General features: G+C 34.7%; 1 pseudogene; it reads left to right on the top strand.

Annotated features, from left to right (window-relative positions):
* Nucleotides 1–20,273: 20,273 nt before the first annotated feature.
* Nucleotides 20,274–46,772, top strand: LOC132488604 (retinoic acid receptor RXR-gamma-like; annotated as a pseudogene).
* The last annotated feature ends 25,317 nt before the right edge of the window (nucleotides 46,773–72,089 follow it).

Here is a 72,089-nt window from a genome sequence, read left to right as displayed (position 1 = left end):
TTAATTAGAGAAAAAAGTGTTTATTTTGCTTCATAGTTGACACTTTCCTTCTACTTCATCAAAAACTTTCATTTTCCTAACTTTAATGTTTTATTGCTGCCTGCTGCCCTTAAAGAGATCATGTTTTCCATTGTCTATAAAAGATCATGCTTAAATTGTGTTCTTTGCTACATCACACAAACAATAGTTTTCCTTATTAACTGTACTTAGCCTACTTTAAGAAAAAAGTCAGATAAACAAACATCTTCAATCACAAATGTTTTATTTATCCTGATTTTATTACTCAACATTTATAATCCCTTGAATAAAAACAATTATTAGTGACTTAGACAATACTTGAAGATCATATCATTTTCACAACCACTGTATGTGATAATTATTATAATGCCCAAATTTTAATCTGAAGGGTTTAATTTACTTCTCTGAATTCCCACAAACTGTAAGTAATGAATCTTGGACTTAAAACTTGGTCTTTTAACAGCAAATTGAAAGCATTTTACATTTGATCTTCATAAATGTACAATTAAGCAGTAAATATTTATCGTTGATGCTTAATTAAAGTTGTTTGTATCCATTAATCTATTTCTCTGCGCTTCAGAAATGTGCTTACCGTGCCTTGAAGAATATTGAAAGTAAAGCTTGGGTGTTTCAATAGAAAATCTTAAAGATATCTGGGTTTTATTTAATGGGACCTATTTCATTGAAGAAAAAATAAAATATTCTAATGTATACTTATGCAGCATCAAAAAGAGCATATCCGACATCAAAAATCTTTGGCGCAGGTTTATTCTGTTAAAGTGTGCCATTCACTTTAATTATCTTGAATACTAGCCCTCTTCTGTTTAATAATGTTGAGATATGCTGAGAGAATGAACTTATGGTTACCAGGGGGAAGGATAGCGGGGAGGGATAGGTTGGGAGTTTGTGATTGACGTGTACACACTGCTATATTTAAAACAGGTGACTAACAAGGACCTACTGTAAAAAAATAATTAAAGAAAAAAAAAAGACTTTCCCTGACCCCTTCCTCTCCTGGAACTATCTCACTAGCCCATCTTATTGTCTAAGGAAATAAAAACATTTATATATGTGTGTGTGTGTGTATATATATATATATATATATATATATATATATATATATATATACTGCAGTTTTAAAACCATTCTCAGAAACACTAGGTTTACATATATGTACTTGGCCTGCTAAAAATGTATTCAGCCCACCCCTATGTATCAATAGCTCCCCTTAATCCGTACCTCCTACTGTTCCTTGTTCTAAGAAGCTAAGACAACACTAACATTTGCCTGCGACAATTATGCTTAGAATTTACAAAAACATGCTGATGCAAGCCAAACAAGTAGTTTGTGGTTTTAGAAGTGGCTTGAATTTCTTTTGGGCTTGCCACTTTATTCTTGTTAGTCCCCTGCCCGACTCCCATCAAGCTCAGTTCAATTCCATTTAAGCCTTTAGCATACAGACTGCATTTGTCATCACAGCTGATAAAGACAGAATTTATATGATTACACCGATTTTTGCAACTTTACTACTGAATTTAATTTGAGGTCAAATATATATTATAATTTAAAATATGTAAAAGAATATGGCCTCAAAATACATAGTACTTAGTATTGTCCACTTTGAATGATAATGAGCTGTCTTCCACTGAATAAGAGTTGATATTTGTACTACAAAACTTTATAAGGCATTTACCACAAACTGGAAAAGGGTTCTATTCAGCACTGAATTTAGGGCTGAAATCTCCATTTCAATGTGGAGGCAGTGTTACCTCTGTTTAATGATCTTATTTTAAGTTGTGATAAAAACATCCTCAGGTTTTAAAGGTTAATGATCCTGAAAATATTCAAAGCAGATGTCATCAGAAAATATTTCTTCTTATTCACAGTTGTATGTATGCCATATAGTGCTTTTCAACTAAATGAGGGAGATGCCTCATTACAAGAATGTACCATGTAGATTAGACTGCCTATATAATGCAAACACTGATACATTAATGACTGCTCAAGCAACTAGTTTCTTTCTTTTTTGTTTTTAACATCTTTATTGGAGTATAATTGCTTTACAACGGTGTGTTAGTTTCTGCTTTAAAACAAAGTGAATCAGCTATACATATACATATATTGCCATATCTCCTCCCTCTTGTGTCTCCCTCACACCCTCCCTATCACACCCCTCTAGGTGGTCACAAAGCACTGAGCTGATCTCCCTGTGCTGTGCGGCTGCTTCCCACTAGCTATCTATTTTATATTTGGTAGTATATATAAGTCCATGCCACTCTATCACTTGGTCACAGCTAACCCTTCCCCCTCCCCGTGTCCTCAAGTCCATTCTCCACGTCTGAGTCTTTACTCCTGTCCTGCCTCTAGGTTCCTCATAACCATATTAATTTTTTTTTAGATTCTATATATATGTGTTAGCATATGGTATTTGTTTATCTCTTTCTGACTGACTTCACTCTGTATGACAGACTCTAGGTCGATACACCTCACTACAAATAACTCAATTTCATTTCTTTTTATGGCTGAGTAATATTCCACTGTATATATGTGCCACATCTTCTTTATCCATTCATCCGATGATGGACACTTAGGTTGCTTCCATGTCCTGGCTATTGTAAATAGAGCTGCAATGAACATTGTGGTACATGACTCTTTTTGAATTTGGTTTTCTCAGGGTGTATGCCCAGTAGTGGGATTGCTGGGTCATATGGTAGTTCTATTTTTAGTTTTTTAAGGAACCTCCATACTGTTCTCCATAGTGACTGTATCAATTTACATTCCCACCAACAGTGTAAGAGGGTATGCTTTTCTCCACACCCTCTCCAGTGTTTATTGTTTGTACATTTGTTATGATGGCCATTCTGACTGGTGTGAGGTGATAGCTCATTGTAGTTTTGATTTGCATTTCTCTAATGATTAGTGATGTTGAGCATTCTTTCATGAGTTTGTTAGCAATCTATAAATCTTCTTTGGAGAAGTGACTATTTAAGTCTTCTGCCCATTTTCTGATTGGGTTGTTTGTTTTCTTTTGATATAGAGCTGCATGAGCTGCTTGTACATTTTGGAGATTAATCCTTTGTCAGTTGCTTCATTTGCAAATATTTTCTACCATTCTGTGGGTTGTCTTTTCAGCTTCTTTATGGTTTCCTTTGCTGTGAGAAAGCTTTTAAGTTTCATTAGTTTATTTTTTGTTTATTTTTGTTTTTATTTCCTTTTCTCTAGGAGGTGGGTTAAAAAGGATCTTGCTGTGATTTATGTCACAGAATGTTCTCCCTATGTTTTCCTAAGAATTTGATAGTGTCTGGCCTTACATTTAGGTCTTTAATCCACTTTGAGTTTATTTTTGTGTATGGTGTTAAAGAGTGTTCTAATTTCCTTCTTTAACATGTAGCTGTCCAATTTTCTCAGCACCACGTATTGAAGAGGCTATCTTTTCTTCATTATATATTCTTGACTCCTTTATCAAAAATAAGGTGACCATATGTGTGTGGGTTTATCTCTGGCCTTTCTATCCTGTTCCATTGATCTATATTTCTGTTCTTGTCGCAATACCATACTGTCTTGATAACTGTAGCCTTGTAGTATAGTCTGAGGTATGGAGGTCTGATTCCTCCAGCTCCATTTCTCTTTCTCAAGATTGCTTGGGCTATTCAGGGTCTTTTGAGTTTCCATACAAATTGTGAAATTTTTTGTTCCAGTTCAGTGAAAAATGCCATTGGTCCTTTGATAAGGATTGCCTTGAATCTGTAGATTTCTTTGGGTAGTATAGTCATTTTCACAGTGTTGATTCTTCCTGTCCAAGAACATGGTATATCTCTCCATCTGTTTGTATCATCTTTAATTTCTTTCATCAGTGTCTTACAGTTTTCTGCATACAAGTCTCTTATCTCCTTAGGTAGGTTTATTCCTAGGTGTTTTTTTCTTTTCCTTGCAGTGGTAAATGGGAGTGTTTCCTTAATTTCTCTTTCAGCTTTTACAGCATTAGTGTATAGGAATGCAAGAGATTTCTGTGCATTAATTTTGTATCCTGCTACTTTACCAAATTCATTGATTACCTCTAGTAGTTTTCTGGTAGAGCCTTTAGGATTCCCTATGTATAGTTTCATGTCATCTGCAAACAGTGACAGCTTTACTTCTTCTTTTCCTATTTAGATTCCTTTTATTTCTTTTTCTTCTCTGATTGCTATGGCTAAAACTTCCAAAACTATGTTGAATAATAGTGGTGAGAGTGGGGAACCTTGTCTTGTTCCTGATCTTAGTGGAAATTGTTTCAGTTTTTCACCATTGAGAACGATGTTGGCTGTGGGTTTGTCATATATGGCCTCTCTTATGTTGAGGTAAGTGCCCTCTATGCCTAATTTCTGGATGATTTTATCACGTGGTGTTGACTTTTGTTGAAAGCTTTTTCTGCATCTATTGAGATGATCATATGGTAATTCTCCCTCAATTTGTTAATATGCTGTATCACATTGATTGATTTGCCTATATTGAAGAATCCTTGCATTTATGGGATAAACCCCACTTGATCATGGTGTATGATCCTTTTAATGTGCTGTTGGATTCTGTTTGCTAGTATTTTGTTGAGGATTTTTGCATCTATGTTCATCAGTGATATTGGCCTGTAGTTTTCTTTCTTTGTGACATCTTTGTCTAGTTTTGGTATCAGGGTGATGGTGGCCTCATAGAATGAGTTTGGGAGTTTTCCTCCTTCTGCTATATTTTGGAAGAGTTTGAGGAGGATAGGTGTTAGCTCTTCTCTAATTGTTTTATAGAATTTTCCTGTGAAGCCATATGGTCGTGGACTGTTGTTTGTTGGAAGATTTTTAATCACAGTCTTAATTTCAGTGTTTTGATTGGTCTGTTTATATTTTCTATTTCTTCCTGGTTCAGTCTCGGAAGGTTGTGCTTTTCTAAGAATTCATCCATTTCTTCCAGTTTGTCCATTTTATTGGCATAGAGTTGCTTGTAGCAATCTCATGATCCTTTGTATTCCTGCAATGTCAGTTGTTACTTCTTCTTTTTCATTTCTAATTCTATTAATTTGATTCTTCTCCCTTTTTTTTTCTTGATGAGTCTGGTTAATGGTTTATCAATTTTGTTTATCTTCTCAAAGAACCAGCTTTTGGTTTTGTTGATCTTTGCTATACTTTCCTTCATTTCTTTTTCATTTATTTCTGCTCTGATCTTTATGATTTCTTCCCCTCTGCTCACATTGGTGGTTTTTGTTCTTCTTTCTCTATTGCTTTAGGTGTGAGTTTAGATTCTTTATTTGAGATGTTTCTTGTTTCTTGAGGTGGGATTGTATTGCTATAAACTTCCCTCTTACAACTGCTTTTGTAGCATCCCATAGGTTTTGAGTCATCGTGTTTTCATTGCCATTTGTTTCTAGGTATTTTTTGAATTCCTCTTTGATTTCTTTAGTGATATTTTGGTTATTAAGTAGTGTATTGTTTACCCTCCATGTGTTTGTATTTTTTACAGATTTTTTCCTGTAATTGATACCTAGTCTCATAGTGTTGCGGTCAGAAAAGATACTGGATATGATTTCAACTTTCTTAAATTTACCAAGGCTTGATTTGTGACCCAGTATATGATCTATCCTGGGGAATGTTACATGAGCACTTGAGAAGAAAGTGTATTCTATTTGTTTTGAATGGAATATCCTATAAATATCAATTAAATCCATCTTGTTTAATGTATCATTTAAAACTTCTGTTTCCTTATTTATTTTCATATTGGATGATCTGTCCGTTGGTGAAAGTGGGGTTCTAAAGTCCCCTACTGTGATTGTGTTACTGTCAATTTCCCCTTTTCTGGCTGTTAGCATTTACCTTATGTATTGAGGTGCTCCCCTGTTGGGTGCATAAGCATTTAACAATTGTTATGTCTTCTTCTTGGATTAATCCCTTGATCATTATGTAGTGTCCTTCTTTGTCTCTTGTAATAGTCTTTATTTTAACATCTATTTTGTCTGATATGAGAATTGCTACTCCAGCTTTCTTTTGATTTCCATTTGCATGGAAGATGTTTTTCCATCCCCTCAGTTTCAGTCTGTATGTGTCTCTAGGTCCGAAATGGGTCTCTTGTAGGCAGCATATATACAGGTCTTGTTTTTGTTTCCATTTAGCTAGTCTATGTCTTTTGGTTGCAGCATTTAATCCATTTATACTTAAGGTAATTATCGATATGTATGTTCCTATTACCATTTTCTTAATTGTTTTGGATTTGTTATTGTAGGTCTTTTCCTCCTCTTGTGTTTCCTGCCTAGAGAAGTTCTTTTAGCATTTGTTGTACAGCTACAACAAATTGAAAAGCTGGTTTGCACAGCTGGTTTTGTGGTGCTGAATTCTCTTAGCTTTTGCTTGTCTGTAAATGTTTTAAATTCTCTGTCGAATCTGAATGAGATCCTTGCTGTTTAGGGTAATCTTGATTGTAGGTTTTTCCCCTTCGTCACTTTAAATATGTCCTGCCACTCCCTTCTGGCTTGCAGAGTTTCTGCTGAAAGATTAGCTGTTAAGCTTATGGGGATTCCCTTGAATATTATTTATTCTTTTTCCCTTGCTGCTTTCAATATTTTTCCTTTGTATTTAATATTTGATAGTTTGATTAATATGTGTCTTGGCGTGTTTCTCCTTGGATTTATCCTGTATGGGACTCTCTGCACTTCCTGCACTTGACTGACTATTTCCTTTCCCGTGTTAGGGAAGTTTTCAACTCTAATCTCTTCCGATATTAGCTCAGACCCTTTCTTTTTCTCTTTTTCTTTTGGGACTCCTACAATTCGAATGTTGGTGTGTTTAATATTGTCCCAGAGGTTTCTGAGATGGTCCTCAATTCTTTTCATTCTTTTTTCTTTATTCTGCTCTGTAGCAGTCATTTCCACTATTTTATCTTCCAGGTCACTTATCTGTTCTCCTGCCTCAGTTATTCTGCTATTGATTCCTTCTAGAGAATTTTATTTTCATTTATTGTGTTGTTCATCATTGTTTGTGTGCTCTTTAGTTCTTCCTCATCTTTGTTAGTGTTTCTTGTATTTTCTCCATTCTATTTCCAAGATTTTGGATCATCTTTTCTATCATTACTCTGAATTCTTTTTCCGGTAGACTGCCTATTTCCTCTTCATTTGTTTGGTCTGGTGGGTTTTTACCTTGCTCCTTCATCTGCTCTGTGTTTCTTTGTCTTCTCATTTTGCTTAACTTACTGTGCTTGGGGGTGTCCTTTTTGCAGGCTGCAAGTTCATAGTTCCTGTTGTTTTTGGTGTCTGCCCCCAGTAGGTTAGTTTGGTTCAGTGGGTTATGTAGGCTTCCTGGTGGGGGGGGACTGGTGCCTGTGTTCTGGTGGAGGAGGCTGGATCTTGTTTTTCTTTTGGGCAGAACCACATCTGGTGGTGTCTTTTTGGGTGTCTGTGAACTTAATATGAGTTTAGGCAGCCTCTCTGCTAATGGGTGGGGTTGTGTTCCTGTCTTGCTAGTTTCTTAGTGTATGGTGTCCAGCAGTTTAGCTTGCTGGTCATTGAGTGGAGCTGGGTCTTAGCATTGAAATGGAGATTTGTGGGAAAGCTTTTGCCATTTGATATTATGTGGAGCTGGGAGGCCTCTGGTGGACCAGTGCCCTGAACTCAGCTCCCCAACTGCAAAAGCACAGCCCTGACACCTGGCTGGTGCACCAAGACCAGGGAGAAAGAAAGAAGGAAAGAAAGAGAGAGAGAGAGAGAGACAGAGAGACAGAGAGAGAGAAAGAGAGAGAGAGAGGAAGAGAAAAATAGAAAGAAAAAGTTGTTTAAATAAAAAATAATTATAAGAATAATAAAATTAAAAATAATAAAAAGAAAGAAAGAAGAGAGAGCAGCCAAACCAGAAAACAAATCCACCAAAGATAATAAGCACTAAAAACTATACTAAAAAAAAAAAAAAAGAACAAAACCCGACAGACAGAACCCTAGGTCAAATGATAAAATCAAATCTATACAGACAGAATCACACAAAGGAGCATACACATACACACTCACAAAAAGAGAAAAAGGAAAAAATATATATATATCTTTGCTCCCAAAGTCCACTGCTTCAATTTTAGGATGGTTTTTTGTCTATTCAGGTATTCCATAGATACAGGGTACATCAAGTTGATTGTGGAGATTTAATCCACTGCTCCTGAGGCTGCTGGGAGAGATTTCCCTTTCTCTTCTTTGGTTGCACAGCTCCTGGACTTCAGCTTTGGATTTGGCCCCGCCTCTCTGTGTAGGTTCGCCTGAGGGCATCTGTTCTTCCCTCAGACAGGATGGGGTTAAAATAGCAGCTTATTAGGAGCCTCTGGCTCGCTCAGGTGGGGTTGGGAGGGGTATGGAATATGATGCAAGTCTGTGATGGCAGAGGCCGGCGTGCTGTTGCAATAACCTGAAGCCTGATGTGTGTCCTCCCAGGGAAGTTGTCCCTGGATCACGGGACGCTGGCCGTGGCGGGCTGCATGGGCTCCCAGGAGGCGAAGTGTGGATAGTGACCTTGCACACAGGCTTCTTGGTGGCTGTAGCGGCAGCCTTAGCATTTTATGCCCATCTCTGGGGTCTGTGCTGATAGCTGTGGCTCATGCCCATCTCTGGAACTCCTTTAGGTAGTGCTCTGAATCCCCTCTCCTCACGCACCCCGAAACAATGGTCTCTTGCCTGTTAGGCAGGTCCAGACTTTTTCCCAGACTCCCTCCTGGCTAGCTGTGTCACACTAGCCCCCATCAGGCTGTGTTTATGCAGCCAACCCCAGTCGTCTCCCTGGGATCTGCCCTCCGAAGCCCGAGCCTCAGCTCCCAGCCCCCACCCGTCCCGGTGGGTGAGCAGATAAGCCTCTCGGGCTGGTGAGTGCTGGTCGGCACCAATCCTCTGTGGGGGAATCTCTCTGCTTTGCCCTCTGCACCCCTGTTGCTGTGCTCTCCTCTGTGGCTCTGAAGCTTCCCCCTCCACCACCCATCTCTGCCAGTGAAGGGGTTTCCTATTGTGTGGAAACTTTTCCTCCCTCACAGTTCCTTCCCAGTGGTGCAGGTCTCATCCCTATTCTTTTGTCTCTGTTTTTTCTTTTTTCTTTTCCCCTACCCAGGTACATGGGGGAGTTTCTTGCCTTTTGGGAAGTTCTGAGGTCTTCTGCCAGCATTCAGTAGGTGTTCTGTAGGAGTTGTTCCATATGTAGATGTATTTCTGATATATTTGTGGGGAGAAAGGTGATCTCTAAGTCTTACTCTTCTGCCATCTTGTAGGTCTCTGGTTTCTTTCTTATTTCCTCTTTTGATTAATAGTTTAGGAGTGGTATGGAAAACAGGGTGGTAGAAAGGTATATTAGATACAGTATTATGGGTGAAAGGGTGTAGAAAATAGAAGGGAATATTGAATGTTTAGTGTAGAAAAGGAAAGGAATCTTGAAAGAAACACAAAAATATTGATACTTTCATGAACCAACACTCCTTGTACACATCAAAACTTCCAAATACTTTGTGATGAGAGTTCTTACATATTTAACTATAGAGTCTTTTGACTTTTTGTTTTCTTAGGGAATATTTTTGGGGATAGCAGACATATTAGCTCTCTAACAGACAATTTGAACTAATTCTATAATATTGAAGGCCATTAAAATCTATTTGGCTGGCAAATGAAAATTAAAATGTAAAAGTATTAAAACTAATCTTTGTTATAATTAATGAGGCTTGGATTAGGAACAACCATAAAGCCCAACACTGAGAAATAGTGTTGAAAATTCTTTGTGATTCTTCTTCCAGTTTCATTTTGATTTCTATCTCTAAAAACATCTGAAAAGTTGTATGAGCATGATGCTAAATGGTGAATGCTAGAGATTATAGTATTACAATTTCATATATTTGCTTAATAAGTATTTGCTTTTTTCCCTCTCTCCATTCTTTCTTCCCTCCCTCCTTCCATTTCCCATTCCTCCCTCCACCTTTCCCCCTTCCTACTTTCCTTTTTTCCTTCTTTCCTTTCTTTCCAGTTCTTAATAAAGAATTCGTGCAATATAAATTGCATTGACAAAATTTTTTGGGGAAGATTGAATCTTAAATAACATTTCTTTCATTTATCAAATTTTAATATTCATCTATACAATGCTATAAAAATAAACATTATTTACATATGTATTTAAAATATTCTAATACATAAAAACATATGTTATTTGTAAAAGAGAAGATATCTGTAGTTTTATATCTATGTAGATATTTGCAGATAAGTTTTGGGAAACACTGCAAACTAAATAAGGTTTTCTTTTTGAAGCCATGTTGTGTTTCGTGTCTGCTTCATTTTGAGCTCTCATATTGTCACCATCCAAGCCCTCACTTCTCTTGTCTCACAGAGATTGTTACTTCTGTGCTCTGTTTTGCACCTTAGGTTGAACTTTATTAATATATTATTGGATGAGGCAGAAAAAGAAATCACTGAAACATCTGCCAAAGATCATCTGGAACTTCCATGTGGCAAGAGAATGTCTTTAGCATCCAGCAGAAATGGCTATGTATTGTCTTCCTGAAGGCATTCACATGAAGGGCCTCTATCACTATCCCTGCTTATTTTCCATTATTTAGTCAACTGACAACCAAAATATTTTTTTTTTTGGTGCTTGTCTGATTCCTCTACTGCCTTTATTTAAGTCCATTGCTTCCATGTGTTCCTCTGAAGAGAAACGATTAAATAGCTGTTCCCTCAAGACTGAAAAAAAAAGTTTTTATTTTTGAAAATCCACAAAATTACACAGATTCCCTTAGAAGAAAAAATTGGGGTCATAGGCACAGAAATGAGTTCTATCAAATGGAAGAGTCCCAGGTATTAAAAGGTAAACTAGATTTTAGCATACAGATGTCTTTTCTTACCCAAAACCTGACAATTGCAGGTTTGAGCAGCTTATTATATAGTCATTGCTTCCTCTTCAATAACTCATTTTGATATTTTGTAATTTGCCAAAACATGCCTTTGTGATCCCACAGGCTCTTAAGTACTTTGTAATGAGTGTGTATGAACAGATGGAAAATGTTTTCAATTTCAGAGAAAACCACTAATGGATGTCACCAGCTATCAGAAAACCTCAGGTGGCTCCATTTTCCAGGGAAAGGTATTGTCATAAAGCTCTTCATTTTTTAATAAAATGTTTGCTCATTTATACCTGGATGGTAATTTAAGATTTCACAAATCTAAACAGATTACAACTATAGTTGGAAATTATTTAGTGCTAAATAGCCTGGAAATCCAATCTCAAGAATCTTACCTGAAAACAACAATGACAGTCTAGGTCATTTTATTAGAGCAACATGAATTACTATAAAAACAATCCCCCTGAAGAAGTGGACAAAGACATTTCACTAAGAAGTCAAATGCATGCTTGAGCTTTGGTGATAATCCCTCTTAAAGTTAAAAGGGGTATACCTTCTGTCCTCAATTTGTATCCCAAACAAACACATCTTCTCAAAGAGAAACACATCAAAGGAATGATTGTAGCAGAGGCTGTTCCCAAAGTATAGTCTATCTCATGTTCAAAAGGTAGTTACTTGTTCTCCAAAATGCAGAGCCATTAGCTGTTAACTCTCCCCTCAAAATTCACACCAGCTCCTTCTTTTACAAAGCTCTTGGTCTGATATCTTGTGGAAGAAATAAGATTTCTGGTCTAATTAGTTTATTTTTGGCCTTTGTTACCTCTCTTTTAGTAAAACATTGGTCAAAAATAAATGCAATGCCACCTGTGCAGTGATTGATCTAGCATGTGCTTCTTTATTTAGAGCTCCACTAATAGGAATTATTTATATGTAGGTTAGGAAAGAATGGAGCTAACAATTCTGTCTAACAAAGTAAATTCCTATAATTTTAAGGAGTGTTTCATGGTTACATTTCTTCCTTGCTTGGATATGAAGTATTCAATATATATTTTGGATAAACACTTTTCTCTTGTCATGGAAAATAGGTTGTCTAACACCATCCAGAGTGCTGATACTACACTTCTTTTAGTATCATGGACATCATGTAAATGTAATTACATAAAAACCAAAGTTATTAACAATAATATATATCTTTTAATAAGAGTGCTTCAATATAGAACAAAAAAGTTTAAAAATTTATAGGTCTAAGGGCTATGTCAAATGCACATTGTAGTTTCTTCATATTTTATTTCACCATGGAGACAAACCATCTGACAGTGGTACTTCTGATGAGCCTACATTTTAGAGTAGTAGCAATTAGACAATGTTGTAGAAGCAATATGCATGAGAAAAGTCACTGCTTTTAAAAATATAACTACTCTAAGGATATCATTTGTTTTGATCTCAATGACTTTTATGTATAGATTCATAGGTTTAGTAATATAATTTTCTAAACAAGACAAATGGCACACACCTCACTTTCTTCTTCATTATAAATGCTAGGAAGTGCCCACTTGTGACTATATTATTTAGCTAGGGATTATTGATATAATTTTCTTAGCCTCACTATCCAACTTTTATAACTTGCTTTCATTTTCGTTATTATTTTCAAATAGATCTTGGTCATATGGTATGCATTATATTTTTTAAAATTTCAAATCAAATCACCTTTTAATCATTTGTTTATGTAGATGTGGCTTTAAGTCTAAATGAATTGTTTATAATAAGATGACCTTACTCTTCTTAAACACATGTTAGAATAGAATTTAGAATCCCATTGTAATATGGCTTAACAAATGAAGGGCTGTAATTAATTCATGAGTTAAATTATTGTCCCTAAACAGAGCCATTTGCATTAGAGTCACCCATGAAATTTTTGGCCTCTATGAAGGGATGTGTTAATTTCTGACTTTGAGTATTAACATTATTAAGACATGAAATTTTATGCTTCTGTTCTTTTTACTCAAATGAACACACACACATACATAATTATCTTAATCACACATGAAATTAATAGAAGATTAGATAATGGAGAAGAAAAGATTAGTGAACTTGAAAAGATAGTTAAAGAAACTATCCAGAACGAGACAGAAAATCCATGGAACAACTTCAACTTGCCTAATATATATGTGATTGGTGTCCCTGAAAAAGGGGGAGGGCAGAAAATATTTGAAGTAATAACGTCTCGAATTTTTCCAATTTTATGAAAATAATCCACAGATTTAAGAATCTCAACAAATCCCAAACAAATAAATATGAAGAAAACTACCTTAAATCATAACATCATATTGCTCTGAAATAAGTACAGAGGAGCAAATATATAGAGATGATAGCAGATTTCTTATCAGAACGATGCAAGTAGGAAGAAAATTGAGCAGTGTTCTTCCACTTTGTCTTCATTATCCCTCTCACACAGAAGACTTTTTAAATATATATTTTTTCCTAATCAATCCTGCCTGATGAAATCTCATTACTTCAGATGTAAGGTATATCTGTTCAATATATACAGATATACATACAGATATTTGTTCAATATTATATATATATTGTATGTACTGTGGCTCTTTTGAGAGACACAAATCATTTCATATGACCCCCCCCACCCCAAGAATAAACTTTCACTCCCTTCAGGGTGGCATTGCCCCATTGAGGATGCATGCAGGAAGTAACATCTTGAAAATAATAGGGGAAACTGTCAATCTGGGATTCTATATCCAGCAAAAGTATCCTTCAAAAAACTAAGAAATAATAAATACTTTTTCAGATACAAAAGTGCTGAAAGATTTCATCACCAGTACAGCTGTACTATAAAAAAGGAAGGGCAGAAGGAAGGCAATACCAGATCAAAATCTAGATCTACACAAAGAAATGAAGCACAGAAAAAATGGCAACAGCTTTTGAAAATATAAAGGCTTTACACTTTATTACTTACATCTCTTTAAAAAGATAATTGACTGACTTATTAATAATAATAATTATTATTATTATTTTATTATATATTATCTATTGAATATATTATTATATATTAAATATTATTATTATTATTATTATTATTAACAATGTTTTGTGAGGTTTGTAACTTTACCCCAGTGAAAAGAAACAGAAAAAAACACTAAAAATACTCAAAATAATGGCTATTAATAAGAGGTATGAAGAAAATAAAAGGATATAATGGTTTAGTAATTGACCACAATGGTGGAAGCAGGCACTGGTACTGAAATGATAAAGTTCTCTTTGAAGAGCTCAGGAAGTCAACCACAGGAGAATTCTAAAGTCAGAATAATCAAGGCAGGAGAAATAGTTAGAACAAAGATTCTTAAAAAACCTACACAGAAATCAAAATGTGTGGTACAGTGATAAAAGATGGGGTGATTAGTTGTCAACTCCACAGAAAGAATACAGATGGGGGGGGTGTTCAAAGGAGGAATAACAATATTCAATAAGTCTCTGGGGTCAAAAGGACCTTGTTTTGGAGAGAAAAGAAAAAGGAGAAAGAGGAAAAAGATAGGATTAGACCTAAAGGGAATATTTTTTGACACATCTTGTTATTGAGTTTGACATACCGAAGGATATTATAATAACATGGTTTTAATCTAAGCGTATTCATTTGACCACCTAAAAAGCATATTCTCTTATTTTAGATTATCATATATGTTAATAACTTGAGAATATGACCACTTATCTTTCATTACTGTGACTCCAGTGCTAGTATATAGCTTTCATATCAAAACTTTCATGTCCCCCATTGGACTCTATGCCAGAGCTTTATGACATGGTCAGAGCTAACCCTTTTTATTCTGTCTAAATAACCTGTTACTTAAATGTCGTTTATCACATAACTCAGAGGTACAGTGTTATCAATTATCTCAGACATAGCACAGATAATCTAGTATATTTACTGGCATTTTTACCCAGGTCTTAATAATTGTTTAGTTAAAGTTGGCACAACATCATAGCAATCTTTTCTTCTATGTTTCTTATTCATGAGGTTTTTTTCAGTATCTTTATTGGAGTATATTTGCTCTACAATGGTGTGTTAGCTTCTGCTATATAACAAAGTGAATCATCCATACATATACACATATCCCCATATCCTCTCCCTCTTGCTTCTTGCTCCCACCCTCCCTATCCCACCCCTCTAGGTGATCACAAAGCACCAAGATGATCTCCCTGGGCTATGGAGATGCTTCCACCATGCCATCCATTCTACATTTGGTAGTGTATATATGTCCATGACCCTACCTTACACTTCCCCCTACCTGTGTCCCCAGGTCCATTCTCTACGTCTGCGTCTTTATTCCTGTCCTGCCCCTAGGTTCTTCAGGACCATTTTTTTTTTAATTCTCTATATATGGGCTAGCATACAGTATTTGTTTTTATCTTTCTGAATTACTTCACTCTGTATGACAAACTCTAGGTCCATCTACCTCACTACAAATAACTCAATTTCACTTATTTTTATGTCTGAGTAATATTTCATTGTATATATGTGCCACATCTTCTTTATCCATTCATCTGTTGATGGACATTTAGGTTGCTTCCATATCCTGGCTGTCGTAAATAGTGCTGCAATGAAGACTGGTACATGACTCTTCTTGAATTATGGTTTTCTCAGGGTATATGCCCAGTAGTGGGATTGCTGGATTGTATGGTAGTACTGTTTTTAGTTTTTTAAGGAAACTCCATACTGTTCTGCATAGTGGCTGTATCAATTTATATTTCCACCAACAGTGCAAGAGGGTTCCCTTTTCTCCACGTGCTCTGCAGCATTTATTGTTTGTAGACTTTTTTTTTAACATCTTTATTGGAGTATAATTGCTTTACAATGGTGTGTTAGTTTCTGCTTTATAACAAAGTGAATCAGTTATACATATATATATGTTCCCATATCACTTCCCTCTTGTGTCTCCCTCCCTCCCACCCTCCATATACCACCCCTCTAGGTGGTCACAAAGCACGGAGCTGATCTCCCTTTGCTATGCGGCTGCTTCACACTAGCTATCTATTTTACATTTGGTAGTGTATATATGTCCATGCCACTCTCTCACTTTGTCCCAGCTTACCCTTCCCCCTTCCCATATCCTCAAGTCCATTCTCTAGTAGGTCTGTGTCTTTATCCTGTCTTGCCGCTAGGTTCTTCATGGCCATTTTTTTTTCTTAGATTCCATATATATGTGTTAGTATACAGTATTTGTTTTTCTCTTTCTGACATACTTCACTCTGTATGACAGACTCTAGGTCCATCCACCTCACTACAAATAACTCAATTTCGTTTCTTTGTATGGCTGAGTAATATTCCATTGTATATATGTGCCACATCTTCTTTATCCATTCATCTGTTGATGGACATTTAGGTTGCTTCCATATCCTGGCTATTGTAAATAGTGCTGCAATGAACATTGTGGTACATAACTTGACTCTTTTTGAATTACGGTTTTCTCAGGGTATATGCCCAGTAGTGGTATTGCTGGGTCGTATGGTAGTATTATTTTTAGTTTTTTAAGGAACTTCCATATTGTTCTGCAGAGTGGCTGTATCAATTTACATTCACAGCAACAGAGCAAGAGGGTTCCGTTTTCTCCACATGCTCTCCAGCATTTAGTGTTTGTAGACTTTTTGATGATGGCCATTCTGACCGGTGTGAGATGATACCTCATTGTAGTTTTGTTTTGCATTTCTCTAATGATTAGTGATGTTGAGCATTCTTTCATGTGTTTGTTGGCAATCTGTATATCTTCTTTGGAGAAATGTCTGTTTAGGTCTTCTGCCCATTTATGGATTGGGTTCTTTTTTTTTTTTTGATATTGAGCTGCATGAGCTGCTTGTACATTTTGGAGATTGATCCTTTGTCAGTTGCTTCATTTGCAAATATTTTCTCCCATTCTGAGGGTTGTCTTTTTGTCTTGTTTATGGTTTCCTTTGCTGTGCAAAAGCTCTTAAGTTTCATTAAGTCCCATTTGTTCATTTTTGTTTTTATTTCCATTTCTCTAAGAGGTGGGTTAAAAAGGAACTTGTTGTCATTTATGTCATAAAGTGTTCTGCCTTTTTTTTTTCTAAGAGTTTGATAGTGTCTGGCCTTGCATTTAGGTCTTTAATCCATTTTGAGTTTATTTTTGTGTATGGTGTTAGGGAGTGTTTTAATTTCTTTCTTTTACATGTAGCTGTCCAGTTTTCTCAGCACCACTTATTAAAGAGTCTGTCTTTTCTCCATTATATATTCTTGACTCCTTTTTCAAAAATAAGGTGACCATATGTGTGTGGGTTTATCTCTGGGCTTTCTATCCTGTTCCATTGATCTATATTTCTGTTTTTGTGCCAGTACCACACTGTGTTCATTAATGTATCTTTGTAGTATAGTCTGAAGTCAGAGAGTCTGATTCCTCCAGCTCCATGTTTCTTTCTCAAATTGCTTTTGCTCTTCGGGGTCTTTTGTGTTTCCATACAAATTGTGAATTTTTTTGCTTTAATTCTGTGAAAAATGCCATTGGTCATTTGATAAGGATTGCATTGATTCTGTAGATTGCTTTGGGTAGTAGAGTCATTTTCACAATGTTGATTCTTCCAATCCAAGAACGTGGTATATCTCTCCATCCTTTTGTACCGTCTTTAATTTCTTTCATCAGTGTCTTATAGTTTTCTGCATACAGGTATTTTGTCCCCTTTGTTATGTTTATTCCTAGCTATTTCATTTTTTGTTGTTGCAATGGTAAATGGGAGTGTTTCCTTAATTTCTCTTTTAGATTTTTCATCATTAGTGTATAAAATGCCAGAAATTTCTGTGCATTAATTTTGTGTCCTGCTACTTTACCAAATTCATTGATTGGCTCTAGTAGTTTTCTGATAGCATCTTTAGGATTCACTATGTATAATATCATGTCATTTGCAAACAGTGACAGCTTTACTTCTTCTTTTCCGATTTAGATTCCTTTTATTTATTTTTCTTCTCTGATTGCCATGGTTAAAACTTCCAAAACTAAGTTGAATAAAAGTGGTGAGAGTGGGCAACCAACCTTGTCTTGTTCCTGATCTTACTGGAAATGGTTTCAAGTTTTCACCATTGAGAATGATATTGCCTGTGGATTTGTCATAAATGACCTTTTTTATGTTGAGGTAAGTTCCCTCTATGCCTACTTTCTGGAGGATTTTTATCATAAATGTGTGTTGAATTTTGTTGAAAGCTTTTTCTGCATCTGTTGAGATGATCATATGGTTTTTATCCTTGAATTTCTTTATATGGTATACCAAATTGATTGATTTGTGGTCATAAATGATACTTGATATGATTTCAACATTCTTAAATTTACCACGACTTGATTTATGACCCAAGACGTGATCTGTCCTGGAGAATGTTCCATGAGCACTTGAGAAGAAAATGTATTCTATTGTTTGTGGACGGAATGTCCTATAAATATCAATTAAGTCCATCTTGTTTAATGTATCATTTAATGCTGTGTTTCCTTATTTATTTTCATTTTGGATAATCTGTCCATTGGTGAAAGTGAGGTGTTATAGTCCCCTACTATGACTGTGTTATTGTCGATTTCCCCTTTTATGGCTGTTAGCATTTGCCTTATGTATTGAGGTGCTCCTATGGTGGGTGCATAAATATTTACAATTGTTATATCTTCTTCTTGCCTTGATCCCTGGATCATTATGTAGTGTCCTTCTTTTTCTCTTGTAATAGTGTTTATTTTAAAGTCGATTTTGTGTGATATGAGAATTGCTACTCCAGCTTTCTTTTTATTTCCTTTTGCATGTAATATCTTTTTCCATCCCCCCACTTTCAGTCTGTATGTGTCCCTAGGTCTGAAGTCGGTCTCTGGTAGACAGCATACATACGGGTCTTGTTTTTGTATCCATTCAGCCAGTCTATGTCTTTTGGTTAGAGCATTTAATCCATTTACATGTAAGGTCATTATCAATATGTATGTTCCTATTACCATTTTCTTAATTGTTTTGGGTTTGTTATTGTAGGTATTTTCCTTCTCTTGTGTTTCCTTCCAGAGAAGTTCCTTTAGAATTTTTTGTAAAGCTGGTTTTGTGGTGCTGAATTCTGTTAGCTTTTGCCTGTCTGTGTAAAGGGTTTTAATTTCTCCATCAAATCTGAATGAGATCCTTGCTGGATAGAGTAATCTTGGTTGTAGGTTTTTCCCTTTCATCACTTTAAATATGTCCTGCCACTCCCATCTGGCTTGCAGAGTTTCTGCTGAAAGATCAGCAGTTAACCTTATGGGGATTCCCTTGTATGTTATTTGTTGCTTTTCCCTTGCTGCTTTTAATATTTTTCCTTTGTATTTAATTTTTGATTGTTTGATTAATATGTGTTTGTGCATTTCCCCTTGGATTTATCCTGTATTGGACTGTCTGTGCTTCCTGGACTTGATTAACTATTTCCTTTCCCATATTAGGGAAATTTTCAACTATAATCTCTTCAAATATTATCTTAGACACTTTCTTTTTCTCTTCTTCTTATAGAACCCCTATAATTTGAATACTGGTGCATTTAATGTTGTCCCAGCGATCTCTGAGACAGTCCTCAAGTCTTTTCATTCTTTTTTCTTTATTCTGCTCTGTGGTAGTTATTTCCACTATTTTATCTTCCAGGTCACCTATCCGTTCTGCTTCAGTTATTCTGCTATTGATTCCCCTAGATAATTTTTAATTTCATTCATTATGTTGTTCATCATTGTTTGCTCTTTAGTTCTTCTAGGTCCTCATTAAACGTTTCTTGTATTTTCTCCATTCTATTTCTCAGATTTCAGATCATCTTTACTGTCATTACTCTGATTTCTTTTTCAGGTAGACAGCCTATTTCCTCTTCATTTGTTTGGTCTGGTGGGTTTTTACCTTGCTCCTTCATCTGCTGTGCATTTCTTTGTTTTCACATTTTGCTTAACTTACTGTGCTTAGTGTCTGCTTTTCGCAGACTGCAGGCTCATACTTCCTGTTGTTTTTTGTGTCTGCCCCCAGTGGGTAAGGTTAGTTCAGTGGGTTGTGTAGGCTTCCTGGTGGAAGGGACTGGTGCCTGTGTTCTGGTGGATGAGGCTGGATCTTGTCTTTCTGGTGGGCATGACTGCATCCATTGGTGTGTTTTGGTGTGTCTGTGAACTTAGTATGATTTTAGGCAGCCTCTCTGCTAATGGGTGGCCTGTGTTCCTGACTTTCTAGTTGTTTGGCATGGGGTATCCAGCACTGTAGCTTGCTGATTGTTGAGTCGCACTGGGTCTTAGTGTTGAGACGGAGATCTCTGAGAGAGCTCTCATTGATTGATATTACATGGGACTGGGAGATCTCAGGTGGACCAATGTCCTGAATTTAGGCTCTCCCACCTCAGAGGCTCAGGCCTGACAGACAGCCAGATCACCATGACCGTGTCAGCCACACAGCTGGAGAAGATGGGCTATGAGTTGGGTATCAGCCACTGCCCTTCTGTAGCTCTGTCTCAGCTATCTCCAAAGATTCACCCAGGTACATTGGGTTATTCCACCATTCGTCAGAACTTGCACATGCCAGTCTGGGATTTGTAGATGTCCTCCTTATACTCTTCAATGAAACACCTTGCATTCATGGTGGTGAGAGATATGCTAATAGTGTTGGTTCTCTTCAGTTCAGAGACTGGGACAGTCTGAGCCTTCATGTGGCCAAGTCAGGAGCAGCTGGCCACCAATCCCAAAGTGATAACTTGTCAGATTCCAAGAAGGCTTTCTGCAGCACCGGAGCATTAGTCCCAAAGAGCTCCTCCACTCAGTTGCAGCACTGTGACCGGGGAACTCGGTGGGACCCTCAAACAAGGATTTCTGCTAGAGCCTGGCTTTCCCACCCAGGCAAGGAGCTGAGGAGAGTTTCTCCCAGCCCCGTCCCATCAGAGGGGCGGACACCTGGAAGCTGTGCAGCCGACAGTGCAGGAGCTCTCATGTTTTTCTATCAGTGTGTATTCCCCACTCCCATAACCCTCCCCTCAAAAACTTAGCATTTGTAGTTTGTTTTTAAAAAGATTTCTAACAATTTTCACAGAATTTGGGGATTGCTTATAGCTTATATGAAAATATTAAGTAGTGATGTTCTACATCATTAGCACATGACAAGACAAAACTTTCAAAATATTAATCCATAATTTCTCTGTGTATTCTTACATGATTTGCCCTTTTCCTCACTCAGAGGTGAGCTAATTTGGCTAAGAGAATGAAGTGGTCAAAAGCTGCTTTTTGTGTTTCAAAAGCCTTGTAATTGGAGGGAAATAAAAGCACCTCACATTTTTCAAAATAAATATAGGAGAGAATATCTATGGTATAAAAGCCAGGTATTCTATTTTCGGACTAGATCAGAATGGAAAAAGAAAAGTATCAGAGTAGAAAGAGGGAGTGATTAGATGTGGGAGAGTCCCTTTGAAAAAGGTTTTAAACTTCAAGTGGGATGAGGCTCAATTGGAGTGGGACAGTGAGAAACCAGTTAGGTTTGTGTAATCTAAGAGCAAAAAAAAACCCCAAAATAAAAAATGGTGAGTGTGTATATTTCTTGGTGTGTATGTGTATATTTCTTGGTAAACTTTAGGATGTTAGAAAGACCCAATTCTAGGAATATATATGTAATGTCTAGAAATGAGCTTACTTGCTTCTCTCTTTCACCAGTATAGTATAGGTGTACCTGAATAATTACACAAACTTAAGAGTGCATTTGGCATTAAACTAGACATCATGTGGCATCCACAGAGATACTCTCCTGTCCTGGTATGTTGTGAAGCACTAAAGTGAATGCCAACAAGGAATGCTACTGAAAGTAAGAAAATTTAGTCAGACATTAACATGGGATGAAGCAGAGGCACTGGAATGGATCAGTGATGGATGATCATTCGGAATGATGAATGTTTCACTGAATGTCAATGAGGACGAGATATTACCTACAAAATCCTTTCCATTCTGCAAGGTACACACAATTCTTGGCAGTAGGGTAGGGAATTTAAATGGACTGGTTTTAAGTTTTCCCATTCCACTGAATAGGAGCTGGAAATAAAAATTATACTGAATTATAAAAAATAAAGAAAATGACACTTCTTGCATATTTCTGGTTTTGGAGTGAAACATGCACCTTCTATGAATAGAGTCTATGTTTCCTCTGAGGGACATCTTACATTACATTTGAACAATCAAATATGTCATTGTCTGTGTTTGCTTTTTCTCATATACCTGAAAATGGCAACAAAACTCAGACATTTTTAATTCATTTTTTCTGGATGATTTGTATTGGTTATGAAATGTATTACTTAAATTTAAAAAACAAACCCACAGTATCCTTTTCTCTGTAGAAAAAAAAAACTCTTCTAAAATTATAACTAGAGTTGATATCTTTTCCACGTATTATATTCAGCTCATGGAACATAATCACATTAAAGGATCCTAACTTAGGACCTCACCCCATCAGGTTATATGCCACATATTGTTTATAAATTAGCTGGCCACTTTCTCTCTACTTATATTAGCAATTCTAACCAGATTTTTTTTTTCAAAATTTATGGAGTATTTATTTTAAAAAAAACACTTAGAAACAGTATGGTTAAGTCTTAGGTAGTAATATACTTTTCTAATTCACTTCTAGATTTTTATCAGTTTATATCAAGTTATATAAATTTGCTTAGGTTATAATATTTGATCCAATTCTGAAATCTCAGTATTAAAAATGTCTTTCTCTCTCTCTCTCTGATCATATCCTATTCATCCAATTTACTTATTAAAGAACCTTTACTGAAGTGATTCTTTGATTTCATCGAGATCTCTAGTCCACTTATTGTACCACTTTATCATTATTAATCGAAACTCTCTGGTGTTCATTTTTCCTAGTCTAGCGTACAATTCATACTCCATCATTGTCATTATTTCTTACTTTTATTTTGCATCTGTAGTACTAAGCTGAACACATTAAAGTGTTATAAACCCCAATATCCATTTATTTTCTCCAGACCTGTACTACAGCACATAACTGCTTGGTTGACGTGAACCATTTCATATTACACATTTTAAGCAGGTAATCAAGACTACTTAACTCTCTTATAGTGCTTTCTTGTTGGGCTCATGTTCTTATGCCATGAAATATTCCTTCTCTCTTTTAACCCTAAACTTCTTCACCTTTAATCTGAGCTGAATATTCATCTTTTAACTCATTGAGAAAGTGGAAGCCACCAGAAAGCATTTCCTTCAACATTCCACCACAAAATCTACAGATTTATCTATCCCACACCCATCTTCTCTTTCTATCCTACCACAGTTTAGAGTGTTACCCTTCTTATCAAAAGCTAGTCCATCCCTGCATTCTTTGGATCCAGTTCCTTTTCAGAAAGCTCACTCTTTTTGTCATATCTTCTGTTTCCTCCCTAGAGATTCTCTTCCTTTATAGGCACCTGATAATTCCTGCAAGCATAAAACATATTTTTGCTAGCTCCTATTTGTTCTGTGGACTGCAAATTCCTTCCACCTTCTTTCTTGGCTTCTACAAAATTCACCTCATTGGGGTTTCCTTTTACCAATTATTCAATCTTCTTTGCCAGCTCATCCTCCTAAACAAAACCTTTAATTGTTGAGATCCTCAGAATTTGGTCTTGGTCCTTTTATTCATTTCTTTTTGATTACTTCTCAGTAATGTCATTGACACCAAAGAATTCCAGTGTCATCTTTATGCTGATGACTCAAAAATTATCTTTTCTCTCCACAGGCATCTCCTTTGACTATCTGTTTTTCTCAAATTGCATGTCTTGCTCCTTTCAATAAATGCCACTATCACCCACCTGAGGCCAGGAATTCAGAAATAATCATTTATTATTAATCGTAATCTGTCATACAGAGTGAAGTAAGTCAGAAAGAGAAAAACAAATACCTTATACTAACACATATATATATGGAATTTTAAAAAGCAGTAGTGATGAACCTAGTAGCAGGGCAGGAATAAGATGCAGATGTAGAGAATGGACTTGAGGGCACGGGGTAGGGGTAAGGGGAAGCTGGGATGAAATGAGAGTGTATCATTGACATATATACACTACCAAATGTAAAATGGATGGCTAGTGGGAAGCTGCTGCATAGCAAAGGAGATCAACTCAATGCTTTGTGATGACCTAGAGGGAGGATATAAGGAGGGTGGGAGGTAGGCTTAAAAGGGAGGGGATATGGGGATATATGTATACGTATAGCTGATTCACTTTGTTATAAAGCAGAAACTAACACAACATTGTAACGCGTTTATACTCCAATAAAGATGTGAAAAAAGTAGTAATAATTTATATTAGTAACTATACTAGTAATTCTCTAAGCTAACAATCGCTCCCTCCTATCCTTTCCTATTGATTATAGCTCTGAAATATATTGGTTACATATTTGAATTGTATACTGATTATATTTTGGAAATATCTGCCAATTTTTAGATTATTTTACTATATGATTGTTCTTTATCTTGAGTTGCTATTAACTATTATCTGAATTACTAGAGATACCTCCTGTCCATTTGCTTCAACTTCTTCTCTACATGGCAGTAAAAGTGATCTTTTAAAATGTAAGTTGGATCACATTGTTCTACTAAAAATTTTGAGTTGTTTCCCAAAGCTCTCAGAAAAAAATTTAACGTTTGCTATGATCTGTACAGTTGGGCATGATTCACTTCTACTGAATCACTAAACTCACTTCACACTTGTCCCTTCCATCTCCTTCCCCAGTCACATTGATTTTTTTCTCAGTTGTGAGAATATGTGAAATTATTTTCATTACTTTGGGTAGAAATATACATGTTGGACCCCAATTCCCACTAAATGTGCCCACAACTTCCTCTTCATCTGATTGTTTCTTTTTCATTTTTAATTCTTATCTTACATGACATGTGCTCAAAGAGACTCTCCCTCACTACTTTATTTAAAGTAGTTTTTTCCTCAGTGATCTTGTACCTTTCTAATTTATTTTTTAGCTCTTATTCACCCTAAAAGTATTTTCTTTGTCTTGTATTTGTCCCTTTGTCTGTCTACTTTACTAGAGTGTACATTCCATGAGGTTAGGTACTCTTTCTCCTAGTTTACCACTTTTTCTCCAATACCTTTAATGGGGTCTGTCATACTGTAGATGCTCAGTAAATATATATGTTGACTGAATTGCTCCTCATAAAAAGTATTTTTGATAAATAGCTATCATTATATCTGATGGGTATAAAGCTTGGCAGGACATTTTGAACTGTTTAACTTACTTCTTGTAATAATCAACCACACGGGTAGGAAGATGACTGTATTCCTAAGAATCTTTCATTTTTCCTATTCATGGTAACTTTTGCTACTTTACCTTTGCTTTCCAAATAAGACTATGGGAATTGTGCCCTAATCCAAATTTTAAGACATATTTGAAGTTTGGACACATTTTCTTACATTTGGAGGTGGGGTGGTATTGTTAAGAAAACTCCCTAAATAGGTACTTGATTTTCAGTAATACCTAATACCAGACTTTATTATGGTCAGTGCTCTCATTCTCTATTGTAACACAACAAGCTATCACCAAATTTGGTGGCTAATACAACATCCATCTTGTTATTTTTCTTTATATTTTGTGGATCCAGGATTTAGGCAGAGCCCACAGGGAAAGACTTGCTTCTGCTCCACAAAATGTAGCCTCTCACTTGGGATAATTCAAACAACTGGAGGCTGGAACAGTTGTGGACTAGCTAGTCATCTCTTTTCACATTATCTCAGGATTTTTTCTTTTGGTTTCTCCACATCATCTTTTATCTTGGTGTCCTCAGTATCATAGCCTCAGGATAGTTGAACTTCTTACCTGGTAGCTTAGTATTCCAAGAGCAAGTGTTCTGAGAGTGGAAGAAGATGTCAGTCTCTTGAAGCCAGTACCTGAAAGCAGGTACAGAATCACTTCCACTGTATGCCATTTGCCAGAGCAGCCACAGAGCCTGCAAAGATTCAAGAAGAGGACACTTAGAGGAATGCCAAACAATTTGTAGCCATCTTTAATCAACCAAAATAAGGTACTGCATTTTAATTATAAGTAGAAAGACGTTATAAAATAAAAACAACTGAAGGGCAAATCTTTCTTATTAATGATGTTATTGGAAAATCCATGGGCATTTCTGCCAATTTATAATTGATAATTTATTCCTTTTGGAAGATGAAGCATATATTGTATTAGCCTCATATTCTTTACTGAATGCTCATTCATCCCAGTTTTAGTGTTTCAAGTGTTGGCAATTATTGATACTTATATACATCCCTATGCTTTTATGTCATCCAACTTTAAATAATAATTTGGCTGATCCAATAAAACTCGCCTCTAAGCCTTTCTTTTTCATTTTTTAATTCTTTTCCATCTTTTAGTAATAGAAAATTTATTTCATGGTGTGTTGTGTGTTTTTTGTTGTTGCTGCTATTTTTGGTCATTGTTGTTTTTCTTTTCTTTGTTTTGGACATTGTGGAAGGTGAAAGGGAGGAACCTCACATATTCCAAATGCAAGAATGAGGACCTATGCTTTGAACAACATGTGGTTTCTCTAAGCATTTAAATGTTTTGTTTTATTTAATCCTCACAACAAACCTATCACAACAAAGGCTCCAGTTATATAATTGAGAAAAATGTTTAATACGGGTTAATGAAATTGCACATTGGATTGAGAAATGTACCCATAATGAAGGCAGAAAGCCATTCCTTGAATTTATACTGACATTTTTATGGACAGCATTAGTCTGGGTCTTGATCCTGATTCTGTAGGTGCACAAGCTTTTAACTTTTACACAAATATTAGATTAGTGGATCTCTAAATTTCCTATTGGTTATAAAACTCCATGAAGACATACATTCTTGAAAGAGATAAAATGTCTTTTGAAGTTCAGGAGAAAACAATTTTTGTTAGTTAATTGAGTTGTTTAAACAGATGGCAAATTAGAAAGCAGGACTTATGTTGGAAATTCCTTGGCTATAATTCACTTTTACTTATACCTGGAAATAACTTTTCATGTGTCTTGAAATTACTCTTTGGTCTTGATCCATCCTCTGAACAATATTTCCTTTTTCATGAAAGTTAGCATGTGTTTAGAGCTGAATAGTTTTTTAAATCTATTTCCTGACAGTAGAATTTTAGATGTCTATAGGACTCTGTTCATTTTGTGTTCTTTCTGTTTCTTTCAGTTCAAGCTGGCATCTTGCTGAATATGGAAATCTTTTAAAACTTTGTAGGTCTCCTACTAATCTTTTTTTTTTGTCCACCACATTTGACAAAAAAAAAAAAAAAAACCTGTAGATTTCTTCAAAATAAGCACTTTTAGAACTTATATTTCTCCTAAGGAATAATGTCCTTATACTTCTTAGGAGCCCTATTTTTTATTCAGAGAATCTGTGAATTATACTTTTTAGGTCCTTAAAGGGTCTTTTGTCTGACTAAACAGTACTTTCAGGCACTGTTTTTTCCATCCATCAGTTTCATTTTTCTTTTGGTCTGAAAATTTGTTGTCTTTTGCTTAATAATAAATTAATTAATTACTTCCAAAATGAGCATTTATTATCTCATAAAGTTTCTAAAAATCAGAAACCCAAGGGTAGCTTAGCTGGGTGGTTCTGACTCGAGCTCTCTCATGAAATTACAGTTAATCTGTTGGTGACATAGCAGTTATCTGACTGCTGAAGGATACACATCCACACTTACAACCATGGAAGTTGGCAGGGGCTTCAGTTCCTTGCTTTGTAGCCCTCTTCATGCAGCTGGCTTCTCCCAGAGTGAGTTACCAAAAGAGAGAACAAGATGCCACACTGCCTCTTGTGGCCTAGTCTTAGAATCAGAAACCATTAATTCTCCTTCATTCTATTAGTTAGAAGTGCACCCCCAGGTCCAGCCAACACTCAGCACAAAGGCACAGATACCAGGAGTTGGGTATCACTGTGAGTCAACTTGGAGGCAGATTACCACAATGCATTTCATCAGTTTTGGATAATCCATGGGCAGTGCCATCTCAAGTTTTACTTTTGCTTTATTATTGCTCTTATCTCTTCATACTACTCCATATACACTTGTATCTTTTCATCATGAGTTTTTTTCTCTGTTTTTCACTTCATGTTTTGATTTGTGCTTCAATCTCTATTAATTCTACTGACCCGTATTCTAGTTTTTAAATTCTCTTTTCTGCTGGGTCTAATGAGATGCTAAACCCTTCTACTGAATTTTAGTTTCAAGTATTGCATTTTTTAGCTTTAAGATTTACCTTTTGCTGTTTTTATTCCTGTTCTTTGTGAAATTCTTTATTTTAAAATTTCTTTTAATAAACATCCTAATTCTTATGATTTAAAAGTTCAATACCTATTATTTTATCTATATCCACTTTTCACAATTTTGATATTTTGATTTTTGTCTTATAATACAGGTAAGCTGTTGTTTACATGCTGGAAATTGCATAATAAAAATAATACAGATTCTGCATAATAGTATCTTCCTTCAGAAAGGATTTAATTTTCTTCCAGTAATTAGAATATGGGCATATCACCCTCCTAGTCAATGTTGATAAATTTCCAGTTTGCCTTTTGTCCACAGGGCCTAACACTTATAAGGTTGAACTGAAAGGTTGGGATGTTTACTTGGCCTCTCATACTTGAAAAGCCCTAAGTGCTAACTTCACCTTCCTAGTGTGATAAGGCTGTTAAAATTTCTGCTTAGCTTTTAGAAGCTGCTATAGATTAGATATTTGCAAATATTACCCTAAGAATGAGAATCTTTGGAGTCAACAAATAAATATAAATTTTATTCAAAATGTTGTACTTGCTTCTCTCTGGTTCCCTTTCCTCTGTGTCTTGACCCATAAAGTCATACTTTATTTGTTAGACCTCAATGACAATTTTTGTCTCCTCAGCCCAGTGAGACTGTTATAAGCTCTAGATCACTGTATGTTTTTGCTCCTTGCCCCTGAACAGTGAATAATCAAATTTCAAGCCTGGGAATGGGTGGAAATTTAGCACTCACATCAATATATTTCCCATCCTTCAAAAACTTTGTCTCTCAAATATCTGCTACCATGTTTAATTACTGATGCCTTCAAACACTGTTTTTGTATTTTAACCAGATTTTATAGCTGTTATTAGTGGGAAATTTAGTCTAATGTCATTTATTTTATCTGTGCCAGAAGCAGAAGTCAAATCAAGTAATTACAACATATATGCACATTTAATACACAGATATATAGTTTATTTTTTCACTTACTCATAATTAGTTCTTAAAAATGTTGAGTTCAGAAGCTCAGATTTAGCTGTGGTTCTATAGGATGTACTGGGAGCCAGAGTATAGATATAGTGGTTGAAGAGAACATCATGATACAATCTGGATAAGAATAGATAAATATTATTTTTCTGATAGTAGAAACTTATTTCCTCTGATATCTGACATATCAATTGACCTCAAGCCCAACTTTGCTGAAACAGTATAGGAACACAAAATAGCAGATTAAATTCTGTTTTCTTAAAGATTGTGCTTGGAACTACCAAAACCCAGAGGGAAAATATATTTCATTGGGATTAATGGATAATATCTATTGAATGCAAAAAGTTAAAACTATATTATGTCTACAGTTGTGAACACTTTAGCAAAGAGAGGATGTAATTTTATTTATAGATTCTTGCTTTGAACTGCAGTTAACTTTCTCAAAAGTATCTTTGGGCAGTAAAACTTTCTGTGATTTTCTAAAAATGTTTTATTTTTGGTTCTGGCTTTTTTAAGTAAGAAAGGATATAACATTTAAATTTTTTATAGAACTAAGAACTAATGTGATAATATAACAAGGCTTAGAGAAGTAAAGTTATAGAATATTAGAAAATGGCAAATATGCTTTAAGAAAACATTTTAACATTTACATTTTTTACACTCAAGATCAGATTTTCTATTGAAATAACTATAATGCCAACTCATTTTAAAAATTGGTTATTAAACGTGAAATTTATTGGCACAATTTTTTTATTTTCTACATGTTACTACTTTATTTTTTTCAGGTTTTAAAAAAATTTTATTGGAGTATAGTTGATTTAAAATGTTGTGTGGCACATTTAACTGAAACTCTACTCCCTTTCCACAAAACTTTGAAAAACATCTAAATACATTAACATGTCCCACAAAACCATGCATGATCTGAGTCCTCATAATGCAGATGAAATTACCAACTTTCCAAGTTCATCTCCTGTCTCTACCTAGTTTCTTCCTTGTCTTCAGCCACTGGAATTATGCTGTTCCTTCAAATTGTGAACTTATTCTCACCTAAAGGTCTTTTTCTTATTCTCTTAAATTGAAGAGCTCTTCTTCCAGATTTTAAAATGACTTTCTCAATTGCTTCACTTGTCTTTCCTTGCTTTTTACATTTTCAGATTCTCTCCTCTCATTATTGTAACAAAATAACGTTACTCTGTTCTCTTACCCATACTGCATTTTAAAAATAGCTTCTAACATTATATATTTGTTATTTTACTTGCTCAGTATCTCTTTTTTCCCACTAAAGTGTCAGTTCTGTGAGAAGATGTATTATCAGTGCAAATATTAGTGCTTAAAGAGAGTAAGTAGTTGCTATTTGTTATTGAATAAAGGACTCCCAGGCCCTTCACACACACATACAAATAGAAAAAGACAGGATGTAACTAACAAAATAACATTTATAGAATTAATCATCTGAAAAATATATGTTTCTATTGATTTTTTATGCATAATTTCCTTGAGAAGCAAACTGATACTTTGTTCCCGTCTTTAGAGATGTATGATCCCATCTGTTTAGAGATACTAAGCAAGAATCAAAGTATTTGGATCCTAGTGATGAAACATAACTAGTAGTTAGGTATGTGTTCCCTGGAGGGTGAGAGACAAGGTTTCAAATCCCAGGTTTGTCTTTTATAAGTGCTATTGTGTAATATTGGACAAGTTGCTCTCTACACCTCAGTGTCTCATCTATACAATCAAAAGGACTATAACTATAATACTTCATGAAGTGGAATAAACTAGGTACATTCTAAAACAGACTAATAAAACAATAAAATTTAGTTATTATTTTCACTATTAGTTCTTGTTTCAGGAGATACAGGCTATGAATGACCATTTATGTCTCTCAGGCTCATTTTTCTCATTTTCAAAAATAGAATTTGCAAAACTTACAAATGTTTTTATCTTTGAAGGTAGAGAATAGTTAGTGGCTGCTCTTACCATTTAGAGTATCTCAACACTGAAAAACAATAATTACGACTCTATTCTATTTTCTCTTTTCCAAAGTAAGTAAACAATCTCATGGCTTTTAATACCATCAAGGTTGACTTTTTTATTTTATTCTCAATCAGAGACCAGCTTCATGAAGAGCACAAGACCTTACTTTGCTGTTAAGGAACACTGTCAAACACACAACTCCTAGGCTACTTTGTCTTTTCTTTGCCATGTGGATGGGTCAAGGGTAGGGGGAACAAACTAGTCTCTAATTGATCTTACTCTGCCATGGTGCATGTGGAGTCAGCAAAGTTGGTATCTCCTTTGAACTTTCACTATATTCTCTATGTCTTTAGGTGAGGTTCATTTATAATTATAACAGGAGATTTTTAAGTTCAGTTAAAAACAAACAAACAAGCCTTAGTGCAGCTTAAATAAAGAAAGGATTTTATTGGCTTACTTATCTGCAAAGTTAGAGGCAGGCAATACTGGATCCAGTCTCTCCTAGGACTTCATGTCTCTGTCTCTCAGGTATGCTTTAATGATGTCCGTTTCCATACCAGAGCTCCAGATTCTACTGTTAGGATAGTAAAATCACTACAGCATATTCAGACCACACATTTTTACAGTTTCCAATCCAAGAGAAATTAGTGTGTGTCTTTTGCTATATCTTGAAATCTTGGAGATTACTTGTTTCCATTTATTTGAATCATCTTTCAGTGGCCAGAGAGGTTTGTTTTAGGCCATCAATTCTACTCAAGCCATGTAGCTAAGAATGGGAAGAACAAAAAATGTTGATGGAGAAAATAGAATTAGACCTGAAGAAGCAATCAGCAAATGTCTACTGACCTGTTTTAAATTACGCATTTTCATATTGAAAAAACCTGCCTGATAACTACCACCAGGAATACACCAGCAATAAAACAAATTTGGTTTATTTAATTTTCTGCAGTATTGGCAAACACTGTCCATGAGTAACACTGGGGCAGATAACTAAAAGGAAATGGGAAAGGGCTTTTAATATGGCTTGCATTTCTGCCTAATGACTATTTCTAAGGAGCAATTTGGAGAAGCATAAAACATTGCTAGATGTTTGTCACAGCAATCCTATTCAGGAGGCAGGAGAAACAAAACAGGCTAAGGAAATCATTGGTAAGGAAGCCATAATTTCTCAAATTATGTGTCCTTGGCCATGTCTAGTTGAAAACATTCTTTTAGTTTCCGTTAGAAATGCTATAGTCTGATTACTAGTCACACTAAGAAGATGACTTTGGGTTTTGTTTCTTCAGAAACTACAAAGTTAGGGTAAATGAGGAATGCTGTGAAAACAAAAAACAAAAGTGAACCAAAAAAAAAAAAAACCTCTTATTTGAAGAACTGAGGATGGAAATTAAAGCTACTTCAATTGTGACCCAAAATAGTTCAGATCCTTTAAGCAAAGACAGAATGTTCTATTTTCACTGATTTAATTTCAAACAGTTACGTTTCTCACAGCTGAGGGTTTTAATCAACAAGGTTTCTTAGCACTAGGTGTTTGAAGTTAGTAAAAGAAGTCTTTACATATTCAAAATAGATAACTGCCACACTTAAAAAAAGGATTTTAATTTTTTAGTGCAGTTTTAAGTTCAAAGCAACATTGAGGGGAAGGTACAGAGATTTTTCCATATGCTCCCTACCCCTTATATGCATAGTGTCCCCAAATGTCAATATCCCCCACCGTAATGGCACATTTGTTATAATTGATGAACCTACATTCACACATCAAATCACTAAAAGTTCACAATAAAGTCCACTCTTGGTGTCATATATTCTATGGGTTTGGACAAATATATAATAACTGTACCCAACGTTATAGTATCATACAGAATAGTTTGACCACCCTAAAAATTCCTTGTGCTCTGCCTAGTCATCCCTCTACCCACCCCCAACCCCTAGAAACTACTGATGTTTTTTTTCACTGTCATATGGTTTTACCTTTTCCAGAATGTCATGTAGTTGGAATCATACAGTATGATGACTTTTCAGATTGGCTTCTTTTGTTTAGTAATATGCATTTAAGGTTCCTCCATGACTTTTCATGGCTTGATAGCTCATTTCTCTTTACCACTGAATGATATTCCATAGTCTGAATGTACCACAGTTTATCCATCCATCTACCAAAAATATCGTTGTTGCTTCTAAGTTTTGGCAATTATGAATAAAGCTGCTATAAATATCTGTGTGCAGGTTTTTGTGTGGACGTAAGTTTTCAATTCCTTCAGGTAAATACCAAGGAGTTTAATTGCTGGATCATATGGTAAAAGTATATTTAGTTTCATAAGAAACCATCAAACTGGCTCTGCAATTTTGCTTTCCTACCAGCAATAAATGAGAGTTACTGTTAATTCACGTGCTCTCCAAAATTTAGTGTTGTCAGTGTTCTATATTTTGGCCATTCTAATAAGTATGTAATGGCATTTTGTTGTTTTAATTAGCATTTTCCTGATGAGAAATGATGTGGAATATCTTTTCATATGCATATTTGCCATCTGTATATCTTTGGTGAAACATCTGTTTAAGGTCTTTGGCCCATTTTCTAATTGGATAATTTTCTTCTTATTGTTGATTTTTAAGAGTTCTTTGTATATTTTGGAAAATAGTCCTTTTTCAGATGGGTCTTTGTGAATATTTCCCAGTCTGTGGCTTGTCTTCCTATTCTCTTGGCATTGTCTTTGGAAGAGCAAAATTTTTAATTTTAATGAAGTCCAGTTTATCAATTATTTCTTTCATGGATTGTGCATTTTTTGTTGTCTCTAAAAAGCCGTCAACACAAGGTCATTTAGGTTTCCTCCTTTTTATTTTTTATGAGTTTATAGTTTTGTGTTTTATATTTATGTAGGTCTGTGATCCATTTTGAGTTCATTTTTGTGAAGGGTGTGAGGTCTGTCTGCAGATTTTGAAAAAAATTTTTTTGCATGTGGATGTCCAGTTGTTCCAGCACCATTTGTTGAAAAGACTATCTTTCCTCCATTGTACTGCCTTTGCTCCTTTGTCAGAGATCAGTTGAATGTATTTATGTGGCTCTGTTTATTTTCCCTATTCTGTTTCATTGATCTATTTGTCTGTTTTTTGGCCAGTACCACACTGTCTTGGTTACTGTGTCATTAAAGTAAGTCTTGACGTTAGGTAGTGTCAGTTTTCCAACTTTATTCTTTTCCTCCAATATCGTGTTAGCTCTTCTGGGTCTTTTGTCTCTTCATACAGACTTTGGAATCAGCCCATCAATATCCACAAAATAACTAGCTGATATTTTGGTTGGTATTACACTGAATCTATAAATCAATTTGGGAAGAACCTCTTGACAATATTGAATCTTCCTATCTATGAACATAGAATATCTATTTATTTAGTTCTTCTTTGATTTCATTCATCAAAACATTGTTGTTTTCCTTATATACATCTTGTACATCTTTTATTAGACTTATACTTTAACATTTCATCTTTTTCAGGGTAATGTCGATAATATTATGTCTTTAATTTCAAATTCCACTTGTTTATTGCTGGTATATAGGAAAGTGGTTGACTTTTGTATATTAATTTTGTATCCTGAAACCTTGCTATAATTGCTTATTTCAGGAGTTTGTTGTTATTATTGATTCTTTAGATTTTTTACATAAATAGTAATGTCATTTGCAAACAAAGACAGTTTTTATTTTTTTTCCCAATCTGTATCTTATTTCCTTTTCTTATTATATTATCTAGAACTTCCAATATTATATTTAAAGGAATGGTGAGAGGAGATATCCTTGCCTTGAACCTGATCTTAGTGGGAAAACTGAGTTTCTCACCATTAAGTACTATGTTATCTATAGGTTTTTTATAGATATTCTTTATCAAGTTGAGGAATTCTTCTCTATCCCTATTTTACTGAGAGTTTTTATCACGAGTAGGTGTTCACTTTTGTCAAATGCTTTTTCTGAATCTATTGATATGGTCATGTGATTTTTCTTCTATATTCTATTCATGTGATGTATTATATTAATTTATTTTCAACTGTTGAACTAGACTTGCATACCTGGGATAAATCCCACTTTGTCATGAGGTATACTTTATTTTTTTATACATTGTTGATTTTGATTTGCTAATATTTTGTTGAAAATTTTTGCAGCTATATTTCATGAGTCTAGTGTTCTATTTTTGTAATATTTTTGTCTGGCTTTGGTATTAGGGTACTGTTGGCCTCATTAAATTAGATAGGAATTGTGTCTTCTGCTCTGTTCTCTGAGATTGTAGAGAATTGGTATAATTTCTTCCTTAAATGTTTGGTAGAATTCACCAAAGACCCAATCTGAGACACTCTATAACTTATTGTTAACTAAAATATCTGTGAAAACCCTTAAATAACTTAAACACATGTGGTAAAAAAGTAGTACTATTCTTTGTTCTTTTTTTTTTAAATTCTGTTTTCCCATGGACATTTAGTCTAAAAATTAACTTTAGGAACCTTTTATTCTGTCCTAATAATTTTTCAGATAAGAAACCAGAGATGTGTATTAGTGAAATAACTTGCTCAAGTTCACAAGCTAATTAGTGCCAGACCTAAGAGTAGGTTCTCTCTCCACAATACTGCATTGTTACCAGCTAAGCGGCAACAAATAAGAAATGTTTGTACAGAAAGGTGCATGCTACAATGCTACTAGTTGTAAGAACTCACTCGGACAGAAGTTCCTACCTTTAAATAATCCATCATCTTCTTCCATGGGTCTGCTATTTGTATGCCATTCATTTGGACAGTTTAATTATTGGTAAAATAATTCCAACTGCCATTGGAAAAAAACACTTTTTATTATTTTTTGGAAAAATATTAGCTACAGCTTTTCCCATCTGAAAAGAAAGAAAAAACACCAACTTATCAAGAAGGAAAAGTTGGAGGGCTATCTTCTTAACTATGATGACTTGGGAAGTAAAATCTCATTATGCGAAGAAAGAGGTTGTGGGAGAAAGGTGTTTGCCTTGATAGATAAAACTGACTCTTCACTGTCCCTGGTCCTTCTCAAGGGATCTGTTGATACTTTCATTCATTCAACAGACACTTTTGAACATCATTTTGTGTCAGGCACTATTCTGAACTATAGAGATATCTAGTAGCAGTTATTAAAGTAAACCAAGTCCTTGCCTTTAGATAACTTACTTTCTAGTGAAGGGAAACAGAAATAATCCAACAAGGAAATAAATATATAACATTCCAAATAAAATAGGGAATGGTATTTGGGGACATTCATTCAACATGTATTTATTTCACATCTGTTATATGTAAGTGCAATCTCACCTCTTGGAAATGCAAAGACAGAAGTGTTTCATCCTTGGGAATTCACAGTGGGAAACACAGATGAATAAACAGGCAAAGTTAGATTAAAGCTTTATAGAAGAGCAAAAATGGAATATAGAAACTTGTACATTCTGCCTTATTCTTTCCAGAGTTATGGTGATTGGGAAGATGCCATTAGCATAAGCTAGTTGGAAGAAAAGTAACTACCTGGTCAATTGGCAGCCCCACCCTGATGATCAGACCTCTCATTGCTGAACTTAGATAGGTTTTTACTATAGCAAAGGAACTGTAAATAAAAGAACTGTGAAAGAACTATGGGTATTCTACAGAGTAACCCAGACTATTAGAAACATAATATGAGCCACAAATAAAAGCCACATATGTAGTTTAAATTTTTCTAGTTGCTTGATCAAAAGTGAAATGGATTTTAATAATATATTTTATTTAACTTGATATGTTCAAAATATTATCATTTCAACATTTAATTACTATAAACTTATGAATGAGATTTATATATTTTTCTTTCCATACTGTCTTCAAAATCTAGTACATATTTCCACCTAAGCACAACTCATTTTGGACTAGTGATATTTCAATTGTTCAATAATTCATGTCTACCATATTAAACAGCATAGCTATAGAACTTTCCATCTCAGCCTACCCTGCCTTTCTGCTGAGATTTTTATCTTAGACAATAAAGATATGTAGAGATTTCAGCATAGTTAGAGTATGGATTTTCTAGATTGTTTTGATTACAAAATTGCAGCTGGCAATTTTGGGGGCTTTTCTGTTTATGTTGAATATTTGGTTAACATTTCTAATAAGTTTCAAGGTAGTAGACATTTTTGTGTAGAGAAAGATGATGCTGTATCTGAATAAAATAAGCCAAATTTCTGTGAATCTCTTACCTCTGCTAAATTACTATAAAATTATTAATTATTTTAAGAATCAAAAATTTTTTTCTTTTTCTTTATTTTTTTTGGTCCAATAACAATGAGAGTATGAAGGTCAGGCTCAAGTGTCCCAAGATTTTCTGAAATTGTACAACACAGTGTAACAGAGAAGAAACTGCATTTCTTCTGGTTTCTCATTGAGTTACATAGTCACTAAGAACTGCCAACTTGCTGACTATATATATTTTTAAGTTCAAAAGGCAAAAGGTGACTATTCACCATTGACCTGCTTGTCAAAAACACTGAACAATTTTTTCTAGATGCTGACAGTTTATATGAGTTTTTTCCTGCTTTGTCCTTATAGCCTTCTCTCACAGGTGTTTTCTTTCTGTGCTTTTTCAGAACATTTGTTCAGGTGATGCTTGAATTTATAAACTCACTAAAGTTTAAGACCTAATTTAGTCAATCAGAACCAAGAGTCTGTAATCTGGAAAGGTAGATTTTAGGTGTCACAATACAGTATAAATAACATACATCATTAAAAAAATAATCTATTTTTGATATTTAATTAGTAAGTTATTGGTAATTATGACTCAACATAACTATGGAAAGACTAATAATGAAATATCCTCCAAATCTAAATGATATTCTTATAGGACACAAATTAAAAGTTTTTCTTTTATATATATAATCTGACCAGAAAATGAAAAAAGTTAATTAATTATTCTTCACTGTAGTAATTTATGGTTAACTTCCATTTTTTAATTTTTCTAATTGAATAGTTAGTTGATAGCTATATAAAGACATTTTTATTCCTCTATACTGTTTCCCTGCCTTTGTTTCAGGTCAAGTGGTATTGAAGCATTGATCTTTTGTAGGTTGCAATTTTCTCATTAATACAACTTGAGGACACCACTATGTTCACCCCAAAACAAGCTGAAATGCAGTCATCAAATACATACAACAGAATATGTTATAAATCTTTAACTTTTCTTTGGTGATTTACTGGGGAAATGTTTAAACCTCTCCAATAATTTTAACATTCCTGAGTATATTTACTCTATTTGTATTATGTTGGTCCACTTTACTTGAGATATTAACTTGAGAAAAAAGATCTGCCAAATTACCTTAGGTTTCCTATTTGTCAGCATGAAATACAAAATGTTAAAATATTTTTCTTCTAAACACAATTTATTTTTTAAGTCAGTATTTAAAAGTTAGGGGTTGACCAAGTTTACTAATTGAACATTTTTATTATTAGATTATAAAGTTGCTTAAACATGTCTATGTATGCCATTTATTTTATCCTGAGACTACAGATTTTTAACTTAAATCTATATTCTGTTACTGGGTTGAACCTCTCTTTTAAATTGTCATAATTACTTTTCCTTTGATGTATATTCCTCTTTTAAATTTCCTTTGGTATGAGAATCTGCAGATATTTTATAGTGTAGTATTTGTTCCTCCATATTTTATTTGTTATAGCATACTATGAAAACTACATTCAGACTTTTAAAATTTCATTAGACATTTTAGTAGTAACTTCCTACAAAATTTTTAAGGAAAGCATCACTATTTTATAGTTAAAAAAGGAAAAATAGAATAAAGAGTCAATTCTAGAAATTCCAAATGGTCTATTCAAATCTAGGGGCAATTGCAGTAGACAATGCTGATTCGCCAGAGATCTAGTGTCCCAGTTAGCTAGTTATACAGATAGACTCAGGCATCTAAAGTGTATTTTCTTAACATCATTTTTTATCTAGTTATTATAAGCCTATTCATTAAGTAGAAAGAAAACACAAAAAATTTAGTCATGAGATGAAAATGACAAAAGTAGGATATTTTATTGTTAGCTCTCTAAGGAAAAGAGCCAACGTAGGTTCTCAGGATGTTTATTAGGACAAAGTCCTGATAAATAATTTTGACCAAACAAAAATATTTGAAAGGAGAGGTAAACTGAGGTATATAGAGTAGACCAAATTATCTGAAAGAGTATTTGTTCAACAATTTTTAAAATTTTTTATTTTGAGGTGAGTATAGATTCACAGGAAATTGCAAACACACACACACACACACACACACACGCACACACACAGATTATGTATGCTTCACCCATATTTCCCCAGTGGTAACATCATGAGTAATCAGAGTATAGGATCAAAACCAGGAGATTGACATTGGTATATGCTACACAGAATTCATTTGTGTGTGTGTGTGTGTGTGTGTGTGTGTGATATGTAGTGCTATGCATTTTTATCACATGTATGGATTCATGTAACTACCACCACACTCAAGATACAGAGCTGTTACAGTACCACAAGGTCCATCAGACTAACCCTTCATAGCCTCGCCCAAACGTTCTCTCATCTCTATCCCTAACCTCTGTAAACCACAAATCTATTGTCTATCTCTATAATTTTGCAATCCAGAAATGTCAAATAAATGGAATGATACAATATCTAATCTTTTGAGACTGGCTTTTTATTCACTCAGCAAACGCCCTTGAGATCCACCCAAGTTTTTGTATGAACTTCACATTCTCTTTCTCCTCTCTAGGATTTCAGTGCTAGACGGAGAGTCCTGTATTGGTCTGCAGATCCTTGTGGCTCTATTCTTTTTTTTTTTTTTTTTTTAAGTCTGTATTCTCTCTGTTTTTCAGATTATTCAGTTAGGGTAAAACCTATTGACATATATTTGAGTTCACTGATTCTTTTTTCCATCATCTCATTCTGCTATTGAGCCTATCCATTGAGATGTTCTCCCCCAACACCCTTTGGTTACTATATTTTTCAGATCTATGATTTCTTTTTGTTTCTTTTTTATATTCTCAATTCCTTTGACAAGATTTTCTATTTTTTCACTTGTTCCATGACTGCTCATAATTGCTCATTGAAGCATTTTAATGATCACTACTTTAAAATCCTTGTCTGGTAACTACAGTTTCTCAGTAATCTCAATGTTGATGTCTCTCGATTGTACTTTATACAAGTTGTTTATTTGTAAAAGAGAAATTATTTGAAAAAGAGATTTTTTTTATTGTCATGTGGCTATTTTCGGTATTACGTTGTGAGACTCTGGATTCCATATAATCTTTTTTAGTAGGCAGTTGTCCTGTTTAGGATACATTGGAGTTAGATGAGGGTGAAGGTTCAGCTCCTCACTGGTTCTTGTTGACACCAAGGTAGGGTGGGGGAGATCAGAGTGTTGAGTAATCTTGCCTCACACAGCCTCATTCAGTCTTGTTGCTGCTGGATGGGGGTGCAGGCTCAGCTCATCATTAGGTCTTGCTGGTACTGAGACATGGTAAGTGGAGTGCTAACTAACCCACCTTCTACCACATTGTTAGGTATTATTGCTGCTGACTGTGTTTGGTGACTCAGCTCCCTGCTGGGCCTTCATGAAATTTCCATAGTAGGTGAATTAGAGCATTGCCTAATTCCTTCTTCTGTATAGAGTATTGAAGACCTACTCCCTGTTTAGGTACACTGACATTACCCTAGTAGTATAATTAGAGCATTGCCTCTTTATGCCAAGTAGGAGATGGAAGATCAACTCCTGTGGTTGGCAAACTCTAAAATTGTCCCTCAATATTTTTCTCTTTAATCCCCATGACCATAAGTATAGAGATATCTTGCCCATGATTATGTCATTACAGAGTAAAATGGATTTTGCAGATGTAATTAAGGTTTCTAATCAGTTGACTTTGAGATAATCAAAATGGAAATTATCCTAGTGGGTCTAATCTAATTATATGAACCCTTTAAAAGCAGAGATACTTCTCTAGCTAGTAGCAGAATGGGAAGTCAAAGATATTCAAAGGAAAAAAAAAGATTTCAGGCATCTTTGCTGGTTTTAAAGATGGAAGGGGACATGTTCAAGGAGCATAGAGCAGCCTCAAGGGGCTGTAAGCAACCCCTAAGCAACAGCAACCAATTATTAAAAGTAGGATTATGGTGGTTGATTATATGAATAAGATGGTTAAAGATTTTTCTGAGACATGCATATTAAGCTACCTGATTATGTCCCTTGAGTGGTATCCCTAGGCCACTACCAAGCCATCTGTTGTACAGAACCTTGTATTATGTGACTCTCAAGATGTTGATCTTAATTTAATTACCTAAGGATGGCCCAGGTCATTGCTTTATTACTAAAAGTTAGAGTAATCCAAAGTTTCTAAGTTATCCTAACTCTTAGTGGAATTTTAAAAATAATAATCACAATTTGTTTTCTCTAACTGAGTGCTGTGATAGCAGAATGTGAATGAGAAAAATCATAAATGAGGATGATCTGTGGAGATAGATCTGATTTTATGCTGGGTATAAAGAATATGGCTTAGAATAATTTGGTTTGTTTTTTATTGAATCACTATTTTTTATATGAATTGTCATTTTAAAACTTTATTATTGCATAGAGTTTGTAGATATGATCCTTTGTCAATACAAAGACTCAATAATGGAGCAGAGGAACTAATACAAAAGAAAACTTTAAAGGATTTTCCTATCCCCATATCTTTGATGGCAAGGACAGTGAGCAACAGTATTAAGAGCACATAGATCCAGAAAACGTGGGAGAATCTCCTGCTAAAGGATTCTTGAAGAAGTTTCATTGCAAAGTTAATTTTTTGGAAATACAAGTAATGCTCACAGGAACAGTCAGGATTTCAAGGCTGCTTATCCAAAGTTTTAAAATCTATTACAGTACAAAAGAGAAATACAGACTTTAGTGGAAGAAGCAATAATTTCCTGAATGTTAAAGAAAACACTTAACAGTTATATAAAAGTAGGAGTAAACTTTATTTACAACTGCAGCTATATTCTCAAATTCAGTATTGAAATCAATCAAGACTGAAAAGCTAAAGTGTCATTTACAAGCTATTCCCTCATGGTTCCTTTTTACTCAAATCACATTTGGAGCCTGTCTTCTGTGATAGAAGGTAATATTTGCTGAAATTACTGGGTGGCATTTGCAATATGCCCTTACTGAAATCCCAAATCATATTTATAAAGAAAGGTTCAGTCAAAAAACATTTTCAACCCATTTACTGATACATACTTTATAATCTTCAGTACTTTCCCTGTTTCCTAATATACAAGTTTGTTACAAACTGACTATCATGCAAAGGAGAGGAAAATAATAATTTTTACATGGCAAGAACACAAGATTTCAAGCTGATTTTTATGTTTGTGAATATGTGTCGTTGGCTAGATTTGCTTAAACATTCCCTGAAATGAATTCAAGACTGTTTTCAGGTATCAGATGAAAAACCATATGTAAGAATAAAGATCCTATATTTGTGTTACTGAAGAGTTTTGTTTCCTCCATAGATATATTACATATAAAATGTAAATCAAAAAATAAGGCTAAAAAAGTTGTTTCCTGAGCATCTACAAAATTTATGATAAATCTGTTTTTCCCTTTCCAACATTAGATGTTTGTGTGTTGTTACCAAAACTATTTATGCACAAGTGAAGATTTTCAAAGTTCAGGAGGATTTAGGGTGGAGAAAAGGAAGAATGAATTGAATACAATGATATACAACTATATACTTTTCAAAATAGGCTCAATTTTTTTACCTTAAATGGTTGAAATTTTGCTATAACTACAAAGTAAATAAGAATTGCATAATCATGCATATCTTAAAATGAAGATTTTGAATATAAAATATATACATTTAATATATGGCAAACCTTTGAAATTAGTGAAAATTAAATTAAAGTCTAATAAATACCTATTTTTAGCTGGCTAGCTATTTGAAGAATAAAATGAAGCTGGATTTCTCTGTCTCTATATCAGAAATAATTCTGGCTGACTCAGAATTTGAAACAAAAAAGGCAGCTACTAAATAAATTATGAGTGAATATTCATTGTGGAAAAGTGACACAAATTCCAAAAGAGCCTTATGTTGAAATAAAATCATCACAAAAAATTATGGAAGATAAATTCAAAATCTAGTTCTATGGTTAAAAGAGATAATATGCACATTCTTTTTATTATAAAATAAACAGTAATAAATTAGTAAAAGGAACATCCCAAATAAATGAGAGTAAAAAGTGAAATGAATTATAAAACAAATGATTAACCTCACTAATAAAGAAGTTAAAAATAGATTTCAAAAAGTACCTTCCCCATCTATCTATTTACATTTTTCTATACCAATATATATGTTCACATTTCATCAACAGTCTCATAAAAGAACTTTCTTTTCTCCATGCCAACAACAGTCTTAATTATTTTTGTCAATCTTATATGATGGGCAAAGATAAGCAAAGACAAAATTATTGTTGGCATGGAGAAACAAATCTCTTTATATGCAGTTGATGGAATGTGAACGCAATTTCTACATCATTTTGAATCATTTATTAAAAGACAAACATTTTAAAGAGTTTGTATGCCACATTCTCATCTTTAGAATATCACAAACATATTTGCATGAATGGGACAATACAAGCATCTATATACTGTTGACCCTTGAACAATACTGGGGTTAGGGGCAACAATCCTCTACACCAACCAGCTGAGGACCTGTGGTACATATTTAGTGAAAAAAAAATCTGCATGCACGTGGACCCGCATTTCAGACCAGTGTTGCTCAAGGTCAACTGTAGAAGGTTTTCAGTTTTTCACATCATTGTTGTGCTCTTCCTCTTTAGTAGATTGATAAATGAAATATGACCCACCCATATGACTATATCTATTTGTAGCAACAACAAAAAATAAAAACGGATGTTTAGAATTTAGTGTGAAACAGCAAACAAAACATTGTATAATACTTAGTATAGTATCAGGGTGTTTATTAAAATATGCAGTAATAATATATGATTTATTATCATGCAAGCATATAAGACATATTGAAATGAATTAATCATATTTCATCATTTATTTCACAAATACTTTGAGACTCTACACTATGTCAATCATGTAGTTCTTTCTCTTTTTTATGTCATTATTATGCAACCATATGATTATTAATTATTTTGTAATAGTTGTGCAAATAGTTGGTACACATATATCTACATGGTAAAAATAAGTAATAAAATGAACATCTTTTTTTTTCTTTTTGCGGTACGTGGGCCTCTCTCTGTTGTGGCCTCTCCCATTGCGGAGCACAGGCTCCGGACGTGCAGGCTCAGTGGCCATGGCTCATGGGCCCAGCCGCTCTGTGGCATGTGGGATCTTCCTGGACCGGGGCATGAACCCATGTCCCCTGCATCGGCAGGTGGACTCTCAACCATTGTGCCACCAGGGGAGCCCTAAAATGAACATCTTTTAATCCACAATCCAACTAATTGGAACTTTGCCAATAACACTGCATCATCTTCTGTGCTTCTCCAAATTACCATCAAATACCTCCTTTTATTTTAATTATTATTCCCAAACTGTGTGTATTATTCCCTTACTTTTCATTTTAATATTTATCAAAGTATAATATTCGTATAGGAAACAAGTAAGTGACCAGTTTGATGATTTTCACACTTACACAATAAAGCAAAACAAATACAAAAACAAAAAAATAACAACAATCCCCAGATGGAGAAACAGAACTTTACTAGCACCCAAGAAGCTACTCATTCCCCCTTTAAGTCAGTATTTTCTTTGAATGGTAACCACTTCCCTATCTTCTTACACACTGTATCACTTTTGCCTGTTTTTGAATTTTATATAAATAGAATTATTTCATAGTGTTTTGTTTCTTTTGTTCAATATTATGTTGTAAATTTCGCCTATCTTGTTCAATGAGGCAATGGCTCATATAGTCTCGTTAGATAGCTGTTTGTTATAATGTAATCTAATTTATTGTTTTTTCTCATTTACAGTTTGTACTTTTGCATCGTGTCTTTAAAATATTTTATACCCTGTGACTATAAAGATAGCATATATTATATTTAAAAATTTTTATTGCTTACAGTATTTAAATTTAAATCAATGACCAATGTGGAATTATTTTCTATGTATGTGGTGAGTTAGGGTCACAAGTTTCATTTTTTTCCATAAGGATTTTCACACTGAATAGCCCACGCCTTTTCCCATACCTGAAACCCACACTTTCATCACTGCATTCCCACATCACTCTTACATGGTTTATTTAGAGTTACACATATGATATGGCTGCATAAAACCACTGAAGCCTCTTCGGCTTACAGCTACATCTTTGGATAAAATACAAAAAATCTCCTTGGGAAAAAAAAGAAGAGACTCTGCATTGACAAATTGTAGAGAAATAGAAAGGAACTCACTACCTTTTGCACTCTCTGTAGTCATGCACAGAACATGATCAAAAGGCATTACAGTGGCCTTCTGTTTCACGATGAGGCCTGTGTATACTCACTTCCCCATCAGCATCGTTATTCAAAACAACGGGTCTCTTGTTAAAATTTCAAATTTCTTGGGCGAAAATATATCCACAGGGTTCAGATGAGGCCAGGCATTGCTTCTTCAGTATCTGAAGCACCAGAAAAATATGTTAATTCCTGAAGGAAACAATATTAAACTTGTATCAGATTCAGCTGCTTTGATTCAGCAAGCCCCAACAGTTAAAAACATGGATATCAGAAAATTTTTGGATAGTATTTATGTTGCTGAAAAAGGATGTTCAGCAGGCTGATAGTTAAGACCTAAGTTGTCCAGCTACAAAAACAGTAAGGTGCTGGACGATTCCTGTTTATGATGTTTTTTTTTTTTTTTTTTTTTTTTTTTTGCTGTACGCGGGCCTCTCACTGCTGTGGCCTCTCCTGTTGCGGAGCACAGGCTCCGGATGCACAGGCTCAGGGGCCACGGCTCACAGGCCCAGCAGCTCTGCAGCATGTGGGATCTTCCCGGATTGGGGCATGAACCTGCGTCCCCTGCATCGGCAGGCAGACTCTCAACCATTGCGCCACCAAGGAAGCCCTGTTTATGATGTTTTAAAGACACAATTAATGCCCTGTGTCAGAAAAAAAAAAGTTAATAAGCAGCTTTTCACTCTTTGAATGGGCCAGGCACATTTCCTACTTCTCTGACCTCAAGTTGGAGGACCAGGTCATTTTGTTCTGGGCAGAGTAGAAGGGATTACTGATTACCTCCTCTTTCCACTTGGTTTCTGTGCAGGATGGCATCCTTCTGGCCATAGGCTTATACATCCACCTGAGCAGTGTCTATAGTGCTGGGGTTGGCTCCATCTTTGACAGAGTTCTGACTGAGCTGGTGTTCAAAATGAAGCAGATGGATAAGTTGTAGCTGGGAATCCTGCAAGCCATTGTGCATTTAACCCAGATGCCAAGGGTCTGTCTAAACTCCCAGAGGTTCAGTGGAAGTTTATGTTATTCTTGAGGCCTATACCAAGCAGAAGTATCTGGAACAACCAGGCAGCTTTGCAAAAGTGCTGCTGTGCCCCCTCCATCCTGTGCTCCATCAGCTTGAAATGCCTGGAGCATCTCTTCTTCAAGCTCACCGGGGACATGCCCATTGACACCTTCCTCATGGAGATGGAGATCCTGCTGCAGATCATTTGAGCCTCACCAGTTACAGCCTCCTGTACCTCATAATTGTTTATGATAAATGTAAACAAGTATAATCAGATTGTAGAGGGAAGAAAAAATTTGGAGAAGTCGAGCACATTAGGGAAATGAAGATATTAAGGAATAAAGAAAGGTATTCTGAAATGAATGAAAAGTAAGAGCATTTGCACTAGCAAACTTACTGCATGAGAAATGTTAAAGAAATTTCTTTAGGCTGAAGGAAAATGATACCAGAGGGAATCCTGGGTCTTTAAGAATGAAGAGAGACCAGAAATGCTAAACACCTAGTTAAATACAGTAGATTATTTTTTGTTTTAATTTCTTTAAAATATAAACACATATTGACAGCAAAAAGTATAACAATGTCCAATGGGACTTTCAGCATATGTAATAGATTTAACAACTATAAGATAAAGCTTATGGAGGTATAAAGAGACTTAAATGGCAGCAAACATCCTATATTTTATTGAAGTAGTGCAACATTATTCTGAGACGACTGTGAACACTTGAATATATGTATTTAAATTCCTAGAGTAAGAAAAAGTTATACAAAGAGATATAGCCAAAAATCTAATAGATACCTTAAAATACAGTGATCCAAAAGAACGGGTAAAAGGTAAAACAGAGCACCAAAAATCAGAAGAGACAAACAGAAAACAAGCAATAAATGAGACTATATCAACCACATGAGACTATATCTAACCATAACAAAAATTACATTAAATGTTACTGGTCTAAGCACCAAGAACCAGAGACTGACAGTGGTAGATTAAAATGTAGAACTGCATGGTATGTGGCCTACAAGAAAAATATTTTAAATATAAAGTCACAGGTCGATTAAAAGTAAAGAAATAGAATGAGTCTTACCATACAAACAGTAAGCTTAATAAGATTGGAGTAGCTGTCTTAACATCAGATAAAATAGACTTCAAGACAAAGAATATTACCAGAAATAAAGTAGGACATTTTATAATGATAAAAGTTAGAAATCTTCAACAGCACATAATTCAAAATGTATATGCACCTCAAATAAAATAGCTTCAAAATACACAAATCAAAAATTGAATGAATTGCAGAAAGAGACAATTCAACAAACATAGGAGATATTAATATCCCTCTCAACAACTGATAGAATAACAAGACAAATAAATCATTAAAGATATAGGAGATCTTAGCACTGTTCATCACTAGAAATATTATTTATTACATTATCACATTCAATATAATGTATACTCAACACACATTCTTTTCTATGGAAAAGAATGCTATTTAGATTGACCATATACTGGACTATAAAATAATACTCTAAAGTTAAAAGGATAAAGTACATAAAGATTTTATTCTCTGACCAAAAGAGAGTTAAATTAAAATAAGATATGTAGACCTCTGTCCCAAATATCTAGACCTTAGTAAAATACAACTATATAATTCATGGGTCAGACAATACACTCCTGGATCATAGATGAAATCAGAAAGGAAATTAGAAAATAGTTTAAACTGAATGACAATTGAAATCCAGCTGATCAATATGTTTGAATCAGCTAAAGAAACACTTGGTGGGACACTCATAGCTTAAAATGTTTATATTAGGAAAGAAAAATAATCTAGAATAAATTATCTATGGTTCCAAATTAAGGTATTAGAAAAAGAAAAGCTAAGTAAACCCAAAGTAAATAGAATTAAAGAAATAATAAATAGAAGAGCATATATAAATGCAATGAAAACAGATAGGCAACAGAGACAATTAGAAAAGCTAAAAATGTGTTTTGATATGATCAGTGTCATCGATAAATTCCTAGGTACACTAATTAAGAGACAAAGAGGTAACACAAATCATCATTATTAAGGGGGCTATTGTTATAGATGTTATAGGATTTAAGATGTAATAATTGAATACTATGAACAACTTTATGCCAACAAATTTGATAACTGAGATGAATGGACATATTTCTTGAAAAAGATAAATTATCAAAATTGACACAACCCCTCCTCCACAAAATCTGAGCTCTATATCTATTGAAGAAATTGAATCTGTTATCAAAATAACTCCAAAAAATTTTCAAGATCCAGATGATTTTGCTGGTGAATTTTATTAAACACTTAAGGAGGAAATAGCACATTTAACATAAATCTTTTCAAAAAATAAATGAGGAGGGATGACTGATCAGTTCTTCTAATGAGGCCATTATGAACCTGATATTAAAATCTGACAAAGAAATTGGAAAACAGAAGGAAGCAAGGAAGGAAGGGAGGGTGGGAGGGAAGAAAGGAAAAATAAAATTACAGAAATGACTTACTGATATATGCAATAGCAAGGATAAATATCAATATCATTGGTACATAGTTTATAATTCCATTTACATAAAATTCTAAAGTTGTAAAATGTTTATATGTGCTAATTACTGTACTTAGTATATCTTAATAAAGCTATAACCTATAACATGATAGGAAAGTGCCTAATAGAGCATATAACAAGTGTTAAATTTTCAGTAAGTTATTATTGTATTAGTAGTTTCTTTGGGTTGCCATAACAAAATGTCATAAACTGGGTGGTTTAAACAACAAAAATTTATTGTCTCAAAGTGTGGATGTCTGAAATCAAAGTGATGGTAAGGCTGGTTCCGTCTGAGGGCTATGAGGGAAAATCTGCTCCATGCCTCTTCCCAGCTTCTGGCGAATTGCTGTCCATCTTTAGCCTTCTTTGGCTTTCTGATACTTCACTCCAATCTCTGTTTCTATCTTCACATGGCATTCTCCCTGTGTGCCTGTCTGTCCCTGTGCCTAATTTCCATATGTTATAAGAAAATAGGTCACAATGAATTAGGGCCCTCCCTAATGACTTCATTTTTATTTTATTTTTTTGGTGGGGGGGTTATGTGGGCCTCTCACTGTTGTGGCCTCTCCCGTTGCGGAGCACAGGCTCTGGACACTCAGGCTCAGCGGCCATGGCTCACGGGCCCAGCTGCTTCGTGGCATGTGGCATCTTCCCGGACCGGGGCACGAACCCGTGTCCCCTGCATCGGCAGGTGGACTCTCAACCACTGTGCCACCAGGGAGGCCCATGACTTCATTTTAACTTGATTACCTCTGTAAAAATTCCTTCCAAATAAAGTCACAATCAAAGATATTGGGAGATTGGGAGTTAGGACTCCAACATATCTTTTTTGAGGGATAACAATGAAACCCCTTGGAGGAAGGAATATATTGCAAGAAATAGAAAAATCATTTAAAAAATTAAAAGTTTTTTTTTATATTGAAAAAAAAATATCTCTCCAGATTCTCTGTTTATACATCATATTTATGAGGACCATTTGTTCACCCAACTCTAGCTGGTGGTGTTTGAAAGCCACTCTGGTACTCACTGTCCAACATTAATCTAGACCAACTCCTCTTTATATGCTTGATCTTGCTGTTTTAAAAAATTGCTCTTCAACTTCTTGTTCTGTAAATATGTCTCCATACTTAGCATTTGCCTGGCTCCTTTGATGAACGACCAGGTTTGGGTTCCCTTTTCTCCTTGACTTGGTTGCTATCATCTAGGAAACCACTTTTGGTATTTCCGGCCTTTTCCCTAGGCCCTTTTGTGTTCATCTATCAAGTCCAGTTTTAGTACCATGAAAATGACTGGCTTTACACATCCTCTGTTCAGTCTCCCACAGAAAATGCCCTTACTGATATTTCTGAACAAAGCAAAACAATTCTGTGCTCTCTTCCATGTGACAGCACTTGAAAATATTTGAAGAGAACTATTTTATTCTTTTAATATACTACTTTTTCTTTTGAATTGCCCATCTAAGCCTTGTTTTTCTTGAATTCTTACATATCCTACAAGAATAAACTCAAACATTACCTATCTAAAAATTCTGCAAACCTCAAACCCTGGCTGTGTTGATCATTACTTCTGCCAAGTTGTAGTTCTCTGCATGCCTTAGATTATCTATTATAATTTACTGTAATTATTTAGTTAATCTTATTTTACCCACAATGCTATCTGCTTCTTGAGTAAGGATATCTTGTTTAAATCATCTTTTCAATTCCAGGGCAAATAATTAAAATTAAAATGAAAACTTACAGGCAATCAGTAAATTAAATTTGAATGAATGAATGAATAAAAGAGTCATGAGCTCTGTAAGCATTATCTTCAAGTTGAATAGTCATCAGTTCTCCAATATCTTATTATATTAAGTCTACTATCTGTCTGGTTAAACATCTGAGTGCAGGCTCATTAGTCCATGCTTTGCTTAAAATGCAATGAGCAGAACTGAACAAAATGATTTGAAATACAGCTTCCAGTTAGAAGTTACTGCAAATTTTTGTTCTGAGAATGACACATAACATTAGTTAGGATAATCTAGATTTTGGTGAAATATAGTACCTGTGATGGTTAATTTTATATGTCAACATAACTGGGCTAAGGGATGACCAGATAGCTAACCTTATAGCTAACCAGTTAGGATTAGGGTTGGGGTTAGGGTTAGCTAACATTATTTCTGGGTGTGTCTGTGAGGGTACTTCCAGAAGAGATTAGAATTTGAATCTATAGACTGAGTAAAGAAGATTGCACTCACCTATGCAAGTGGCATCATCCAATGCACTGAGGGTCTGAATAGAACAGAAAAATGGAGGAAGAGAAAACTTGCTCTTTGCCTGAGTTGGGACGTCTATCATCTCCTGCTCTCTAACATTGGTGCTCTTAGTTCTCTGGCCTTCAGACTTGGACTGGGACTTATTATCCTCCCCCTCTCCCCACTCCCCCTTCTTGGGCCTTTATACTTGGACTGGGACTTAAACACCATTGGCTTCCCTGGTTCTCAGGCCTTCAGACTTGGTTCTCTGGAAGATATCAGATGTGGGACTTCTCAGCCTCCACAACTGCATAAGCCAATTCCTATAAAAATATATAAATATATAGATATATACAGATTATATACAGATCTCTCTATATATATACATACATATATACATATATATGTAATTGGTTCTGTTTCTCCAGAGAATCCTGACTAATACAGTATCCAAATTTTAACTACTTTAAAAATGCTGTAATTCTTTCTCAGGTAACATTTCAGGCTTAGGCAGACATACTCTGAATATTTATTAGGGGCCTAGAGTAATAGCAGCCCTTTATCCTCTATATGTCATATGCAAATTCACTTTTGAGATTATCAACCAGAAAGAAGAAACACTACTGTAGCACAAGCGTAGGGCTTTTTATTAACCAGTACTCACATCGAATGTGCTTTCTGCTCACAGATCGTTGGTTGGAACTTAGTCACCTGGCCAAAACTAATTGCAAAGCAAGTTGAAAAATGCAGCTTAATTGTATGCCCTGAAAGAAGAGGAAACAGATTTGGGGGAACATATAGCAGTTTTATATATGCTGTAGAGACATTCTTTTGTCAGAAAGATTGTCATAAAGGGATAATTAGGGGAGTGAGATAATGACCCAACTACTGAAACCAGTAAAACTTTAGCTAACTTCCTTTGATAGAGCACTATGTTAAAGGCACTGATCTGAGTGAATATCTATCTATCTGTCTACCTGTCTATCTTTCTGTCTATGAACCTACTTACCTATAGTTCTAGCAAAAGAGTGAGTTAAATGTACTTTAAATTTAGAAACTAAGCAAGAACTCCATCTGTTGAGAAATATAATGCAGATACTAGCTAATGAAGTTAAAAACTAATAATAGGGACTTCCCTGGTGGTGCAGTGGTTAAGAATCTGCCTGCTAATGCAGGGGACATGGGTTCAATCCCTGGTCTGGGAAGATTCCACATGGCGCGGAGCAACTAAGCCCATGCACCACAACTACTGAGCCTGTGCTCTAGAGCCTGCAAGCCACAACAACTAAGCCCACGTGCCACAACTACTGAAGCCCATGCTCTTAGAGCCCATGTTCCACAACAAGAGAAGCCACCGCAATGAGAAGCCCATGCACTGCAATGAAAATTAACCCCTGCTTGCTGCAACTAGAGAAAGCCCACATGCAGCAACAAAGACCCAACACAGTCAAAAATAAATGAATGAATGAATAAATAAATAAATAAAACTAATAATAAATTTTATTTTTGAAAAGTAAAACACAATAGAGCAATTTTTCTTAACATCTGGTTTGTATCTGTCTATAGATCTAGATATGTTAATACATATGAATATATTTATTTAAAAAACATAACATTATGAGGTTGATTGATATGATACACAATTGTCTCAATTTTACAGAAGAAAAAAATATAAGCCCATAATTTTCTCAGGTCACATATTGATGAGACAGATCTAGGGCTGAACATAGATTGTTCACTCTGGTAGCCGAACTATGAACTATCATGATGTAGACTACCTTTGGCTATACTGGCAGCAGGAGGTAAAAAAGAAATAAGATAGGTTTCAAAATAAGATAGGTCCAGGCAATGTGTTGAATGCAGGAGGGTAAGGTATAGAAATTTATAAAATATTCCATTATCTAATGTATATTTTGAAGTCCTAGAAAGGTCATGTCACTCTGCTAGATATAAGAATTGTAACTGTACACTTGAGAGAATTAATCATTAATCAAATTAGACTGCCTCACTGTCTATACCTGAAAAGTAATCATCAATCATCAATTCTTCAAAGCAACATTTAATATTTGGCAACTTCATAGTGTGTTTTCATACAACACCTCTTTCTTTTTATAAAAAATAAACATTGCCTGATATGCAATAAGAGTTTGTTGATGATGTTCCTCTGTTAGATACTCTGCCAGTGGAAGAGCCAACTATGTGAAGACAACAGCAAAGTTCTTTCAAATGAAAAGAGAAGGTCACTACATAAAAATTTATGTCTTAGAAATGTTATATTTTTGGCACTAATGCCTATACTGATTTAATAATTATACAATTTTGTTCTTTACATTCATTCCCTAAATCCTTACAGTTTTCATTTTTTATATTGTATAAGCAAGGGATTTTATCTTTTTTTCCACACAAATAGGCAATTTGAATAACATCACTTATTGAAAAGTCTGTCATGGTCAATGATAAGCTGCAATGCCTCCTCTCTCCTATGCCCTGCTTTCCTATTTATTGATTCTGTTTATAGTGGTCTGCTGAGCAATAATGCCTACAGGTATTTGGAAAAGTGAGTCCTCACAGCTAGTACTTCTTCCAATTTTTTTGTTTTTTATGGTCCACTATTTTTCATGTAATTTTTAGGATCAGCTTCACAGTTCATGAAAAACCTTTTGAGGATTTAAATAAAACTGTATAAAATGTATATATTTCTATATTTGTTTAGGACTTCTTACAGATCTTTTGACATAGATTTTATACTTTTCTCTGAAAAGTCTTCTATATCTTTTATTAAAATTCCATATCAGACCTCCTAAAATTTTGATATTTTTTTCTCTTATTGTACATGATATATATTAAGATAACTAATCTTTCTGTTTTGGAGACAATAAATTTTGGATGTAAATATTATATGATCTCACATATTATAAATATTCTCTACAAAGTTACTTGAAATTCTTGAGGAATAATTATGATCATGAAGAAAAAATTGCTCTTTTGTGTTTTCCTTTCCAAACATGAAAATTGTTTTTACTTCAAAAGCCAGTACCTGTTCATATTTTCTCTGTCTTCCTGGTTCAGTCTCGGAAGGTTGTGCATTTCTAAGAATTTGTCCATTTCTTCGAGGCTGTCCATTTTATTGGCATATAGTTGCTTGTAGTAATCTCTCATGATCCTTTGTATTTCTGTAGCATCAGTCGTTACTTCTCCTTTTTCATTTCTACTTCTATTGATTTGAATCTTCTCCCTTTTTTTCTTGATGAGTCTGGCTAATGGTTTATCAATTTTGTTTATCTTCTCAAAGAACCAGCTTTTAGTTTTATTGATCTTTGCTATCGTTTCCTTCATTTCTTTTTCATTTATTTCTGATCTGATCTTTATGATTTCTTCCCTGCTGCTAACATTGGTGGTTTTTGTTCTTCTTTCTCTAATTGCTTTAGGTGCAGTGTTAGCTTGTTTACTTGAGATGTTTCTTGTTTCTTAACGTAGGATTGTATTGCTATAAACGTCCCTCTTAGAACTGCCTTTTATACATCCCATAGGTTTTGGGTTCTCGTGTTTTCATTGTCATTTGTTTCTAGGTATTTTTTGATTTCCTCTTTAATTTCTTCAGTGATCTCTTGGTTATTAAGTAGTGTATCATTTAGCCTCCATGTGTTTGTATTTTCTACAGATTTTTTCCTGTAATTGATACCTAGTCTTATAGAATTGTGGTTGGAAAATATACTGGATACAATTCCAATTTTCTTAAATTTACCAAGGCTTGATTTGTGACCTAAGATATGAGGTCTCTATCCTGGAGAAAGTTCCACGAGCACTTGAGAAGAATGTGTATTCTGTTGTTTTTGGATGGAATGTCCTATAAATATCAATTAAGTCCATCTTGTTTAATGTATCATTTAAAGCTTGTGTTTCCTTATTTATTTTCATTTTGGATGATGTGTCCATTGGTGAAAGTGGGATGTTAAAGTCCTCAGCTATGAAAGTATTACTGTCAATTTCCCCTTTTATGGCTGTTAGCATTTGCCTTATGTATTGAGGTGCTCCTATGTTTGGTGCATAAATATTTACAATTGTTATATCTTCTTCTTGGATTGATCCCTTGATCATATGTAGTATGCTTCTTTGTCTCCTGTAATATTCTTTGTTGTAAAGTCTGTTTTGTCTGATATGAGAATTGCTACTCCAGCTTTCTTTTGGTTTCCATTTGCATGGAATATGAACAGACCAACCACAAGCACTGAAATTGAAACTGTGATTTAAAATCTTCCAACAAACAAAAGCCCAGGACCAGATGGCTTCCCAGGTGAATTCTATCAAACATTTAGAGAAGAGCTAACACCTATACTTCTCAAACTCTTCCAAAATAGAGCAGAGGGAGGAACACTCCCAAACTCATTCTACAAGGCCACCATCACCCTGATACCAAAGCCAGACAAAGTTTTCACAAAGAAAGAATACTACAGGCCAATATCCCTGATGAACATAGATGCAAATGTCCTCAACAAAATACTAGCAAACAGAATCCAACAGCACAGTAAAAGGATCATGCACCATGATCAAGTGGGGTTTATCCCAAGAATGCAAGGATTCTTCAATATACGCAAATCAATCAATGTGATACACCATATTAACAAATTGAAGGAGAAAAACCATATGATCATCTCAATAGATGCAGAGAAAGCTTTCAACACAATTGAACACCTATTTTTGATAAAAACCCTCCAGAAGGTAGGCATATTGGGAACTTTCCTCAACATAATAAAGGCCATATATGGCAAACCCACAGCCAACATCGTCCTCAATGGTGAAAAACTGAAATCATTTCCACTAAGATCAAGAACAAGACAAGGTTGTCCACTCTCAACACTATTATTCAACACAGTTTTGGAAGTTTTAGCCACAGCAATCAGAGAAGAAAAAGAAATAAAAAGGAATCCAAATCGGAAAAGAAGTAAAGCTGTCACTGTTTGTAGATGACATGATACTATACATAGAGAATCCTAAAGGTGCTACCAGAAAACTACTAGAGCTAATCAATGAATTAGGTAAAGTAGCAGGATACAGAATTATTTCACAGAAATCTCTTGCATTCCTATACACTACTGATGAAAAATCGGAAAGTGTAATCAAGAAAACACTCCCATTTACCATTGCAACAAAAAGAATAAAATATCTAGGAATAAACCTACCTAAGGAGACAAGAGACCTGTATGCAGAAAACTATAAGACACTGATGAAAGAAATTAAAGATGATCCAAACAGATGGAGAGATATACCATTGTTCTTGGATTGGAAGAATCAACATTGTGAAAATGACTCTACAACCCAAAGCAATCTACAGATTCAATGCAATCCCTATCAAAGTACCACTGGCATTTTTCACAGAACTAGAACAAAAAATTTCACAATTTGTATGGAAACACAAAAGACCCCGAATAGCAAAAGCAATCTTGAGAACGAAAAATGGAGCTGGAGGAATCAGGCTCCCTGACTTAAATTATACTAGAAAGTTACAGTAATCAAGACAGTATGGTACTGGCAAAAAAACAGAAATATAGGTCAATGGAACAGCATAGAAAGCCCAGAGATAATCCATGCACATATGGTCACCTTATCTTTGATAAAGGAGGCAACAATATACAATGGAGAAAAGACAGCCTCTTCAATAAGTGGTGCTGGGAAAACTGGACAGCTACATGTAAAAGAATGAAATTAGAACACTCCCTAACACCATACACAAAAATGAACTCAAAATGGATTAAAGACCTAAATGTAAGGCCAGAAACTATCAAACTCTTAGAGGAAAACATAGGCAGAACACTCTATGACATAAATCACAGCAAGATCCTTTTTGACCCACCTCCTAGAGAAATGGAAATAAAAACAAAAATAAACACATGGGACCTAATGAAACTTAAAAGCTTTTGCACAGCAAAGGAAACCACAAAGTAGATGAAAAGACAACCCTCAGAATGGGAGGTAATATTTGCAAATGATGTAACTGACAGAGTAATCTCAAAAATTTACAAGCAGGTCATGCAGCTCAATATCAAAAAAACAAACAACCCAATCCAAAAATGGGCAGAAGACCTAAATAGACATTTCTCCAAAGAAAACACACAGATTGCCAACAAACATGAAAGGATACTCAACATCACCAATCATTAGAGAAATGAAAATCAAAACCACAATGAGGTATCACCTCACACCAATAAGAATGGCCATCATCCAAAAATCTACAAACAATAAATGCTCGAGAGGGTGTGGAGGAAAGCGAACCCTGTTGTACTGTTGGTGGGAATGTAAATTGATACATCCACTATGGAGAACAGTATGGAGGTTCCTGAAAAAACTAAAAATACACCTACCATACGACCCAGCAATCCCACTACTGGACATATACCCTGAGAAAACCATAATTCAAAAAGAGTCATGTACCAAAATGTTCATTGCAGCTCTATTTACAATAGCCCGGACATGGAAGCAACCTAAGTGTCCATCACCAGATGAATGTATAAAGAAGATGTGGCACATATATACAATGAATATTACTCAGCCATAAAAAGAAATGAAGTTGAGTTATTTGTAGTGAGGTGGACGGACCTAGATTCTGTCATACAGAGTGAAGTATATCATAAAGAGAAAAACAAATACCGTATGCTAACACATATGTGTGGAATCTAAAAAAAAAAAATGGTCATGAAAAACCTAGGGGCAAGATGGGAATAAAGACACAGACCTACTAGAGAATGGACTTGAGTATACAGAGAGAGAGAAGGGTAAGCTGGGACAAAGTGAGAGAGTGGCATGGGCATATATACACTACCAAACGTAAAATAGATAGCTAGTGGGAAGCAGCCGCATAGCACATCGAGATCAGCTTGGTGCTTTGTGACCACCTAGAGGAGTGGGATATGGAGGGTGTGAGGGAGGGAGACGCAAGAGGGAAGAGATATGGGGACATATGTATATGTATAACTGATTCACTTTGTTATAAAGCAGAAACTAACACACCATTGTAAAGCAATTATACTCCAATAAAAATGTTTTTTAAAAAAGCCTGTACCTGCATTTTATTGCTCACTAGAAGGAGTGCTTTCCTAATTTCTAAATTTAAAGTACATTTCAATCATTTTGTGGTATACCTTTTTATCAAGTTGTGGAAGCTTACTTCTATTGATAAGTTGCTGAGATGTTTCTGTGAAATACTAGTCTTTGTATTTTGCATTGATTTTATGTTTCTCACCTTAAAATGTTAATATATTTAATAACTTTTATATTTATTTTAATTATAAATTATACTTGCATTTCTGAGACAGGTTGAACCTGATCATGATATATACTTATTTTATGAAATTTTGTTGCATTCAGCGTGCTCATATTTTATGCACAATATATTTATGATAACTTGTGAAATTAGATGATAATTTTAATTTATCACATGATTCATTCCTGCCTTTGGTATCAAAGATGTACTTGCTTTATGTAATGAACTTGGGGACATTCTGTTTTTTCTATTATCTCAATGTTTATAGGAGATTGATAATATATATTACTTGAAGTTTTGATAAAACTTTCTGATAAAAACATCCGAGTGTGATGCTTTATTTTGGGGGAGAATTTTAAATATTTATTTTATTATTTAATACTTATAAACACCATATATTTCTAGTTTTTATATAAGCTTGGTAAGTTATATTTCTAGATAGGTGTACATTTTACTTGTTGTCAAATTTATAGCATCTATATTTTCATAAAACCATGCAATGGTGGTTTTTAAAAGTCTTTACTGCTACTATAATTTTTTCTTATCCTTTTTTTACTCTTTGATCTATCTTGCCAGAAGTGTGCCACTTTTTTTAGTTGTTTCAAGGAAATGTCCTTTTAGTCTATATTTAATATTTCATTAAGCTTTTTTCTTGTTTTATTTCTAGATTGTCTAGTTTTCTTTTCATATTCATCTAGCTTCTGAATTAAATACTAACTTAATTTTAAAAGATGCATTTAATGTTATAATTTTCTAAGTATATTTATTTAGTTATATTCTGTGTCTTGTCCTTATCCTCATACAAATATTTCAGTGCTCTTCTGGCTGTCATGACACAGCCCATCACAAAGAGTTTCTCATAGAATTTCCATCCTAATTAAAGGACCAGCAAAATATCTTTTGAAGTCTTATAATTTTCATTTTGGATTTCACCCATTTCATTAAAAGTTATCTGCTTTACCTGTAAAAGTGATTTTATGTTTAGTTCAGGTGAAGGGAGGGGATAGAATGGTACAATGAGACCATTGTCATAATACATGTTTAAAAAACCTAGAGTTTAAAGATTTGAAAATATATGTGTGTGTGTGTGTGTGTGTGTATGTATGTATATATATTCTTCTTAGTATATTTCTTATGTATTGTTGTCTTTTCTGGGAAAAAAACAAATTAAGTTGTTTGAATCTAAAAGTTTATCTTGATTTTGGATATAAAATTTTCTTAAAGGTTCCCATGAAAATTCTCTAAATCCTTACTTTCACCTTGTCCTGTCTTTTCTTCAATACTAAGCACAAACAAAGCCAGCCTAAAGTCAATTTAGCTTCACTAATAGTTGAAGATAATGTCAGAGACAAACATCACATTGGAAGATAGCCAAGCACTATAGTCAAGCACTGGAGCGCCTTGCTGCTTCCACCAAAAGTGGCACATTGGTCAGCACTTCAAATTCTTGGTTTCTTAGATCTCGTTAGAACTCCCCAAAATGTCTTTTGGCTATTTTTCTAATCAACACCCTGATGGAGAAACAAAGTCTGAAACTCTTCTCACTTATAGTCTTACACTTCCTGTTTCCTTTAACAATGTGTATTCTGCTGATTCTGTACAGTACTAGGAATAAAATGAATACTGACATTTGCCTGCAAACTGTGTGGAATGTGTGACAAGTGATGCAATTCACTGTACAAAGTGAAAAACCAGACATTTTAACAAGTAAAATGATTACCTCCCTATTCTCTCTGATATTAAAACTGTTAGTTGCTAGCCTTCATCTTAAGTATGGAACTCAACTGTTCATAAAAACCTCTCTTAATGAGGAATGGCTGGCTAGTGACAAATGATCATTATCCTTCCTTCTTTGCAGGAAAAAAAAAAAAAGACCTTGAGATGATGAAGTGCTCTAATCGACTGTAACCTCTCTTTTGTTGTTGAAAAATCTATTAACCTATGGGGAACTGTGGCCTTAAAGGCCAAAGAGTCAGCATTGCTGATTGAGGAAGATCTATATTTTTTGTTTGGCAGTTTTGCCCAAATTAAAGGAATAAGAAGAATGACTATATTTCCCCCCCTTTTTCCCAATAGTATGTTTTGTTTTGTTTTTTCTCCCCATTCTGTCTGATTACTTATCCTGAGGTGAAAGCATTTTTAAATAGCTCAGAGTGCTCTGCCTGGATCTTTTCTGTATCTGGGATACTTCTAGAATTTTACACAGGTGGTACAGCTCAAGCTGGCATTGCCTTCTCCTTGGCAGTGTCTCAAATATTTATCTGAGGAAAGAAGGTATAAGATTTCCTCCAGACTTCTTGATGGTCTCAATTTTTCAGAGTCAACAGCCTTACTTTTCCATAGGGAAAATCAGTGTTTAAATCATGATTAATAGTAGTATAGATCCTGGGTTCTACTTTAGAATGATCTCAGTACTGGAATTATTAAATGAACTCAACATGATTGACAACTTTTGATTAAAGTCATTTTTAAAAATTCTTATTACACTTTCAAATAATAAAACAGATAAAATCTTTTTTTTATTTAGTGAGTTACCATATATGTTTAAAAGTGCATTCTATGTATATGCTAATTTTATAATTGGATAAAAGTGACTATTTTAGAAAGATATCTAGATATAGATATAGATATAGATCTTTTTTCCCATGGAATATGAAGACTATATCCTAAATATGGGAGATAAACCTTAACAATCTAAATATGGTCATGTATAAGGACGTTCCTTGCCTTGGGATTCTTCCTTTTGTGAAATTGCTAAATGATCTCCCTCAGTGAATGGCTTAGGATACACAGTCCCTTTCATATGGTTTTCTAGTGTCAAGATAAGAAGGGTATGCTAGAGAGCACAGAAGTGAGCAAAAACAACTCTTAGGGAATAATCACTATCAGTTTATATTAATTCAGACCTTCACTTTCCATACTTCCCTCAGCTACCTCCTGGCCCTATGAGTCTTCTTCTTTTATATTAAAAAATATACGTCTTCTTGTCATCTTATTCATTCTTTATTAAAACTTACTTTCAGAAAATACGTTTATAGCCATGTAAGATTTTCAAAACATTAACAACAGGTAGAGCATGGTGAGTGTCCAGTCAGAACCAATGGCAGCCATAGGGCTAGAAAAGGATTGGGGTACCTTCTACTGTGCAAGGCACCAACCCTGGGAGAAAATGTGTTAGATACATATATATATAGAGAGACTTCCTGGCACCTTTGAAATCACCTCAGAATTAAGCTCTTTTTTCCTGGGGTCAGCTATAACGTAATGTATAATTACATGCATTTCATTGGCTGATTTGTCTCTGAACACTTTGGGGCTGTTTTATTATTGAGGTTTAGGAAATTTAGATTTCTGTGGGTTAAAGTACATTGGTCCTGGGGTTATATGCTAAGGAACTACCAAGTACAGAATCAATGAGTTTCAAGTTTCTTTATCTCAATGGTTTCTGTAAGGTTGGTTATCACAGTCTCAGTAAAACTGAAAAGTCAAAATATTTTATTTTAGTAAATTAGTTCAAGATATATTCATTCCATATAATATGAAATTGTTTAGATATATTTTGTTTACCTTATAAACATGATTTTAGCACTTATGCAAACAGATGCAAAAATTCTGAATTAGATATTAATTAGCATTATATTTCAACCATATATCAAGAATAATACACTATGGGCAAATAGGTTTAACTTCAGAAATGGAAGGGTGGCTTCAATGCAATTATGTATTCATATATAATCAATTACATCAACACATAAGGGGGAAAAACATGAAGATAAACATATAAAAATGTAGAGCATTTGATAACATTTCACTACCATAGTAAATAAAACACTAAACATACATAATAAAAAACTATATAAATAACATAAACTACTTAAATTTATTTAATAAAAATACTATACCAAGGCTTCACTGGTGGTACAGTGGTTAAGAATTCTCCTGCCAATGCAGGGGACACGGGTTCGAGCCCTGGTCTGGGAAGATCCCACATGCTGTGGAGTAACTAAACCCATGTGCCAAAAATATTGAGCCTGTGCTCTAGATCCTGTGTGCCACAACTACTGAGCCTGCATGCCAGGAGCCTGTGCTCCGCAACAAGAGAAGCCACCACAATGAGAAGCCTGCACACTACAATGAAGAGTAACCCCTGCTTGCCACAAGTAGAGAAAGCCCATGCACAGCAACGAAGACCCAATGCAGTAAAAAATTAATAAAATAAATTAATAATAAATAAATAAATAAATAAATAAAATAAAAATACTATACCAATGTGGAAATCTTAAAAAATTTTAATTAAAACAGGAACTAGCCAGGGATGCCAGCTATCACCTGTATTTTTTTAATGTTGTCTTAGAGATTCTAGCAGATGCATTGGACAAGAAAATTAAATAAGCAGCATATGTATTGGAAAATAAGAGGCAAGATTAGCTCCTTTACTATCATTGAATTCCTTATGGTTGAATTCCTCAAAAACCTGAGAGCTTCCAGTGAAAAAATGCCAGAAAAAAAAAGATAATTTGATTGTATACAATATTAGCATGTAAAATCTATTATTTATGCCAGCAATATGCTCACAGTAGTAAAAATTGGAAAAAGATGTTATTCACAATACCACATAAACACTAAAAACTTAGAAATATGTTTTAAGAAGATATAGAAATTATATTAAAAATCTTGGTGAAATATATAAAGATCTAAACATATGGCAAAATACAAATGTCCTTGGTTATGAAACCAGTATCTCACAGATATGAATTCTCCAAATACTTTTATGTTTTCAAAAAAATTTTCCTATATCCCTTGTATAAACTAACTTCAACACTCATATGGCAAAGTAATACCTTACAATATCTAAGAAGAAATTTTAAGATTAAAAAGAGTGCTGAATTGTCAATATCATATTATCTATTAACATGACCATAACATAAATGTTATACGGTGCTAGCATTGGCATAGATGAATTGAACAGAACCACGCAGCATGATATGCAGAGATAGATTTCAGTTCAGTATACAAGAATATGTTCTATGAAAAGTGGTATTTCAATTCAGTGGGAAAGGGATATATTATTTCTTAAATAATCTGGCCTAAGAGGACCTTTAAGATGGCAGAGGAATAATACGTGGAGATCACCTTCCTCCCAACAAATACATCAAAAATACATCTACATGTGGAACAACACCTACAGAACACCTACTGAACGCAGGTAGAAGACTTCAGACTTCCCAAAAGGCAAGAAACTCCCCATGTAGCTGGGTAGGGCAAAAGAAAGAAAAAACAGGGACAAAAGAATAGGGATGGGATCTGCACATCTGGGAGGGATTGTTGGGGGCAGTTGGGGGCTGGGAGCTGAGCTTGTTGTTTGTGAAAAAAACAACAAATATATATATTTCTGAGATATATATATATATATATGTGTGTGTGTGTGTGTGTGTGTGTGTGTGTATATATATATATATATATATATATACACACATATATCTTACAAAAATCCAAATCAATACCTGTACAGTCCAAAGGCATGGAAAACATTATTTATCAAAAGTAGAACCTTAGAAACTATAAAAAACAATATAAGCATACTACTTTGAGAAATTATATATCTATATAATCTTCAATTCAGAAACATACTCAAATGGTAAGAGTCTAGATTCTGGAATACACAAAGAGTTCTTAGCTCTTACAAATTGACGAGTAGAAGCAAGCAACTCAATGCATAAATAGGCCAAGATTTTGAATAAGAAATTGTGAGAAGAGCATATTCAAATGCCTAACAAACATGTGAAAAAAATTTTTAATTCACTAACAGTAAGATAAATGCCAATTTCAGTAACATGAGGTAGTTTTATATGCATCAGACTGGAAAATATCAAAATGAGACAAAAATATTTTGCCAACTGGCAGGGTGGGAGAATGGTATTCTCATACATTGAGAGTTATAAAATGTGAAATTACAAATACACTGGAAAACAAACTGGAAAAATATATTAACATTTTAAATTATTTTTGTATTATTCTAGCAAACTGAATTATACAAATCTATTTGCTAAAGCATGAGAACTTAAAGAACAGCATTTCTGCAGCATTTTTGTAGAAACAATATACAAACCTATCATTCTTTGTGATAATGTATCGTTATGTCATATCTATACCATGAGTTAACATGCAGCCATTAGAAAGAATTAGTTTAAACTCTAATAGTTGGCTTTCAATGTATTACAAAAGATATGTTGGAAGAGAAATGTAAGATGCAGAAAAATGTGTCATACTAGATTTTTTTGGCAAAATGATGATGAATAATCTCTTATAAATATATAGATTTAAGTAGAGACATAGAAAAACATGGAAATATGCATATTCCATTATTAATTTGGTTTACACAGAGGGGAAGAGAGAGGTAAGAGAGATGAAGAGGGTAAGACAGGCATTTTAAAGGCAGCTCTTTTATTTTATTTATTTATTTATTTTTTTAATTAAAAAAAATTTTTTTCTTTTTGCGGTACGCGGGCCTCTCACTGCTGTGGCCTCGCCCATTGCAGAGCACAGGCTCTGGACGCACAAGCCCAGCAGCCATGGCTCACGGGCCCAGCCGCTCCACGGCATGTGGGATCTTCCCAGACCGCGGCACGAACCCGTGTCCCCTGCATCGGTAGGTGGACTCTCAACCACTGCACCACCAGGGAAGCCCCAAGGGAGCTCTTTTAAATCGGCCTACATTCATGTAAAATTTGGTATATGTGATTAAGTGACCTTAAATTAAATTTCCAAATAATTGGAAAGATTTTTAAAAATAAGGAAGAACTTTAAAGGAGATACCCCAGACTAGGTATTGAGTAGTTCTTATAATAAATCTTATTATTTTTTTACTTGTACTTAAAAATATTAATCAAGCTTATTTAAATGTGGTAAAGAGGTTTCATTTCATGATGTTAAAAAATATAACAAAATCACTTTATTCCTTAACTTTTTATACAATGCATACTCCATGTGAATTTCTTCAAAGATGATAGTAAGAAAAATAAACAGTGAAATGGCTAAGTAGCTGTCATTTGTAGTTTGCATAGATGGTGTCACATTTGTTTATGCTTCAATAAGTATTATCTTCCTGTCTACTTCAGAAGTTTCATTTCACATGTGACAGACTGCCAAACTGAGGGTGTATTTCTATTTTCTTTATGAATATTCAATCTTTTAGGGTGATTTAAAATGTATTATTATCAGAAAACTTGGAAGAATATTATATAGTACATTTATTGGTATTTATTTTGTGTGCAGTAATAAATGTTTCACATTAGGACAGAGCTAAAAACAACATTTAAAAATTTTTAACTTTACTTTATTTTTTAGAGCAGTTGTAGATTCACAGCAAAATTGAAGGGAAGGTACAGAGATTTCCCATATGTCCCCAATCCCACACATGTATAGCCTCCCCCATAATCAACATTCCCAAGAGTGGTACATTTGTTACAACTGATGAATTATGCATAGGCACATCATAATCACCCAAAGTTCATAGTTTATGTTAGAGTTCACTCTTGGTATTGTACATTCTGTGGGTTTGGACAAATGTATAATGACAAGTATCCATCATTACAGCACAATACAGAGATTTTCACTACCCTAAAATCCTTGGTGCTCCAGCTATTCATCCCACCCATGCCCTTAGCCCCTGGAAACCACTGATCTTTCTATTGTCTGCATAGTTTTGCGTTTTCCAGAATGTCATATATTCTGGAATGATACAGTGTGTAACCTTTTCCAATTGGCTCCTTTCACATATAATATTCATTTTAGGTTCCTTCTTTTCATGGCTTGATAGCTCTTTTTTTTTTTTTTTTTTTTTTTCACTGAATAAGATTTCACAGTCTGTATGTACCATAGTTTATTTTTCCATTACTCTACTTGAAGGACATCTTGGTTGCTTACAAGTTTTGGACAATTATGAATAAAGCTGCTATAAGCATCCATGTGCAGGTGTTTGTGTGGACATAAGTTTTCAGTTAATCTGGGTAAATACTAAGAAGCTTGATTGTATGATTGTATGGTAAGAGTATGGTTCATCTTATAAGAAACAACCAGACTGTCTTCCAAAGTGACTGTACTATCTTGCAGTGAATGAGAGTTCCTATTGCTTCACATCCTCATCAGCATTTAATGTCGTCAGTGTTCCATATTTTGGCCATTCCATCAATGTGTTTAAATTTGCAGTGTTGTTTTAATTTTCATTTCCTCAAAGACATATGATGTGGAGCATTTTTTCATATGTTTATTTGCCATTTGTAAATCTTCTTTGTGAGGCATCTGTTCAGGTCTTTGGCCTGTGCTTTTAATTGGATTGATTGTTTCTTATTATTGAGTTTTAAGAGTTTTTTATATTTGATAGATAGATTCTTTGCATATTTGCATATTTATCCTTTGTCAAAAGAACATTCTTTATGTTACTCTTTTTCTTACAACTTATTCCTTTATCAAGAACTCAACTGACACAGGGATACAATAAGAATCATTATGACTAAGATAAAGCAAAGACATGTACCTGAAAGAGCTGTACTAGCTTGTTATAGGAGTAATGTAGATTATAAAAATTGAGATCATCCTCTGAAATTGTCAGCCTTCATTCTCTTGTAATTTAGAACCATGGGGATAACATTTTAATTATGTTAATGTGAAGCAGAAGTATACCACATTAAAAGCAAAATTGGGGTTACACTGAATTTTTAGTAAAGCCTTTATATCATTAGGAAAGTTACAGTTGCTAGGAGATATTCTGAAGCATATATTTTCTAACTTCTAGAAATGTATATTTTCAAAGTCCAAGTCAGAAACATATGGCAATTAAAGATATAAGTAGGATAAAAATAATCCTAATTGTAGTCTGCAATGTAGAATTTATAAGGAAAATATCCCTTTATTTTTGAAAGTGGTCATTAATCATTCCAGCTATATAATGCTATGAAAAATTCTGCATTTGCAATGAAGACAAACAGGGATCTTGTATAGATTATGAAGGAGCAAAAAGGCCACTAGAACCAGGAAAACCATTTTGTTTTGTTTTTTATACAAATGAGCCATCTGGCTTTGAGAAAATTAGTTAATATTTCTTATCTTCTGCCCCTGTGTCTTATGATTATATAACCCAGTTTACTTTTATAGTCCTAGTTTATGTCTGTGTCCTAGTAAAATGTTAATCAGGTACCTTTCACTGTTAAAACTGTGTTGCTTTAGACAATATAATTGTAACCTTGTTTATGTACATATATTTTTTTTACATGGTATTTAAGTCCCCTTGAAGTTTAATAGTGGAACTCATAGAGAAGTGATTCTTTTTTTTAAAATTTATTTATTTAATTTGTTTATTTTTGGCTGTGTTGGGTTCCCATTGTGGCACGCAGGCTTCTTATTGTGGTGGCCTCCCCCATTGCGGAGCCCAGGCTCCAAGACCGCAGGATTCAGTAGTTGTGACTTGCGGGGTCCAGAGTGCAGGCTCAGTAGTTGTGGTGCACGGACCCAGCCGCCCCGCAGCATGTGGGATCCTCCCAGGCCAGGGCTCGAACCCATGTCCCCCGCATTGGCAGGCAGGCTCCCAACCACTGTGCCACCAAGGAAGCCCAAGGAGTGATTCTTAATTTTAGTGTGCATACAGATCTCTTGAATGCTTTTTACATATCACATATAAAGCACTTGATCTCTCTCCCAAATTGTCTTGTTCGACAGCTCTGTAAGGGTGAAAAATGTCTTTTTACTCAGGTGGCAATCATTAGTGTTGTTCACTGCTATGCAGTTCTCTGATTTCAGGCATGGTGGAATTGCTTTCTGTGGACCCTTTGTGTCCTTTGTGGTTAGCTGGGATATGTGGCTAGTTCTGGCCATTGAGTTGAAGATAGAGGTGATATTTGTCACTTCTGGCCTGGGACCGTTTTTTTGGGCACAGTAACAGGCAACATTTGAGATGGTAGCTGATCTACTAGCCTATTCCTTGACTATTAGCAAAGATTTCTTCCTTGCCAGTCCTTGATGCTGATTATGGAAATGAATGAGAAACAAACCTTTTCTACTTTAAATCATGGATATTTTTTAGCCTTTAGTCAGATCTAGCCTGTCTTGATTGATATGTGCTTCAGTCCACATTTTGTGAACATTGGATAGAAACTTTATTGATCTAAAGTTAATACTTAATATACTACAGGAATCCCAATAAATTATGAGTTACAATATCTAAAGATTGTATGTAAGAGAAACAATGATAAAAGAATTTCTAAAGCTATTTTTAGAATGGTAGATGGAACTAGAGGAGGAAGAATTAAGAGAAGAAAGTTTTGCAAGAATATCAAATGGTCACGTGTCAAATGCTGTGAAGTTAAGTAAAATAAGGACTGAAGGTATGTACTGGATTTTGTTGTATGGTGACCAGTTTTTGGTTGGCAAGGGAAGATTTTGTGGAAAGTGTTGATAAGTCAGCAAAGAAGAAAGCCATTTAGACAACCAGTGTAAATTACTCTTTGAGATATTTTGCTTTGAAGGGAAGAAAAGCAATATCTGGAAGAGACAGGTGTACTGGGAGGGATAGTTTTAATTATATGAGAGATTATAACAATGCTTTTCAATCCTTTACATTAAAATAATCTAAAGAATATTTTTTATAAAGATGTCCAGGACCTACTAATGGCCAATTAATCAGAATCGCTTAGCATTTGTAAAAGCACTCCACATGATTATATTGTAGAGTCACATTATGAGAACTATTGATAGAAACATATTTGAATTCTACTGGGAGGAATTTAGTGGATTGAAAATGTCTCTGAGAGACAGAAAAGAAAATTATAGCAAAAGAGTCCTAAGAATTCCAAAGAATTTGGGATCAAAGCTGAGATAAAGAGCTGAACTTAAGTAAGAGAGATATTTTCTTTTCCCCACATTATAGCATAAGGGCAAGAGGAGAATATTTATAGTGCATATCATTCTGTTTATTAGAGACAGAATGTTGACAGAGTTTGCATCTGATAGAAACTTCTATTTTAGTTAGTGTAGCAGAGGAAAAGTAATAATACAGAGAAATATAAGGAGGTCAGAGGTTTAAGGAGAGCTAACTTACTGGAGAAACATTGTGATGTCTCTGAGAAATATTGAAGTCCCTTATGAGACTGAAAACCACAAATTATTATAAACTTCTCAGGTATGTGATTTTTCTCCAGAAATGTCCAACTACCTGATTATAGTCAAGGACAAAGCTTCTGATTGGGTTCACTGTGGTTGTAGATTTGCCATAAGATTGTAATTGGAAAGCAGTAGTGCAGGGATCTGGACATTTTCAAGATACTGATTGAAATGAGGGTTTTTTTGCTTGGAATTAAAGCTGGATATGGAAAAAATAAAGGGATGATGGCACTGATTTTACATCATATACTGTTGGTCTGCATTATGACTAAGAGCAAGGAATTGAAGAGGGAAGAGATTGTGGCCAGAGAATAGCATGTTTAAGTTAACAATTTAGGAAATGAAATAGTTTTAGGTCATGGGAAGAATATAAGATCAGGTGGCAGAGAAGTATTAGAGGATAAGGTTATTAGTCTTAAGGAGAGAGAAAGACTGATTTGCTAGTATTCTTTGGAAAATTCATTTTCAAGGACATTGATATGTTAAAATAGTGACAAGGGTTAGGTTGGAAAGGATAGATTTAGAAGTCTTCATTGATTGATGACTAATGATTAATGGCTAATTGATTAATGGTAATGATAGGGAAATTTGGAGACTGCTGCAATGAAGGAGGAAGAGGTATATAGTTAGATATGATTAATTCATTGGAGCTGCAGGACCTATAAAACTGGAAGAGCAACTACCTAGAAAAGGCATTGGAGAGCTGTGAGGATGCCACCTCTACCTTCTGACCTTGAGGTACATGGGGTGTGAGAGAGAGACAGCTGTGATGGAACATTACAGATTTTCCCATTTCAGTTATGGGTGGTAGAAATAATGAGATAGTGTGAGTTAGTGAACACTACAATGAGCTAATAGGAGTTTGGATGATGTTGGGAGGAGATAGATGCTAAGGAATCTCCTTTCTAGGGTCTTTAACTTTAGGATTTCCACTGATTTCTTAGAGGTGATTTCAGTGTCTTCCGCTTTGGGGAAAGAAGTTGGATTTAACCAGACAACCTCTAAAGCATCTTTTCCACTGCTCTGAGGCTTGAAGTGTTCTTCACTTCACATGAAAGTATCAGTGCTTTAAAGTTGCCTAAGGTAATTGTATAATATCATGATGATATGGGAAGTCATATAACTAAAACCCCAAATAGAAAAGATTTAGGAGTGTCTAATAAGATATAGGCTACTTTCCTGAGAGAGTTCTTATCTACATGGCAACCGTATCCCATTAACTATTTTAAGCTTCTTCAGTTACTGTTCTCTCGTTTGTCAGAAGTGAGTAAAGAAATGAAGGAAATGAGTATCATTGGGAGACTTCTTCAAAGTCACAAAAACCTTCTCAAAGCTTCTAATATGTATAAAACACTTACATAGGGACACGCTGTTTCTATATTGAGTCAAGTAATGAGTACAGTAGTTACCTGGATATATTTACCTTTTATGACCAAATGTTGTCTCTTCCTTCCCACAATTTTCTCTGAAACCTAAAACACAGGTATTAAAACAAATGAACCGCACCTACTTGAATTGGTATTTCGAACTCCGTTTCTTTGAGATCTATTGATATTTTCTTAGAAAGGATTCACCACCAACACAATTTAAACTTTTCAGTGTGACTTTTTAAATACAAATATGCATTTCCATCAGTCACAAAGTAAAAACTACCTCAGCAATTTGAACATTGGCCATTTAATGCAAATCATTATGAACTAGTTAAAAGGGTAACTTCTAAAAGGTTTGCAAACTGGTACTCTAGGAATACGGAAAAGCCAATGCAGGGGGCAACTACTCCCACTAGGGCTGAGAAAAAGCGAGCAAGGAAGAGACTAAAAACTTAGGGAAACATCCTCTGGCCCCACCTCCATCAATCCTGAGATTCTGAACTTATGGAAGAGGGTGTGGCTGCCACAGAAACACACAATATACCAGAGGCAGAGAAACTTGACGGAAGGAATAGGTGAGGACTGAAGGGCTGAACGATCAGGAGACAAGAGAAATTCACAAGGGAGTATGGGCAGGCCAAAGCTGGCTTGTAATAACAGTCTGCTGGGGCCAGGAATCTTGCTGAAGGTCCAGGTGAACCAGGGCTGGTGTACAAGGGCCACTGAGATAACCACCACAGGACCTCCCACAGGCCCAGCTGCTAGCAGGCATGCCCACAAAACAATAGCACATCATAGTCAGAAAGAAAGGCATCTTACTTGTGCCATATCTTCACAATGACCCTCCTCTATCCTCTATGAAAATGCCTAACGTTGCTCTATTTAGCTAAAGAGAAATGTTTACAGAATTCAGCCGTAGAATCATCATCATAAAAAGCACCTCAAAAAAAGCATGCACTTAGAA

This window comes from Mesoplodon densirostris, chromosome 1 (genome assembly GCF_025265405.1).
Source record: "Mesoplodon densirostris isolate mMesDen1 chromosome 1, mMesDen1 primary haplotype, whole genome shotgun sequence".
Classification (NCBI taxonomy): domain Eukaryota; kingdom Metazoa; phylum Chordata; class Mammalia; order Artiodactyla; family Ziphiidae; genus Mesoplodon; species Mesoplodon densirostris.
The sequence above is the reverse complement of the archived record's forward strand: the minus strand, read 5'-3'. Positions and strand labels throughout refer to the sequence as shown.